At 34.2% G+C, this 72,089-nt stretch overlaps 4 protein-coding genes across 41 annotated transcripts in view; 2 read left to right on the top strand and 2 right to left on the bottom strand.

Annotated features, from left to right (window-relative positions):
- The window catches only part of LOC104888690 (beta-fructofuranosidase, soluble isoenzyme I), a 12,532-nt gene extending 11,813 nt beyond the window's left edge, over positions 1-719 (top strand). For both annotated transcript variants that reach the window (XM_057393584.1, XM_010673724.4), the window contains one exon: positions 270-719. In XM_057393584.1, coding sequence (XP_057249567.1) covers positions 270-461 — 192 coding nt within the window. In that variant the 3' untranslated portion in view covers positions 462-719. The remainder of the gene's footprint in view (positions 1-269) is intronic.
- Positions 720-25,419: 24,700 nt separating this feature from the next.
- On the top strand, positions 25,420-39,728 carry LOC104888688 (glycerol-3-phosphate acyltransferase 9). 34 transcript variants are annotated; one of them, XR_008968711.1, is made up of 18 exons: positions 25,425-25,835; positions 26,300-27,613; positions 27,701-27,819; positions 28,507-28,606; positions 29,316-29,548; positions 29,850-29,937; positions 30,011-30,107; positions 30,223-30,308; positions 31,156-31,275; positions 31,391-31,507; positions 32,724-32,802; positions 33,928-34,001; positions 34,155-34,281; positions 35,278-35,352; positions 35,464-35,555; positions 35,991-36,452; positions 36,568-36,686; positions 38,201-38,406. XR_008968711.1 is itself a non-coding variant. In XM_057393580.1 (9 exons), the coding sequence occupies exons 3-8, from the start codon at positions 28,486-28,488 to the stop codon at positions 31,476-31,478; spliced, it is 600 nt and encodes a 199-aa protein (XP_057249563.1). In that variant the 5' UTR covers positions 25,420-25,835; positions 26,300-27,819; positions 28,410-28,485; the 3' UTR covers positions 31,479-31,507; positions 38,201-38,413. The 34 variants fall into 34 exon arrangements, 1 of the variants encoding a protein (XP_057249563.1); XR_008968713.1 differs by lacking the exon at positions 26,300-27,613; XR_008968712.1 differs by lacking the exon at positions 28,507-28,606 and having other exon boundaries at positions 26,300-26,356.
- LOC125495969 (GPCR-type G protein COLD1-like) lies at positions 39,110-43,703 on the bottom strand. Of its 3 annotated transcripts, none has more exons than XM_048641057.2 (8): positions 43,514-43,703; positions 43,305-43,434; positions 43,026-43,104; positions 40,460-40,547; positions 40,183-40,275; positions 39,725-39,751; positions 39,523-39,609; positions 39,110-39,440 (listed from the first exon to the last, which is right to left on the bottom strand). In XM_048641057.2, exons 1-5 carry the CDS (start codon positions 43,576-43,578, stop codon positions 40,188-40,190), a joined length of 450 nt encoding a protein of 149 aa, XP_048497014.1. In that variant the 5' UTR covers positions 43,579-43,703; the 3' UTR covers positions 39,110-39,440; positions 39,523-39,609; positions 39,725-39,751; positions 40,183-40,187. The 3 variants fall into 3 exon arrangements, with proteins under 3 accessions (XP_048497014.1, XP_048497015.1, XP_057249566.1); XM_048641058.2 differs by having other exon boundaries at positions 40,469-40,547; XM_057393583.1 differs by lacking the exons at positions 39,110-39,440; positions 39,523-39,609; positions 39,725-39,751; positions 40,460-40,547 and having other exon boundaries at positions 40,184-40,275.
- Positions 43,704-43,711: 8 nt separating this feature from the next.
- On the bottom strand, positions 43,712-48,976 carry LOC125491605 (glycerol-3-phosphate acyltransferase 9-like). Of its 2 annotated transcripts, none has more exons than XM_057393582.1 (8): positions 47,557-48,976; positions 46,452-46,547; positions 46,242-46,337; positions 45,849-45,937; positions 45,679-45,775; positions 45,478-45,563; positions 44,504-44,623; positions 43,712-44,382 (listed from the first exon to the last, which is right to left on the bottom strand). In XM_057393582.1, exons 2-8 carry the CDS (start codon positions 46,464-46,466, stop codon positions 44,301-44,303), a joined length of 585 nt encoding a protein of 194 aa, XP_057249565.1. In that variant the 5' UTR covers positions 46,467-46,547; positions 47,557-48,976; the 3' UTR covers positions 43,712-44,300. The 2 variants fall into 2 exon arrangements, with proteins under 2 accessions (XP_057249565.1, XP_057249564.1); XM_057393581.1 differs by having other exon boundaries at positions 43,712-44,388; positions 47,557-48,940.
- Between the last annotated feature and the right edge of the window lie 23,113 nt (positions 48,977-72,089).

Here is a 72,089-nt window from a genome sequence, read left to right as displayed (position 1 = left end):
CAATTTGGTTGTTTTATATTACCTCTATTTCGCTTTAAACGCAACAATTGAAGTAACATAGATTCCTAATCGAAATTTTTTAAGGGGTGATTAGAAATAGGAAAGGGCATGTGATTATATATAAGTGGAGAGAGAAAGTGGGACCTAGCACTACCTGATGATACTCCATGTTGATATCAAATGAGAGTAGTTTGATTATCTTATTTTCTTATATAGACCAATTATAGTTTGATTATCTTATTTTTAATCCTTTTGTATTGTATTATTAGGTTGATCATTCAATAATTGAAGCTTTTGGTCAAGGAGGGCGTACATGCATAACCTCTAGAATATATCCAACAAAGGCAATCAACGGAAATGCCAAGGTTTTCATCTTCAATAATGCTACTGATTCAAGTGTCACAGCCTCTGTCAAAATCTGGGAATTGGACTCAATTAATCTTTCTCCCTACATTTTTTGATTTGATTGTTGAATTTTTTTTTATTTATTGAATTGTATTAATATGATGTACTATATATTTGTACCAATTCAAATTCTAAGGGGAAAGAAAATGTCTTTCTTTTCTGGGTGGGGGGTGGGGGAGTGTTGTATTGTTTGAGTCACTTCATTGTGTTAATGGTTGATTTGAGGCCATGAAAATAGGAATATAGATTTGATGAATAAATGAGAATTGTAACAAGGGCATGAAGAGAAATGGAACTATGACAAATTTAATGGATTTTGTTTTTGTATATAACAGACACACATATACTTCCTCCGTTTCTTTTTAGGTGGAACATAGAGAAAGTGCACACCAACCAAGGAGGCTAGAGAGAGAAAGTTGGGATCATTATTTAACTAAGTAACTAGTTATTAGGCCCGGGCTATGTCCCGGGTAAGAAAAAATTTCATTTATTAATATAACACTTTATGATAATAACACTAAATACAACTTAGTCTATTGGTTAAGACTTTAGTATATGTACTTGAGGTCTTGGGATCAAATCCTATACTATGCAATTTCTAAATTTTTTTATTGTACATGGATTACATGAATTAAAACTCCCTAGCAAGAGTGTCACGTGGCACATAAACTTTCTTTCGCACGCCTTTTAATATATTTGTATAGATTAAAGGTTCTAAGCATTTGAGTGTGGTCCCATATAACTTTACATTACACGCACAATGACAAAGAAAAAGAGAGGGAATTTTCCACTGCCCCCTTTATTTCAAACTTTTGCCTCCAAATTTTTTTTTTTGAGATTCACTTTCACATATGTACAGGGGACCATTCTGAAAATTTTCAAACTTTGGCTCCAAAATTTTTTAACTTTTACAATTCCAAAAAAAAATCAAACTTTGGCTCTAGATTTTTTTTATTTAGAACCCTCTATTTATACAGGGGACTAAGATACCATATGTTCTACTAGCATTTTTTGCACGCGATGCGTGCTTGAATTTTTTTCAAGACATAAACTCAATTTTTTTCGACGTATGTAAAAGTCAGAATTTGAACATTGGACATACAAAGTATAATTGTTTTTAGTTACAAAATTTAATTGGTTTAGTTTCTGTCGCTTAACTCATCAGTCTTTTATATTTAGTTTTCAAAGTTAAATTGTATGAACAAAATACAAATTTTATTGAATTTATCTATGATTTCTAATGTTATAATTTTTTTGTTGATTTTTGAATTAAGTATACTACTTCCCATATTGTGAAGAAAGTGGACACTTGAATTTCAAGTCAAATTTTTGTGAGTATGTATTAACGTTGTAGTGTATTGTTTGTAGTTTGTAAGTTAATTTTCTGGTTTTTGTAAAGTTTACTCATTTGAGTAATTTGTATAATGTAAATTATGCAATTCTATGATTTTAGATGACTTGTGAGTGATTGTTATAATTTTATTTCCAGTATTTTTATTTGAATCTTCCTTTGGTTTGTAAGTGAATTTTTAATTTAGAAAGGAAAAGGGGTAAAATAGTTTTTTCTATTCGGGGACACCATAGCTCCACTTCCGTTATATAATAGAGATAATAGATATGAGAATTTTTTAGAACAATGATTTATAAGTGAATTTTGTGAATGTTTTTGTATGTATTGACGTCCTAGTATATTAGTTTTAGTTTGTAAGTTAATTTTTCGTTTTTGTAAAGTTTTCCGATCATTTGAGTGATTTTTGTGATTTTTTGTGATTTTCTCAATTCTATGAGTGATTTGTAAAGTTTCCTGATATAAGTGATTTCTAAGTGATGTTGAAATTTAATTTTCGGTAGCTTTGTTAGAACCTCCATTTTAATATTGACATTCCTTTTGTAATTTAGAAAGGGAAAGGGGTAAAATAGGCATTTCGAAAGAGGACACCATTGCTCCCCCCTTCCCTTATGTAATAGAGATTTTTTTCCCCTTCAATATTTTGGAGGGAAAAAAATATTTTTCTCTATACAAATTCTCTAAACAATTACAAATAAATCACTTGCACACACACTGCACTACAAGTGAACTACTTGCACACACTGCACTACAAAATCAACCACTTGCACACACATCACAGTAGATTAATGGGGTACATGGATGAAGAAGCATTTGAAGCATGGATTCTTTCTAGTGGAGTTGATGATGCCACCACAATAGGAGAAGAAGAGATGCAGCTTTTGGAACATATTACAACTGAAGAAGAAGACAACCAATGTCATTCTATTGATGGGACCATGAGTATGGATGAATTGTTTTACTTGGAAGAACAAATGAATGCAGAAGAAGATAATGAGGTATGGTAATTCCCTGACCTTCTAAGTCTGAAAATGAAGAAGAAACAATGAATGAGTTAAATGAAGATGGGGGTAATGAGGGGGAAAACAAAAACCAAACCTGCCAAATAACATACGAAGACAAATTGTAATTGACATGTTTGCATCTACATCTCATGACTTAGTATTACCAAGGGGACTTTTAAAAACACTTACGCAGAAATACTCATGTAGTAGATCAAATATCAATAGGATATGGACTCTTGCCAGAAAGCAGAGAATTGTAACGCCCCGACTTCTAAGCATCACTATTAGGTTAATTAATTACAAGGATTAGCAGCGGAAGACCTCCCTAGCTTAGTCGGCGCGTTACTGCCGTACTCTCTGGCCTGGGAAAGTACAAGGCAACATCCTTTGTCAATTTTATGTTGCCATTAGTGGGTCTCGGGTCAGGGTATTAAGGCTAACTCGATTCTGCCATGTTTAGTCCTTACCTAATACCCAAGCCCTAAATATGATAAATAGGTTAGGTTCATGCTCAGGTCGATAAGAAATGGATCTAAGATCTTTCAACTTAGACCTAACTCATATAATTGATTTAAAATATTTGGACCTAAAAACTCAATATCCATTTACAATATAGTTTTACAACTTGATTGAACAAAATTTGTCTTTCAAACTCATAACTTTAATTTAATCACCTAACTAAAACAAATCAGTATTGCAACAAAATTCTTTAAAGAAACTTTGTTATTACGACCTTATTTATATCTAGTTTTAGAAGATTGTCTTATAAGACATTTATCATAATTATATTCACATTAACTATAACTTTTTTTAATTTGTTTTCAGCAGTTCATGGAAAATTGAATTCGTGAAAAGAATAAATCGGGGAAAAACTTATGACGGTACCAACTACCGAAAGACCTCATGATAATCACTATGGACCTTCACCATCCATCAATGCATGATGTTCTCCGCCTCATCGTTACTTTAGACGATGAAGATGTTATGTATTGTGAATCAATTATAGTGGATTATTTATACATGGGTGTGAAAAAACCGTCGAAAATCTTAAAATTATCTTCTTTATGTGACACATCAGGATTATTTAGCTACTATCTTCATCAGATTGGAATATAACTGGGAATTCAAGTACCTGAAAAAAGATTTCCTTTTAAAGAAAGTAACTAAAAGAGCTAGCTCTATCTGAGTGCTTATGTTGGCATTAAGTCATATAGCTTCTCATTTCATTATGGCTCGGGTTTTTTGTAACGGGTATTGGCATGCATATGTACCACTCTCTACGACGACCCAGCATCGATTTTTGTCCTCCGCATTCGCGTTACGCCGATGAAAACCAACATGATTTGCTCCGGTGGGGCCGAGAATGATCCAGAAACGGAGTTCATAATCTTTATCTTCAATGGAGGTTAGTGCATGTGGTATTTGATTTATTATGTTCAATGATCGGGTTGCATTTTTAGTTGTGTTATGAGATTTTAAGAAATTATGTGCAAGTAGATTTAACAAATAAAGTATGGATTCATAATCATGTGGAAAGCTGCTAATAAGTAGAAATATACCGTTGGTTATATTATACATACATTACACCCGGGTCCCGAGTATATAATAGGGTGTGATTTTTCTTGGTGAAACATATTAGTATTTGATGTTCTTTAGATGGATAAGTTATTAAGTTCCATTGATTTCGGAAAGTTAAAATCAATTAAGCATTGTGAAAGAAAGATGTGATGATCTGATGATTAATTTACTTTATCACTGTTTTTAAGTACTATTGGTTTAATGTTTATCTCTGTTTAAATATTGTTGGTTAGTGATTAATTAAGCATTTGAAATACTAGATGTTAATTAGGGGCTTCTCTGTTTCTATGGAAAGACTGCAAGAGTCTGCAGGTTTACATATTATTGCTTGGTACATATCCTAAACTGTCCATAAGCAATGTATCTATATAATTCTCTGCTCATCATAGAATTAAAATCACTTCTCCTAAGAAATTTTGCATGCACTACTATTTGTTAGTTGCTTACACCTATGCGCCACTCCACCCCCCGATCTCAACAAGAGAAGATTGGGTTAGATAAATGACAGTTTTAAGTTAACCTACTATTTTCATCAATTAAATTGATGTTAATAGGTTGCATGGTTTTCATCTGTGAGCATGTATGTGGCTTTGACACCTTGTGATGTTTTTTTTTCTTCCTAAGTTGCTACATCGATAGAAGGTGAAGAAATCATATATCTGGGCAGGTGTATGGATACAGGATAAGGCATGTATTCTTTTAAATGACTAAGAGTTAAATTATTATATAGTTTTTCAAGTCTCAAGATATGGTATAGTTTGGGTCTTTACTGTCATTTTTAGGCAATCTTGGACAAAGTGCTAGTAATATCATAATAATTGAATGTTTGTGTGTAGGATTTGCAATTGCTACTCTATACAATAGACTGTGCTTCTGGCAGATAACTTGATTGGTCTCTTCATAATTCATGAAAACAATGTTTATTGTACTATGGTTCATGGAGTTGGATGAATTAGTTATTGTATTATATTTTCCTTTTTTTCACTCCATGTGCCTGTATTTTGTTGCCATTCAATTGACAGATAGAAACATTCAAAGTTTTAGGTATAATCACAAGTCTCTAGAGTCCAATTTTGACATATAGTTTTTCTTATTTTTTCAGATAAATGCTAACTTGAACTGAAGATGGTTTGAACTTGTATGATTCTGGACATCGATTTGTAACATTTCCATCTTTTGCTGGTTCTCTTAAATCACTTTGTTATGCTTCTACAGCATTGCAAAGTCGAGCATTGCAGGTACTTCCTTGACTCTCTCGCAATATTATATGCCACCACTGTAGAATTTCTTAGCAATATTCAAATATGTGGATGGTTCTAAATTGTAAAGTCGACTTTTATATTCTCTTGCCAATGTTATTCTTGAATATTGGTGTAATATTCTAGTAGAGTAGTGAGTTGCACCATGCAACACATTCAAAATGTTGCATGTCTGTTCTGTTCTATTTATCTTATGTTCTATTCTATCTATCAATCAACCAACGAAATCATAAACTTCTCATTTCTTGGAGTGCTGTTAGTTTAATGCAGCTTTCTAAACCTTAAACTCTGAGGAATTATGAACTGTCTTCTACATAATTTCAGGACCTTCTGTTTTTGGCTTGCAGTCATCCAGATTATTGCAACTGCCTTACTCAAATGGAAGAATGGCCTGAGTGGCTTTTGGAGGTTCTCATTTTAAATTATGAGGTAGTGTTGCTATACACATGCATTAGAGGTCTTCACTCTTCACTATGGAACTGAGTTGTATGGAGTCAGGGATGGAAATGACAACTTTTAAAAGCATAAGTTTTTTTTTGACATCAAAAAATTGTACATTAATTAAAAAATGAAGTACAACCTAATTTTAATACAACCCAAACTAAAACAAACAAACCAGCCTAAAGGAGCCTTACGAGCTCGTACATTCTACCTAAAACAGATATAAGTAAAACCGATACAAAGTCGCGAGTCGCTGGTCACTGCCTTTGATGGTGGATGTAATCCTTGGGTGGTTGATGGAAGTGGTAGAAGAAGCGGATGATGATCACGATCTAGACAACAAACAACCAATGACGAGCGTCTAGTCTTGCCGCATGAGCAATCCCAACGATCTGTCATCGCTGGGGATTCTGAGCTCATGAACATGTGAGGAGTCACATTCCATTGTGACTATTACTCTCGATTGAGAGTATTTCAAGTGTCTCTAGGAAGTAGGAAAAACACCAATGAGTGGGCGTGCTGAAAACCCCCAAATGCAACTGGATTGCCGCATGCAGATTTGAAAATTTGAAGGCAAAGACCATTAAGATCAATGCTAAGCTAAGAAGAAAGCCAAACAAATTGAGCCCTCGAACACACTTCTGGGATTCAAAACCGAAAAAGATACGTCCCAACCATAAAAGCCTATCATCGCCACCTCCTTGCTCATGATCTTCGTGGGACACCTTGTCCCTTAGCACATATTCCAAAAACCAACATACGATGAAAGGCCAGGATGGGGATGGGCGGGAGGGTATGGGTCGGAGGATAGGAGAGAGGAGATATGAAGAAGAGGGGATGGGAGAGAAGGAGCCACGAGATCAGAGGGCGGGGAGGAGACAGAATGAGGGAAGCGGAGAAAGAGGGAGAGCAGGGATCGAAGGAGGGAGATGTATGGGAGGAGAGAAAAGGAGGGAGGGCAGGGGCCGACAGAGGGGGAGGGCCGGGGGAGCGAGAGTGGAGGGAGGGGAGCGGGAGCGCGGGGAAGGAGGGGAGGGGGAGCAGGGGCGGTGGGGAGGAAGAGCGGGAGGAGGGGAGGGAGCGAATGGAGAAGGGAGGGAAGGGAGGGCGGAGGATGGGGGAGGAAGGAGGGAGCGGAGGGAGGGAGCGAGGGCGGAGTATGGGGAGGGAGGGGAACGGGAGAAGGACGGGGGAGGGGAAGGGGAGGACTGAGGGAGAGCGAGAGTTGAGGGAGAGCGGGAGCTGAGGGAGGGAAAGGAGAGGAAGGGGAGCGGGGGGGGGGGGAAGCGGGGGCGGAAGGAGCAAGGGGAGCGGGAGCAAGGAGGGAGCGGAGGGAGGATGGGGAGGAGGAGGATCGAGGGAGGGAGGGAGGGGGGAGCGGGAGCGGATGGAGGGGAGTGGGAGCGGAGCGGAAGAAGGGGAGGGGGAGCGGAGGGGAAGGAGGGGGGGAGCGGAGGGAGGGAGGGAGCGGAGAAAGGGGAGGGGAGGAGCAGGAGCGGAGAGAGGGGAGCGAGGGAAGGATGGGGAGGAGAGGGCGAGCGAGGGAGGGAGGGGAGGCGGGGAGAGGGGAGGGAGGGGAGGCGGGGAGAGGGAGCACAGGGAGGGGGGCGGGAGCGAGAGCGAAGGGGAGGTGGAGGAGCGGGAACGGAGGAAGGGGGCGGGAGCAATAGCGAAGGGGAGGGGGAGGAGGGGGGCGGGAGCGGGAGCGGAGGGCGAGAGCAAGAGCGAAGGGGAGGGGGAGGAGCGGGAGAGGGAGGGAGAGTGGAGGGAGGAGGGAGCGGAAGGAGGGGAAGTAGGAGGGAGGGTAGGGGTAGCGGTCAGAACAAAGGTGACACTTACGGTGCCCATAACTTATACAGATGCGAAAGGCGGTCACAACAAAGGTGACACTTGTGGTGCCCATATCCGAAAGCAGTCACAATAAAGGTGACACTTGCGGTTCCCATAAAGTACTGCCAAGAACCGTCTTTCACTTTCATTTATCATGTTTCGTTATTTTTATATTTATGTCATAAAACATCTCTTAAGCATCATGAAAACCAATTTATCATAAACATCATTTAGCAAAACATTTCATATCCCACAATCCATAAACATATATCATCAAAATATTATGTAAAAGTGTCATGAAACGTAGCTGGAAGGGGTTGCTGGTGTTAGCAGTAGATGTTACCTCGAATCGCGATTATTATACTTGATAGCCGGGGGAGGCTTGTAATATCCCTTTTCCTTTCTTATCTATTCAAGAATTAATAAAGGACAACTTATTAATATTTTATTTTAAATCTTTAAGCTCTACGATACATTTTCATCATGTGCCCATTATTGGAAGTACTTTAATATAACTTAATAGTGAGTTTATGAAATTAATAGTTATGAAACCTCATTATCACCATTTATTACTTAAAATATAGTTCTTGAATTTAGTAACTTGGTTACTAACTTATGTGAAACTATTTAATTAGTAATAACCACTACTTATAAGATTCATGGAAATTCATGTATGTTTAATGACTTGAAGGTATGATTATATAACTTTTATACTTTAGTTAGACTTTGAATAGTAAAATGATTATTTAATTAATTGTTAAACTCTAACTTGTATTAGTGATATTTCCTAATAGTTAGTGTCCATGTATAAGTGACTTACTTAATTAACAACTTAAAAGTGATACTCATTTCATTAAGCTAAAAAGTGGGACTATAATTATAGATTAAGCTTACTAACATTATATTTAAAAATCCAAGTGTACTTAATTAGTATTACTTTATAATACATAAACTTAAGTTATAACTATATGAGCATGAAACTAAACTCTTATTAACTAAAAAGACCATTCATGTAGTTAAGGTGTAGTAATAAAGACTATGTCATAATCTCTTTTAAACTATAATTAGGTTGTATGATTATTTTATATTATGAAGTAAAATGGACTTTAAAACATTGATTTTAATTATCTAAGTCCAAACAACTTGATTTATTAAACATACTAAGTTTCTATATTTGAACTTGAAAGATTAAAAGTACGCTTATACTTAACTAAGTTTACTACATACAATGTAGATTTTAAAATTAATTAATAAGCCTAAAGTAACAAAGAAACTAAATGACTTAATTAGTTCTAATAACTTTTCAAACTAAAGAATAGGAGGGAAACTATATGAAGTAACTTACTGTTTTACAGCACAAAGCAACGAAGGGGGAAAGGTGGTCGGAGCTTCGGCGAGTAGGTGGCGGTGCAATAGCGAGCTGGACGGCAGGCCGGCGGCGCGGACGTGGCTGGCGGCATGCGGCAGCAGCCCAGGCGGGGTAGAGAGTGCAGCGAGGAAGAGAGGAAGGAGAAGAAAGGGGGTATTCGCGCAGGCCGTGGAGGAGGAAGAGGGATGGTGGCGCGCGTCTGGTCGGCGCCGGCGAGGGGGGCAGGCGGGTGGTGGTTGCCGGAATTTATGGAGGTTGTGTTTGAGATATTTAAATTTTTTCTTATTTTTGGGTGGGGATGAATAGTAAAATCAACATACTATTTATAGTAATTTTAGGAGCAAAATTCAATCAAAATAATGAAGGCTTAATGGTGAAGTATACTTGGGGAGCAAGGTCATGGAGCTTGAGGAAGAAGATGAGTTGTGTGGATGGTGAATTTCCTTTTTTTGGAAATTTTCTTATTCTTTTGCCATTACTAAAATAGTGACTTTTCCTACTTTCTTTTAATCTATTATAAATCTAACTTAGCTTATTCTATTAAATAGCTGATTTTATTTTATTTCAAATATATTAGAGAAGTGATTAAATAAATGAACTAATCTTAATCAATTTATTTAAGCTAATTATCAATGTTAATGAAGTTTAAATTTTCGGGATATTACACAATTAGGGATCTACATTTTAATTTTTTCACCTTTTAGGACGACGCATGCTTGTCTTTTTTCACTGTACCGTGCGGATCACATTTTAAGAATCTCTTAATCGTATGAACTCGACTGATGAACCCTTAGTAAAATATATATTATTAAATGAAAGAATGATAAACTAAAGTATTATAATTATTATTATTATTTAATTTATTATATCTTACTACCTCCGGTCTTTATTAATTTACCTGTATTTCTTATTTTGATGTCGCTTATTAGTTTACCCATTTCTTTTGTTTCTGCTTTTGGAATGAGATTACTAACTTTTCATTACATATACATTCAACTTTAATATAAAATAATAGTTTCTCTTCCTTTCTATGTCTCACAACATTGTTTCTCGTAAAACTTTGTGCAAAAGAAACGGGTAAACTAATAAAGACTGGATAGAGTATTTCTTAATGGATGTAAATTGTCCTTGGCTTAATCGCACACACTAGTAGAATAAATGCTATTTGCTGCGGTAAAAAAGTGGCATATTGCTGCGATTTTGGGCACGCAGCAATTAAGGGGGCAACAATAGGTAATTAACCTATTGCTGCGGTTTTAAACCGCAGCAATATGTCAAGATATTGCTGCGGTTTCTACCCAAAACCGCAGCGATATGCCTTTTTAATATAAAAAATATTGGTCTATTGCTGCAGTTTTCTTCTCAAAACCGCAACAATAGACCCAAGACAGGTAAATTTTTTTTTTTTTTTCGTTTCTGTGGAAGTAAATTTTTGATAGTTATAACAAAATTATAATATAAATATAGTTACAACATTGTCTAAAATGTAAGCTAAAAATAACTATTACAAATTTGAGAAAAATAAGAATACTAAAAAACTGAAATTAAAGACTAGAAATCAAATCAAAACTAAAAGATCATAAACTAAAAAATTAATAAACTCAAATGTAAGCTAAAAATAAAATATACAAAAAATCAGAAACCAACATTATATTGATTCTTAACAAACAAATATAAAAATATTCAAAAAAAATACTATAATATCAACCATCCAAGTCGTCCAAAATTTAACTAAAAAAAATAAAAAATAAAGAAAACAAAAATAAATCTTAATCGCCGGCCGTCGTCGTTGTTGTTGCCGTTGTCTGCACGTCGTCGTCGTTGTTGTCGCCGTTGTTTGCACGCCGGCAACCAACCGAGACTTCCTCGCGACCCAGATCTGAACGAAGACGAACAAATCGCTGCACTTATTTCCTTCTTCCCTAGGCTGCGAAAAGGAATAATTTATAACGGCTAGAACGAAGCGAATAAATCGGTGCGAACGAAGACCAAGAAAATCGCCGGCAACCAACCGAGACTACCCTCGCGACCCAGATCTGAACGAAGACGAACAAATCGCTGTGCTTCCTTCTTCCCTAGGCTGCGAAAAGAGAGATTGTAACTCTATAACGGACGAACAAATCGTTGGGAACGAAGACTCCAAGAAAAATCGCTGCGAACGAAGAAAAATTGAGAGGATGATTGAGAGGATGAGCAATTTTGTGAGCGAATGATGATTGAGAGAGACCGGCAAGATGATTGAGAGGGTTTAAAGGAAGAGAGAGGGAGAGGAAGAGTGCGCGGAACTGAGAGGGAGAGGGAGAGGCGTGGAAGGGGAGAAGGAGAGGAGTGAAATGAGGAAATCCTAAATGGGTCCTTTTATATTAATTTAAAAGGTCTATTGTTGCGGTCCTACGTGGAAACCGCAGCAATATGTGTTGTTCAAGGCCCCACATTATTTTAAAAAGTATTCGTTAGACAATATTGCTGCGGTTTTGGACGGGAACCGCAGCAATATTGTCAATTTCTATTTTTTCTTTTCTTTTTGCGTGTTATATTGCTGCGTATAGGTAAAACCGCAGCAATATCACCGCAGCAAATAACATTTATTCTACTAGTGACATATTAATTTTCCAACACATTCTCTTTCCTATGTTCTTCTTTAAGAATCTTTCAAACTCAAACTTCACCACGTAGACAGTGGATAAATGATCTAAAATTGAGGTATGTCAATGGTGAGGCAAAGTTATCGATGTTCATTTCATAATAAAACATTTGCTCACTTTGTGCAAAATCAACCCAATCATAAAAATGACAAATACTCCATCTGATAAGAGCATATATGTCTATATTTTTGTCCCCTAAAATTAGTCTTATAGTTGTCTTCTATGTGTTATTTTATAATATTTATTGACTTTTATTAATAAGTGACGTATTTATGTCCATATTATTTTTATTGAATAATTAGCTTAAATAGTGTGTTATTTTATTATAGGTATTTTACAAGTTCAATTTGCTAAAGGAAGACAACAAGACTAAAAGAAAGAAGAGAAGAAAAGAAAAGAAGAAAAAAATAATAAAAGTGAGCCCAAGCTCACGTGAGGTTGGAAGTAAAAGAAAGAAAACAAAGGGATTGTAACCCTCCTTATCCGTATACTCAGCAAAACTAAAGAAACAAGAAGTTGTTTCTATATTCCTCATTCCACGCAAGAGATAACAAAAGAAGATATGTTTCTCCTCAAATCTTCACGCTACAATTTGTTTAGCGGATTTTCAGTTATGAGATTTTTATCTTTTGGATTCTATCTTCTACACAACTAGATATAAATTCACCATCTTTTGGGAAGGAAAAAACACGCACACATACAAGGGAGTTCGTGAGAGTGAAGAAACTAATCGGGTTCGTCCAAGATCGACAAGTTGATAGGAATTGAAGAATTATTGCATTCGGAGGCGAATTGAGGGTAGCGGCTACATCAATTCGGGTCTACAGTCATGAGTTTTCTCTCTTCTATTTTCAATTAGTTGTTCTTGTGATTGAACTGGATTTTATTTGAATTTATCATATTTTTAGTTTCTTATATTCCTATTATTTGAGTCTAATTGGTTAACGCTGAGTTAATTGAATTTAATTATTTAATTTAGTATTTATACAATTCATACTATTGTTGGTTGGTTATGAAATTTGATATCTTTACTTGTAATTGGACGCAATTAGTTGTTTAGATACTCAAATTGTGCTATATGACTATTAGGCGATGCGTTTAATAGTTGGATAGGGAGGACGACTTGAGATTAATAAGAGTGAGCGGCTCATCTTAATATTCTTAAGTGTATGAATTGTGCTAATAAAACAAGTTTATTAGGGTTGGATTTGTCTTAGCAAGATTCTAGATTTTTAGTGAGTAAGACAAGAATTGATCGCGGCGATAATTCACCAATCTAAGTGCTAAGTTAACTATTAAAGTGGTCTCAATTATAAAGGTTAAGAAGCTAAATTATGTCTAAACATTCTATGATCGAATCGGGAATTAATAGAGTTTGTGTGTCGTCACTTGTAATTATTAGTTTAGTAGTAGTTTTAGTTTTACTTCGTCTAAGTATTTGGTTACAACCGAAACCCCCCTAATCGTATATATGTGAATAGTGTAAATAGTGTAAATTTGTATATAATATATATTTTTGTCACTTAGTTGAATATTTGAGTTTAGGAATTATAATAATCTTCTCGTGGGATCGACCCTTTCTTACCCTTTTACTAGTTATAAACATTTTTGAAGGTTTAAGTTAGGTTTTTAATTTTATACGGTAAACGACACGTATCAAATTTTGGCGCCGTTGCCGGGGAGATATGTTTTAGCTTCCTATTTATCAAAGTTTGACTTACTCCATGAATATTGTTATATATTTTTGCAGCATGACAATAAAATTTCAGTTGTTAATTTTAGTCTCTAAAGTTTCTACTGTTTCACCATGTCTGTAGTATTTCTTTGACTATGAACTGTTAGTTAGAGGAAATTACACTAGTATGTTTTTGTTGTGTCTTGCTATGCTATTATATTTAGTGAACTATGACATATTTCATGCGCTTGAATATCATATTTTCTTAGTTTCATCTTGTCTCTAATAAGTGTGTTAACTTTGCTCAGTTAATAAGGAATCTGCATGATTATCTATTTGTGTTCTATATTGTCCCACAAATGCCTAAGTTTATTTAAGTCTAAAAGTAGTGAGACATGAGCAGGTTCACACACATATCCTTAATCTAAAGTTTCTGATTGCTTAGGAGTTTAGATAGTCTGATTTTGTATGTAGTGCTCATTTAATTTCTGTTTTTTTTTTTATTAGAAGTGCTAATTGGTTCATCTTGTTGTGCGGGGCTTAGCTAATCAGTTTTGCATCTATACTTTCCGGTGACTATATAGTTTGAGGAGTGAATCTTTGTAAAAAAAAATAGAGGTCATTTAGTTGGACTAGCAACAATGTTATCAGTCTGGTATTCTTCTAGAATTATACTCTTTACTGCTTGATTTTATTTTCAGTACGATAAACAATGATTTGTTGGTGCTCTGCCTGCTAGTATTTTTGCTAAGTGATTTTTAGATTCGTGCCTATAACTATAAGAATAAACCATGGAGTAATATGTCAAGGATTTTTGTATAATCCACCCTTTAGAATCCTGTAGAATCTTTTGGTTTTCTTCCTATCAGATAGACAATGAGTGTACTCCTTTAATGGCTACTACTAAAGCAGACTAAAAAAATTGAACAACTTAGAATTCCATGCTAATGAGTAAATTCTCACAAATTTATGCATAACTACATTGCACACACCTTCCTAAAAAGTTATGTTAATGTCTAGTTGTCTCCAAGAGTAAATATTGGCTCCATCTAGGCTGACATCTTGTAAAAAAAAAAAAAAGAAAGCAGGGGCTCCTCTATTTCTTATTGTGAGAATGTAAGTAATAATGCTTAGTATAATCATATAAAGTATAAAACAAAAATGTGTTCTCAGTTGGTATAATTCCCTTTCTTCTAATTTATTTTAAAAGCTTTTGAATATGGTACTAAAGTGGATCAGTTGTAGTTAGACCACATGTGAATGCTTTAGCTTGTGCATATTAAGAGTACTCTTAATGAGTTGTACGCTTAGTGATATGTTGGTAATAAGTCTTTCATTTTATACAACGTTCTCTTTGATCTGCTTAAATTAAAAACAGTGGAATATGTTTAGTTATTTGTTATGATTAATAAGGGTATAGACCAGGATCTAAGGGTATTCTACCTGAAGCATGCGCATGCTGTGATCTAGAGTAACTTGGTTAACTAGATTAATAAAGGCACTGCCATACTTATACATAAAAGTTATATCTCCAGTTCTGATTATAGGATTAGCATCATTCATGGACTAGTGCTTAGATATAATATTGTGTCTTTTATGCTATCTTTTATTATTTGATCTAAATAGGTGAGTTGTATATGTGGGTGAGCTCTGTCCAACTTTTTCATTTAGGGTGTAGATTATATACTAGCTAGTATTCTAGTCACCAGAACTCTAGTCTTTCATGAGTTTTCTTTATCTATGTATAGTTGATTCCATTATGTATAGAGTTTATGTGAATTAAGTGGTATTTCTTCTTGTTCTAAAAAAAAATGGAGCTTAACCTTTAACACTATATGCTGTCAGGTTCACAATCATTAAGTATGCGTGGCATGTAGGCCTAATTTTTGTTAATAAGAAGCTAGAAAGATTAATGGCATATAATAATAGATATGTGTTGCAGCTCCTGAGAGTGATTGTGGCTTCATCAAATCTGAAATCACAGCTTCACTACCTAATTTCAACCATGAAACCTGAAGGAATTGAACAGAATCAAGTTGGAGAAGCAAATTTGGAGATTTTATTAGATGAGATGGCCAGCACTTTAGGCCTCGGAGAATTGTTCCTAACTGCTCTAAATGAGAGTTTTCTGCAGGAATGAAGAGTATCTTACGTCGAGCCAACGACATAAACTAAAGGCGCTACTTGGGAGGCAACCCAAGATTCATTCTCTTGCCTTTCGAAGTCTTTTTTTATTTTATTTTTATTTTTTCTTATTATTATATTTTTTTTTTTGGCAGATGGCTTGACATGAGCATGGTAGCACTATACAACATCATGGCTGAGAATTTGATGCCTTCTTTGAAGAGATATTACACAACCAGCTAAGTTTTCTCCCATATTTTCAGTATCGCGCTTCATTGAGGACAATGAAAAATTTAAGTGTGGGGGAGGTTAAGTCTTTGTATTATTTGATATTAATATGCTGGAAAACAGGTTTTGACATAGTTATAAAAAGTGGGATATGTCCTGTATTAGGGAAAGTGCTGCAAAATTTTATGTAGAATTTTTATTTTATTAAGTACTATAAAAAAAAAGATTGTGTATTCTGCTTGCATTAGTTATAGAACTTTAATTGCATTTAATTTAGGATTTCCACCTCTTAACTTCCTAAGGAATGGCGATTAGTAAGTTGATAAGAAACTCTAATCTAACTTGTGTTTGAAATAATTAAAAACTTTTTTTTTCGAAATAAAAGATTTTTGGGAATGTTATATAATTGGAAACGGATAATCGAACTTGAGAGATTTATAATACAATTGAAAAAAACATTATCTTGCTTCTCTTAAATGAACTGGCTAGATAAGTAGACCAAACCTTGTGAGCTTCTGAGCCTATTAGACTGACACATCTGCATCAGTCTCATTATTTTCTTTCTTGTGTGATAGTTCCTCAATGAAGTATGGCTCTTGAACTTGACTTGGTACTCTTTGAAACTTTTGTGACAATGCTATGAAGAAATGATTTAGGCGTCCTTTTCATTTTTTAGCCTCAGAGATTTTGTTGCATATAATATTTCCTTTGTTTAGCCCTTCTGAGCCTTAAAATCCCGTGTTTATTTGCTAACCATACATTACAAACTTGCGGCCTCCTACAGATTATACCCATGCTTGGCTAAGGGGAGCTATTATCTATTGAATTTGTATTGTAAGATTGTGTTATGGTAGAGATATATTGTTGAAAAAAAAAGAGAGAAAACAAGGGTTATGAAAAAATTATTATTATTGAAAAATATCAAAGAAAATAAATGTTTGAAAGTCATAGAACGATGAAAATGCTATGAAATATCCATATAAGTATTATAATGGCATTATATGTGAAGGATATGGTGAATAATATGAAAAGAAAAAAAAAGTGGAGTTTGTTGTGAGTGGAACATCATAAGTCATGTATTTTTGCTCCCTTTAGCCCGGCTTATAATTAACTCCACATTCCTAAATATTATTCTTACCCTTTAGCCTTGGCCACGTTACAACCTTATGAAAGACCTTTTGATCTTTATGCATTATGTCACTTCAAAGTGGAGAATTGAGACGATAGTCAAGTTTAAAGAAATATACTTCATTTTGAGTCGACTCGGTTATAGGTTTGAGTGAATATTATTTAACCCCAGACACATGAGATAGAGTGTTTTATTTATACCTGTGAGGGTCTATTTATTGAACTTGATACGCATACATTTGTGGATTCATGCTGGAAATTTTTGAGTTGTGAAAGATAACAATTAGTTCATGAAGTATTATAAGATTTGATAGTTCGATTGTTTAAACACTAAGAGTATGACATCTCCATTAACATTTTCTAAACATTTTTCTGACTAACTTTAAAATGTTTTAGTTTCTTGTAGTGTGCTTATCTAATTTCGTTATTTCCGACAAAGAAAATTGAGGTGGTATATTAAGTCTTGCATTTAGTTTCTGTCATTAGAATATCCATGTTTGCTAGTTGGTTTGGGAAACTATGTTAATAAGGCTTTGTGGGTATGCCATCTGAAAATCCTCACGAGACCTTACTCGTCCACTAGGGTAGCCTAGAGGGTTTAAAGGGCTTGTTGCACATGCTAAGTGCAATCGTGATTCCTACGACAGTGAGTTAGGTTTATTGCTTTCCTAGTATAGTTTTTACTTTTATTTTAGTAGTATTTTGATCGAGGGCGATCAAAAGCTAAGTATGGGGGAATTTGATAAGAGCATATATGTCTATATTTTTGTCCCCTAAAATTAGTCTTATAGTTGTCTTCTATGTGTTATTTTATAATATTTATTGACTTTTATTAATAAGTGACGTATTTATGTCCATATTATATTTTATTGAATAATTAGCTTAAATAGTGTGTTATTTTATTATAGGTATTTTACAAGTTCAATTTGCTAAAGGAAGACAACAAGACTAAAAGAAAGAAGAGAAGAAAAGAAAAGAAGAAAAAAAATAATAAAAGTAAGCCCAAGCTCACGTGAGGTTGGAAGTAAAAGAAAGAAAACAAAGGGATTGTAACCCTCCTTATCCGTATACTCAGCAAAACTAAAGAAACAAGAAGTTGTTTCTATATTCCTCATTCCACGCAAGAGATAACAAAAGAAGATATGTTTTCTCCTCAAATCTTCACGCTACAATTTGTTTAGCGGATTTTCAGTTATGAGATTTTATCTTTTTGGATTCTATCTTCTACACAACTAGATATAAATTCACCATCTTTTGGGAAGGAAAAAACACGCACACATACAAGGGAGTTCGTGAGAGTGAAGAAACTAATCGGGTTCGTCCAAGATCGACAAGTTGATAGGAATTGAAGAATTATTGCATTCGGAGGCGAATTGAGGGTAGCGGCTACATCAATTCGGGTCTACAGTCATGAGTTTTCTCTCTTCTATTTTCAATTAGTTGTTCTTGTGATTGAACTGGATTTTATTTGAATTTATTCATATTTTTAGTTTCTTATATTCCTATTATTTGAGTCTAATTGGTTAACGCTGAGTTAATTGAATTTAATTATTTAATTTAGTATTTATACAATTCATACTATTGTTGGTTGGTTATGAAATTTGATATCTTTACTTGTAATTGGACGCAATTAGTTGTTTAGATACTCAAATTGTGCTATATGACTATTAGGCGATGCGTTTAATAGTTGGATAGGGAGGACGACTTGAGATTAATAAGAGTGAGCGGCTCATCTTAATATTCTTAAGTGTATGAATTGTGCTAATAAAACAAGTTTATTAGGGTTGGATTTGTCTTAGCAAGATTCTAGATTTTTAGTGAGTAAGACAAGAATTGATCGCGGCGATAATTCACCAATCTAAGTGCTAAGTTAACTATTAAAGTGGTCTCAATTATAAAGGTTAAGAAGCTAAATTATGTCTAAACATTCTATGATCGAATCGGGAATTAATAGAGTTTGTGTGTCGTCACTTGTAATTATTAGTTTAGTAGTAGTTTTAGTTTTACTTCGTCTAAGTATTTGGTTACAACCGAAACCCCCCTAATCGTATATATGTGAATAGTGTAAATAGTGTAAATTTGTATATAATATATATTTTTGTCACTTAGTTGAATATTTGAGTTTAGGAATTATAATAATCTTCTCGTGGGATCGACCCTTTCTTACCCTTTTACTAGTTATAAACATTTTTGAAGGTTTAAGTTAGGTTTTTAATTTTATACGGTAAACGACACGTATCACCATCCATTTCCTAAAGATCTTCCTTGTTACTGTTCCTACAGATACCAAGGAGGATCCATTTGTGTGGGGTGGATAAAGTAGGAGAGAGAAAGGGGTTAAGATAAATAAACAAATAAAAAGGGGTTAAAGTAGGAGAGAGAAAGGGAGTAAAATTGAATTAATAATGTAATGGTGGACCATATGATAGGGATATGAGAGGGTAAAAAGGAAAAAAAATTCCAAATAAGGAATAAAGTAAAAGAGGGAAGATCTTTTGGAAACGCACTTAAACGGAAAGAGGGAAAATCTTTAGGAAACGGAGGGAGTAGTTGTTTGCTTATATTTTTGACATATATCAAAACCTCATAAATGAATCGCTCAATAGCTCTTGATGTTAATTGTTTTGTTCGTCAACTAAATGATTCAAGTGTATGTTATTTTCTTATTCCAATGTTTTTTAAGGACAAGGAAGTTATTCTATGTTGTACGAAGTTTAAAGAAATTGAAATTTTTTTGTTGAGTGAATATGGAATAACATGAAGAATTTTTGTTATAACTTTGTTCCTGTGGAAACAAATGAACTAGGCATGTTACATCTCATGTTTACAACTATTGTAAAAAAAAATGTTTTTCGTTTTATTGGTTTGAAAAGTCAGCTTGGATTAACTAATTCAAATAATGGACTTAGGTCCTTAAAGGTGAAAAAACCCCTCCCTCATTATGTTTTAAATGAAAAGTTTGCTTTTTCACGCAATCCAACGCGGATCATTAATTATTAATATCTTTGGTTGTGTACGCGTAAAAAATACAAAAAAATTATAATTTAATAAGGGAAATTTAGGTACCCATGAGGTTTGGCGCAATTCCCGAATTACCCCTCACATTTGAGGAATTCATCATATATCCCTGAGGTTTATGTTTGGGTTCAAGATACCCTTATTATGGACGGAACCTTGACGTCGTTAGGTTTTCCTTCTCTCTCTCCCCCCAATTTTTTCTCTCTTCTCATCCCCCCCACACACTGCCAACACCCCTCCCCCAGCTGACGGCCAACAGCCGACGACTACCACCCACTCCGACGCCGGCGACCCTACCCCCTCCTTTCGCCGGCCAGAACAGCAGCACCCTCGGCGACCTCATCCTCTCCCTTTCCCCATCCTCGACACCCCACCCTAGCCCTCCCTATCCCAACCTCGATTTCCCTACCCCACCCCACCCCGACACCACCCCCTCACCCCTTATCAGAAATGGCCCTCTTCCCTGTCTCCCATCGTGAGTCGACCCCCTCCCATTCCCCACCCAGATATGCCGCCCCCAAACCCTTAAACCCGCCCTCGCAACCACCCTAGGCTGTTGTTTTGTTATTCTGGCCGGCGCCAACGCCGAGGGTGAGGGAATCGAGAATGGGGAAGGGAGGGGGTGGGGTCGCCGACATCGAAGTGGGGGAGGGGGTTTGGCAGTGGGTGGTGGAATGGGAGGAGATAGAAAATTGGGGAGAGAGAGAGAGGGAAAATCTAATGCCGTTAGGGTTCCGTTTATAGTAAGGGTATCTTAATCCCAAACACAAACCTCGGGGGAATCTGAGGAATTTTCCAAATGTGGGGGTATTTTGGGAATTACACCAAACCTCAGGGGTACATGAGGAAATTTGAATTTTGAGAGCCAAGAGCCAAAAAAAAGAAAAACTCCTATTATACTTGTGAGGAAAGACTATCATGTATCTTCAATATAAACGGGTTTAGATTTTATCATCCGCGCATAATTGAATGTCCAATTGGCTAACTAATTTGTTCTGAAGGGAGTAAACTAAAAGGGAATCAATTTTCATAGTACTTTCGAATATTTGAATGTCAAACTTTATATTTTAAGATTTTTTTTTCCGTCAAAAGAAACATAAGTTTTTTCATCTCTCTTATAATAATATAAAAAAAATGTTTTTTTCACATAATCTCAACCCTAATTATAATCACCCAACCACCACCACCACCTCCCCCACGAGTAGGGTTGGCAATATCAGGTTGGGTTGGCGGGTTGGCGGGTTGAGAACCCCTTGACCCAACCCGACTTGTTAACTTAAACGGGTTGAAATTTATAGCCCAACCCAACCTTATGATAAACAGATCAACCTTCAGGTCGACCCCTTTTACTTTTTTTACTGTTTTTTCTAGAAAAAAATAATAAAAACAACATAATTTATTTGCAAATAACAGTAGGAAACAAATTAAACCTAAGTCATTACATAACCATATGATAATATTGTTCAAAATCAACATAACTTTTGTTCACAATCAACACAAATGTTCAAAATTAACATCATTACAACTTCGTATTAAGCAATTGTTCAACCTCAAGTGTAATGACTAAGTCATAATAAGCAAGAGCAATAGAGGACTCCAAAAATTTTTAGGAATATTTTAGCTTGTTTTTTTCATAAATGGGTTAGGTGGGTCCAAATCAGGTTGGAATTTTCAACCTGACCCAACCCATTTAATTAAACGGGTTGGGTCAGGTCGACCCATTTATTTAAACGGGTTCAAATTTTTGACCTAACCCATTATTAATGGGTTGGATTCGGGTTGAAACCCGGGTTGGGTAATACTTTGCCAGCTCTACCCACGAGCACCCATGAGATTTATAATTCCTCAGGACTGGTTAAAGAGTCGTTAACATATCTATAATGAGAACTCTTGAATATTTTGGTGTCAACTTGAATTTCGTAAAATACTTTTTATATTTTTATTCTTCCAAGATAACTTATAAGGACAAAAAGTCATAGAAGGTTTTTTTTAAAAAAAGCTCTAATGTAACATCTAGATTTTCTTTTCCTAAAAGAACTACTATATTTTTTTTAGTGAAGGTACCTTCTAAACTTTTAAAAACAAAAAATGTATAGATTTTTAAAACAAAACTACTATATTACTAATGTAACATCGCGTGCAAAAATTATTTATTTTATTCAAAAAAATTTTAGAAAAAATTGGTAAGAAGAATTCATTTGGCTACCCTCACACAAGGCCCCCACCCAAGCAAATGGTTGGGTAGGAATTGAACCCAAGACTTTGTTAGGAAAGATGGAAAAGCTCACCACTTGAGCCAACTCCAATTCCTAGTTTTATTTTAAATTTTTTATTTTTTTTGACTGATAGTTTTATTTTAAAATTACCCCCTCCATCTTTTATTAGATTTCTCATATCTCCAATACACGATTGCCAATACACATGTTGCATCATTATTATCTTTAATTTCATTATAGTAAAAATTAAAAAAGTTTCATTCTCCTGATATACACAACGAGAAAAATCAAATAAGACCCTATCTAACTATGTTTTTTCGTGTATATTGGAGTTTTTTTTGAGTATATTCTTTATTTATGAACAACGTCCAAATTAAACATGAGAAATCTAAATATTATTTAGTTAGTGGCTAAAAACTTTAATATATATACTAGTTTTTAAGTCGAAAATACATCTAAGTACTTATATTTTTCATTTGTTTATATTTTATTTAAACTGTTGATATCTTAACCTCGACTCAAGCTAGTAGTGATCTTAACTGCCTCTGCTTTGCAATATTTATATGATAATGCTGAACATACTCATATTATTCATAAATTGCAGTTGAAATGTACAGATTCGTGCTGTATGTAAAAATAAATAATATGGAACTATAACTTTTGTTCAGATAGATCTTGATGGTTGAAGACGGTTATTGGGATTTTATCTTATTATCATAATGTTCTATATTTTATCTTCCTGGCTTTATGTTGTTTGTATCCTTTTCAAACTTCTTTACATTAACCATATGTAAGTTCTATTGACTATAAATCTAAGAATAATATCAAACAATAATAGAATATCAAATAATAAAGCAGGAAAGAACACACCAAAACTTTTACGTGGAAACCCAATAACTGGGAGAAAAATCACGAATCTGCACTAGGAATCGATGAATATTCAAGAAAGATTACAAAAGCACTCAAGAACTCTCTCTACAGCTTTTTCTCTCTCAAATATGTGTTTAGAGATGATGAATTTAATAATTATAATTAGGGCACCCATTTATACCCTCATTAAACAAAAGAAAACCCGAAAATCGAAAACCCGCAGCTCGACATCCCGCGGGCGCAGGGTCTGCCGCTCCGACGCTCTCGTCGATGTTCGCCTCCACCGCCGCGACCCCGGTCGCCTCCGCCAGCCCATAGCCCCACACTTCCACCAGCGTCTCGCGGCTTCCTTTTTCTGGCTTCGAGTTTTCTCAGCCTTCGACGGCCGGACTTTCTGCCGCGCCACTATTCCCGTCGCCGCCTGCCACTGCCGCAACGACGTCCGCCTATTCCGGTCAGCAGCCCCGCGCTGCCACATTCTTCTCACGCACAACAGCCATGTACTCCGGCCTTGACGCCGCCTCACCGGGCTCCTCTTCCCGCACACCTCTGTGACATCCGCCTGGTTTTATGGCGCCCCAACCACCACCGTAGATGTTCCCGACAACCTCCCCACCACCAAATTTTGGTTTACATCAACTTTCGGCTCCGGATCTTAGTAATTTGGTAAAAATCACTCTTTCTTCCCCTGAAGATTATTTATTATGGAAAACCCAAATTACTTGTTTATTACTTTCCCATAATCTGTTTGGTATGGTTGATGGTTCTGCTCTTATTCCCCTGCAACTGTTCTTGATGAACATGGTGTTTCTCTTCCTAATAATCAGTTCTATGAATATTTGCGTATAAATCAACAAATAAAATCTTGGATTTTTGCCACACTCTCTAGGGATGTTTTTGTAGATGTGCATGATTTATCTACTTCTGTGGAAATTTGGACTCGATTACAGACTAGATTTATGCATGCTAGTATGGCCAGATCAATGGAATTAAAGCGCCGTCTTACTCGTATTAAAAAGACTGCTTCTCAGACCATGGATGGATATTTACGTGAGATCAAGGTGATTGCTGATTCCCTTGCTGCTATTCAATGTCCTGTGTCGAACCAGGATTTAGTACAATATACTCTTTTTGGTTTAGATCGTGATTCTGAGTACGATCATATAGTTACTACCCTCCTGTATTATCCAATACAAAGGTTGAGGTTTCTTCTTTTCTATTTCTACTACTAAAGGAAAATGGTGGAACCTACGCTAGTTTGTATGTTATTTAAGCGATTTACGTGATTTTTATAACGTGATTTTCTCAATTGTATGAGTGATTTGTAAAGTTTCTTCTTTTAAGTGATTTGTGAGTGAGTGTTGTAAATTAATTTTCGGTAATTTTCTTTGAGTGCCGATTTTGATTTTGACATTCCTTTTGTAATTTAGAAAGGAAAGGTGGGCAAAATAGGCATTTCAAAAGAGGACACCATTGCCCCCACTCCCCTTATATAATAGAGATAATTCCTCAGGGCTGGTTAAAGAGCGGTTAATATATCTATAATGAGAACTCTTGAATATGTTGGTGTCAACTTGAATTTCGTAAAATACCCTTTATATTTTTATTCTTCCAAGATAACTTATAAGGGCAAAAAGTCATAGAAGTTTTTTTAAAAAGCTCTAATGTAACATCTAGATTTTCTTTCCCTGAAAAAACTACTATATTTTTTTTAGTGAAGGTCACTTCCAAATTTCTAAAACAAAAAATGTATAGATTTTTGAAACAAAACTACTATATTACTAATGTAACATCGCGTGCAAAAAAAATACTAATTTTATTTGAAAAAAATTACAGAAAAAAATTGATAAGAATTACTCTGGACTACCCTCACACAGGACCCACCCAAGCATTGCTTGGGATAGGAATTGAACCCTAGACTTTGCTAGGGAAGATGGAAAAACTCATCACTTGAGCCAACTCCAATTCCTAGTTTTATTTCAAAATCACTCCCTCCATCCTTTATTAGATTTTCCATTTCTCCAATACACGATTGTCAATACACATGTTGCATCATTAATATCTTTAATTTCATTATGGTAAAAATTAAAAAAGTTTCATTCTCCTTATATACACAACGAGAAAAATCAAATAAGACCCTACCTAGCTATGTTTTTTCGTGTATATTGGAGTTTTTTTTGAGTATATTCTTTATTTATGGACAACGTCCAAATTAGACATAAGAAATCTAAATATTATTTAGTTAGTAGCTAAAAACTTTAATATATATACTAGTTTTTAAGTCGAAAATACATCTAAGTACTTATATTTTTCATTTATTTATATTTTATTTTAAAAATTAATAACATCAAATATAACTTGATTTAGTAACTAAACTTTAGTATATAAACTTGGAGTTCTAGAATCAAAACTTATACAAAGATGTGAAGCAAAACTATAGACCCATTAGACCAATATTACCGTTGTAAACCGCCTAATCAGTCATCACAATTCACAAACGGCCTCTATCACTCGTCAAAAAAAAAGAAGAAAAATCTCCTTCTCTATCCTCTCGCACAGAATTTTGTGCCCTAGTAGTTTAGATTTGCCTCTAATCTGTTAATTTCATCTCGATTACTCAATTTTAATCCTTCAATTGACGTTTTGGAGATTGATTGTTATATTTATTTTCTCGCATGATTTGTGATCGGAAATTCGGTAAGTTGTTCCTTTATTAGTTTTGAGTAAATTTTGATTTTCATGGTTCGAAATTTTGCGGATTTCTTCTTCGATTTTTTGATGATCAAGTTTCTATTTTTTTTTTTGTTCGTGATTAATCTTGAGTTCTTAAGAGATGGAGATTTACAAAAGGAAGGAGGAGAAATTATGTATGATAATAGAAATATATTGTTAAACAGGAAGATTCATAGTTGGGGCAAGTAAACTAAGTCTTATTATTATCTCAAATTTCTGTAGAGAATGGAATTTTGAGGTGATAGAGAAAATTGGAAATGGGAGAGAGAATTCCATAACCTTTGAACTAAAGTTACAGAATTATGTAGCTTTGTGGTACTCTTTTAGAGTTCTGAGATATGGTACCTAGTATTACGTCTCTATTTATCTCTTTGGCTTGTTCTTGCAATATGTTTTGTCTTATTGAATGACTTCCTTGATCGTTGCAGAGCATTGTCTTTAAGGAGGTATTTTGACGGTCCTGTCTCCTGTCACAAAGACGATCAGTATATTCCTACAACTCGTAAATGCATATGGGAACCCTTGAAAAAATTAATGTACCTTTCTGTTTGGATTTTGACGGAAAGAAGGATGGCTGTGTGTGTGTGTGTTGGGGGGGGGGGTAGTAAAGAATTCTCCAACCGCAAATTCTGAAGTCGACTAATCCAGTATTTGTGTATGAGAATGATGGGAGTTTCTGAATTTTGCTTTTACTGATATAAAGGCTGGTCTTATGTTTGTATCAGAGGGCTGATTTCCTTGCTTCAAGTGCACCTGATTGTCTTAAATTAAGGTGGAATGGTTGCTAGATGATGAGCCTGTGTTCTATAAATTTCTTGGTTTTTAGGATATAATAAATTAAACTAGTTGCTATTGTCAAGTGTGCTAGTATTGCACCATTCGAATCATATGATGGCATGAAAGAGATAAAGCAACATAGGAAACATTTAAAGTAGGACAGCTGTAACTTACAAAAAAAACTCTACCAATATAGATGAACATGGTAAAATCCCCCTAAGGGAATTGATAGGGGTATTGTGTAAGAGGCCTACGAAACTCTAACTAGGTTGTAGGTACATCATTGTAGTGAAGATGTTTCGTTTTTCTTCACTTTTGTTTTTTTCTCATTACCTTCTATAAAACTCCCTCTAATTTTATCTCCATCCTTTTATTTTGGTTTTCTCTTTACATATCCCTTGATTTCTTGTTCCTTGTGTTTTCTCCTGTCTTACTTCCCTCACTTTTGCCTTTTCATTTTTCCTCGTTGTATTAAACTTATTCCTTCACTTTTTTGTTCATTTATCATGGAAACGATCTCTTATGACAATTCATGTCAGCCGATCCCAATTCTTCAAACTAATTTTTTCACTATTTTGTTCATATGTCCCGGATATGATGCATGTTAGCTGATCCTAAATCATTCATGTTCACTCATTCACTTTTCAAACTTTGAATTCAGCTGTATATGCCTTTGCTCCTTTGAGCTTGAATTTAAATAATTATTATGTTTAGTTATTTCTTCTAGCAAGCTTAATTACAATAGGAGTTCAATATAGAGTTTAGCTTGTATCCTTGGCTTTGCAATATCTGTCAGTAATGAGCTTTTACATGAACTTAGTTTGGTTATACTATTGGCTAGTGTTATTTGAGGAGTTATTTGTTTTTGTTTTTGTCCTGTACTCCTGTCTATGAAATACGGGCTTTAGTTGCCTCAACTCAAATTCTTGAAGGAGAATGAATGAAATGGAAAAAGAAGCGCACATGTAGGATTCTTTCAATATAATGCTTTGAAGTTTACATGTTTGGGATTCAATTTCTTTCAACTCTCTTGTTATGTAATATTTGTGCAGGATTCTTTTACGCGTTGCTTTAAATCAAATCCTCCAGGGCCCTGGAACTGGAATATCTATCTATTTCCTCTGTGGTGTTGTGGAGTTCTTGTTAGATACTTGATCATTTTCCCAATAAGGTTAGCTTTCAAATCTATTGGAATGAGTTTCTTTTCGATGTCAATGTCTAATAACCTTCTGATATAAGATCAGAGGGCATTTGAGAAAGTTACTTTGATATGAAACTCCGTTATAAGGAGGTAACAAGAAGACATGAAAATATTCAATGTTCAAGAATTTGGCAATTGGCTTTCTTACTCATGTCAAAGTCACTTTTACCCTCATGAGAATGTGAACTAATTCATGTTTCTGAATTTTGTTCAGTCAAATATGTTTAATATGATTTGGTGCAAGTTTATGTTCGTGGCCATACTGAAATGATATGTTTAGAAAGTTGCTTGAAAAGTTATGCAATATGCTATAGTGAAGTTGGTATTGGTGTCTTTAGCTACATGGGAAGCGGCATGGTATAGATGATTGAAAGTCATGCCATAGTAGTTTAAATCTTGGACATTCTTTTGGTGCATCGGAAATGCCTTATGTCCTTGACTTTTTTTAATAGTCCTCACTCAATTAGAAGGGTGAGTCCGCTGTCCAAATTGTTGTTAAATGCTTTGAGGCTTTCTGGAATCTAAAAAGTTTTACTCATAGGTTTTTGCGATTTATGTAGATATAGAGAAGCTCATGGCATACTGCCGTGTAATGGTGCTGAACTTATGCACGGATGCTACTTTTCCAGCTGACCTATGCTTTTTGAATTAACACAGGGTCTTAGTTCTGACGATGGGGTGGATTGTATTCTTCTCCCTCTACATGCCAGTTCATTTCTTACTGAAAGGACAGTATTCACTGAGGAAAAAGTTAGAGGTACAGTTCGTCTGTATTCTTGTGCATTTTTAATTTTATACACATGTTTGTCCAATAATTATTTAAATATATCTTGTGAGTTTGGTTATATTTTTTAAACTGTAAATTTTGCCAACAACTCCTATCAAGTATTTATGTCATGTGCTAAAAAGCATGTTTTGTATATAAAGCAGCAACAATCATGTTAGGAACAACTGTTGATGTGATGCTTGTCGGCAGTTTTTTATTTATGGAAAAACGTCGAAATAATTACAATAATAATAATAATTTATCATTGATGATTTTAAGAAAAAGTTGGATTTTTTTCGGAAATCCCAAAAGCATACATGACTATTATTTCCAGATAGAGGGAGGATAATGTCTAGTCAAGCCAAATTTTCTGCTTTATATGTAGGTATTGATGAATTTAGGTTTTAATGAGTTCGAGGAATTCTGGAACTACAGAAATGATGTAGAAAGAATAGCTGACCTTGTGAAATGTATCATACATTTTAGCTTTGAGTTTAAACAGATTTTTGTTAAATTTGTTTTGAATTTGAATAGCTTCAGTAATTTATTTCATTAGCTATGAGTTTGCAGCTATATCGTATTGATTTGTTGAGGTATTAACTCAAAAGGGATGTGTTTCTGGGGTTTTCTATTGCTGTTTATATTGGTATTCGTCAAAGACCTGCTGTGGTAATTCCTGTTTCTTTGAAATTTCTACCAGCGTTCTTTGGTGAAATTGATCTGCACTTTTTTTGTTGCATAATGGACGGGGGTGATTAAGTATCATGGTCCTCGGCCAAGTATGAGGCCTAAGCAGGTGTTAGTTTTTCTGTTTCCTGTTTCCTGTTTCCAATAACGTTGTCCTGGCCAACCACACCTCCATGATTGATTTTATTATTTTGGAACAAATGACTGCATTTGCTGCCGTCATGCAGAAGCATCCTAGTTGGGTTGGTAAGGATTTTGGTGCTGCAGATATGTAATACTGATATTAAGAAGCTAACTGGTCAAATTTGTAGATCATTAATGCGGTTTTCTGGCTGCAAATTCAGTGTTCTAAATGGTGCAGCACTGTATCTTTTATTTCATGTACAGCTTTGGACGTCTAATGTTGCAACTTGCAATTAGACATTAGATGAGCTGAAGCATTAGTTTCCGAATACCAAACATAGGTTTTTTCATATTATTGTTCTGGTTGCAAATGGGAAGTTCATGCTGTAATGTCCTAATTTCCTCTGTTTTCCTTTTGGTGCAGGATTGCTGCAAACTACTATCTTGGAAAGTCTTGGATGTATCTGGTTCAACCGTACAGAAGTAAAGGATCGTGTTGATGCATCTAGAAAGTGTGTGTTTCAATGGGTAAAAAGTTGTCTTTTACGAAGACTCTTCTAATACTTTTAAGCTTTCATGTTTCAGATTCAGAGAACATGCGCATGGGGATGACAATAACCCTCTTTTAATATTTTCTGCAGGAACTTGTGTTAATAATGAGTATATCGTCATGTTTAAGAAGGTAAATGAACTTCCATTTGGTTTCCAGATAACTGCTGTGTAATTTTGAATGAAATTATGTGAGTCTTCTTTGAAATACTTAACTATGATTTCCTCAAAACTCTTCTCTTGTTTAGAGTGCATTTGAGATTGATGCCTCTGTTTGTCCTGTGGCAATCAAGTACAACAAGATTTTTGTTGATGCCTTCTGGAACAGTAGGAAGTAAGACCTTCTTTCTTGAGATTTATGTTACACTTCGTTTAACTTTGGCTTTTCACACTATTTACACACCCCACTAATAGATTCTTAAAGATATTAATGGTTAAAGTTGTATGTTGGCAATGTGAAAGGTCGAACTAGTAATAATAAACAAAGGAAGTGCTACTTTTATTGTGTCTTTCCTTTTTGTTTGATATTGCTGTTCTCTTACCCTTCTTCTGGATGCTTTTAGTTTTCAGGTTATGTTTACAGTCTTAAAAAATAATTTCTCTGTCTATTATCATTGCAACATCACCCCTTGGCACATTATTTAAAAAAGCCATGTGAAGAGGATTGAGATAGAGATAAATGAAAAGTGCTATCCATGTGATAGGAGAGAGATAGAGAGACGATATTACCAAAGGAACGTTTTAGTTAATGTGAAACTTACAAATAAGGGAATCGTTGCAATTAAAAAACGGTTGTATGGCAACTCTTGTTTTACGATTATCTTCGTTTAAGAACAAAAATTCATTTTGTATTTAGAAGGCTCCCCGGTTTCTTTATTGTGAATGCTTTTTGCAACCACAAACTTTGGAGAAATGTCCATATATGTATAATCTAACCTGTAAGTACCATGCCTTGTTGGAGCAAAGGTTTGGGAAAAAATATATGGCAAAAGTGAAAAAATGGCAGATATTCCATCTTTATTCTGAATCCTCTTGTCCAATTTTTTTATTGTGCTTGTTACATGAGAAGCAAGCAAATTTTGATCTTAAAAAAACCATGTTGAATATTGTTGCCAACTGCCGATACTTGTTTTGTGGTATATGAAAGCTAGACGTCTTTGATTGTCTGGTTATCTTAATAGGCAATCATTTACCATGCATCTGCTTCAGCTAATGACTTCTTGGGCTGTTGTTTGTGATGTTTGGTATCTCGAGCCCCAGACAATAAAATCTGACGAAACTTCAATTGAATTTGCCGAGAGGTGATTGATTTCCCCCTTTTTCCTAACGGAACATATAATTTGTTCATTTGTATAAATATTTTGTGTTGAATCTATCTGTTAGCTCGTTACCTGATGTATCTGTTTCTTTTTGCAGGGTTAGGCTTATGATCTCTCATAGAGCTGGCCTGAAAATGGTTCCTTGGGATGGCTACCTGAAGCATTCACGGGCTACAATACTTTGATATAGGAATAGATTAGTTTACTATCCCAGGTGATATAATGCATTCTTCAAATATTGCTTCTAGTATATAATGACTTTCCTATTGCTTTTGGTTATTTTTATGGCCTGAACTTCAGATATATTATTGCTCACATTTGTTCTCTCCTAGCATGTAATGATGGGTGTTCTTTAGAAATAGAATAGCATCTCTGTTCATTTATCAAACTCTATTGAAAAGATAACATTATGTTAAGTCTATTTATGAGTCAAACTATTGACTTAGAAAAACCTCTTAAAACATGTTCAGGCCTATTGGTCTGCAAAGGATAATGATATAACAATCAGTACCCTAACCCTACTATGACACTTATTGTACGCCATGATAATATAGCAAAATCCGACTTGCTTTGGAGTGGTGGTGCTCCTATCATTCAAGCTTCATCGAGTCTCTTCTTATCTTCTTCTCTAATTCTGTAACGCATACACTGATTCTAAGAGGACCATAAAAGGAGGAGAGAGACTTCACTAACAAATGATTCTGGATACGGGCTTCTATGATTAGGGGAGCTTTTTTTTCATTCTCCTGTTTTTAGAAATTGATATCGGGGCTGTTAGGTTGAAGAAACAGAAACAAGGCGTGAGGAAGAGAATATGAGCTAGTAACGAAGGCTTTTGAGGTGTTCACGGAGTCCAATGCTACAGAGATAACTTTGTTTTGGTGTCATTGGAGTGACCATCATGGCTGTCTTATCAGACTTTGGTGCTGTCAATCTACCTTACAGTTATCTGTCACTCTTTATTAGGTATATAGATTATCGCTCTCCTAGTTACATTTATTATTTGGGTGTGAGAGCTTTACGTTGTGGGGGTTATGCTTGTTAGGGAGATTGATGAGTTTGAAATAAAATCCTTGGAGAGGCAATTAATGCAATCAATTGAGACATGCATTACCAAAAAGAAGAAAATTGTACTTTGTCAAATGGAGATGGAACGAAGTTAAGTATCAGAAGAGGTTTATGTTCTCTCTCTGGTCTTCTCTTATTTTTGGTGTAGCCATGTTGGCAAGAGTATATCGTTGTTGATTTTCTTAGCTATTGCATTACATGCTTTGTTTTGTCGTTCCTGAGAGAGAAGGAACTCATGTTGCTAATTTAAGACTCATGTTCTGATCCACAACAGATGGTGAAATTTGAGATTCTCTTTCTCGTTTTGTGATTTTCAATTTTCTGCTTTGGTTGTTTGTTTCACTAACTAGTTATTGTTGTAGAAGTTGAATGCTCGATCTTTCTTCTAGAGAATTGCTGGAACAGTTGTGAGATCTGTAGAGGAAGACCAAAGGGAACAAGGTTGGTGGCCTTCTACTTTTGTTTAGGTTGATCTTGTTATCTTCCAGTAGGTTTTTTATTTAACACATCTCGTTGACAAGCTGCTACTATAGTATTCTAAATCTTGGGTTGTTTTATCTTTTTACATTGGTATTGGTTTCATGGTTATGGTGCACTTGACGAAGAGTTGTTTTAGCTTCTATCACCTTTCTTTTATTAGATCTCTTTCTTTTGGATGTGGGGAGGTTTAATTGGTCCACTTATGACCCATGGAATGTCTTGACAAGGAAATTAAGAAATTTGGACAATGTCTATACTAGAAGACATGTCCATTTCAATGGAGTCAAAGGTTGACTATTATCTGTCTTTGTATTATCAGGTTTGTGTAGCTGTATACTAATTTCGAACCATTTCTGAAATGGGTCCGTGTATTCTTGGTGCATTTTTAATGTTACTCTTGAGAGTTGGATCCATGCCCGAATTAGCAACTTGTATTCCAATCTAAATATTATTGTTTTCTCTCTGTCTCCTTTCGTTCTCCCTCACATACTAAAGCCCACCCAATTTGCATCCTAGGATGACATAGCCTTAGAGGAGGCCTACTAAGAGTGCATTGTCTTTACACTGATTTCACGTGATTTTCACTTATCAGAGCCTGTTTGACCTTATCTTAACTTGTGAACTTATGAGGCGTTATATGCACTTATTGACTATGAACTTATTAGGACTTATTTAAAAATCATTAGTATTTATTGTAGTTCTGAATTGAACTTGGGTAGCCTTGTTGGCCTTGAATTCAAAACTCATCAGAACTTATTAACCATGAAAGTAGCTGAACCAAATATTCTTTTTCGTGAAATAACAGAGCATAACTCGCCAACAAAAGAAAGGATATGGTTTATCTTGGCTCACCATTCAAAACTCTTTGTCCTGTTTTGTTACATTTACAACTTTTTCTGACTGGTTCTGGTTGCATCAACATCCAAAATAAGGGTAGCCTTCTATGGTCCTAGCCTAATATGGGGCTCACCACCTTAGTGCATTACCTGCCAATAATAATTAAAGTACTCTTTGATGTTTCACACCACCTTACTGCATTACCTGCCAATAATAATTAAAGTACTCTTTGATGTTTCACCTTTGAAGGGGATGAAGCTGGTGTCATTTTTTCTCTACATCCTCAACTTTTATGTTGCTTAATCTTCTCCCCGCCTCTCCAGGTGATGGTTGTATCAGCTTTCAGAGCCCCTCTCTCTCTCTCATCTCACGTGCCTTCTGTCAGATCTTTCTTACAGTTTCATACATTCAGATAAAATGAACTATATGTGCGTGAGTGTGTTGGTGACTTTGTATGGCACTTTGTTTCTTTTTAGATATCGATGATGAAGTGGTTCGTTATTTTCAGTCAAGCATCAAAGTCGCAGCGTCATGGAGCTTTGGTGTCTTGAATCAAATGAAGATGCAAGCTGACTTAAAAGTTAAATGACTTGAAAGTTAAAAGTAAATCCTATGTGATTAATCTGTTCTCATAATATAGTGCAAAATTTTGGCTAGTGTTTCTTCCTTTTAGACTCTGCACCTTTGCTTTTGCTTTTGTTGTGTTGAGATGATGTATATGGTTCATGAAACCAAATACTTAGCTTGATTTCTAAAGAATTTAGACACCAAGAAAACAAACTAAGGGCTGAAAGCTTAAAGAAATTAATCACCAACTTTGGGAATTGTGTCCAAAAAACAAATCTGTTTGAACTCTCCTTTGTATTTCGTGATTGATTAATTCGAATACAAAATTAAGCTATTTAAATAAAATTGCTATTCCTAATATGCTTAGGACAAGTCCCTAAGTCATTGTCCTACTATAACTTTACTTAAAAACTAGATAACAACCGAAAAGAATCCTAGATGCTTAAAACAAGAAGAACCTATCCCAATAGGATAGTAAAAACATGTAATCCAAATAATAAATAAACTAGCATCTGCAGAGCTCTAAGAGAACTCAACTATGACTGGCCTAAGCATTACTAGTCATGGCGGACTTTGTTGAGGACTTTGCTTTGCCAGTTTTTGATAGGTGGGTTCTGAATTCTGGTAAATTGGTGCAAGAAGAATTCAATTCCTTTACACCCATTATGGAATAGTATATCTGGGTTTTGAGTCTTTGGGGCTGGAGGGCTGGATGTTATTCACTCTGTAAACGTGCCTCTCTGCTGGAAAAGAGCTCACTGAACACTGACACTATTTACAATCAGCTCTTGTATGTTTATGAATGAGAGTAAAGGTTTTATAAGCTCCAGATTCGCAACATTTAAGTGCAGTGCAAGTGTGCAATGATTCTTATACAGAGTACTGAGGTTAGAACTGCACGCATGTTTAGGTCTTAAACTGCAATTTCATTGCAGAATTTTCTTGCTTTCTATATACCTTCTCTTCTATGGCATATTCCTCCTACTTCGTAAGGCTCCTTGCCCATCTCATAAGGCCCTTTCTTTATTGTAGACATTAAGAACCTGGAAGCTGAGGTACAGGCTTTAGAGGAGCTGTCAAAGCAGCTGTTTTTGGAGATTTATGAAGGTACACTCTGGTATGCGCTGTTGTGTATCTTGTCTTTGTGTGAGATAGAAGTTGAGCTGATCCAGCTGTGGTTTCGAAAACTATTTTTGATTCATATTTCACATGTTTCAGGAAGCTGCTGCTTTTTCTCGAACCTGGAAAGGCCATATGCAGAATCTTTTGGGCTACTCATGTTAATAGATTGTGTATACAAAATGATTAAGGTTGAGACTTTTCTTACATGTTTAGCTTACCTACTTCTGATAAGAAGTTGTCCCAACGTGGTGGCTAATCTCTACCTGAAATCGTGATTCATCTTGACTTCTTAAGAGATGGAGATTTACAAAAGGAAGGAGGAGAAATTATGTATGATAATAGATATATATTGTTAAACAGGAAGATTAATAGTTGGGGCAAGTAAACTAAGTATTATTATTATCCCAAATTTCTGTAGAGAATGGAATTTCGAGGTGATAAAGAAAATTGGAAATGTGAGAGAGAATTCCATAACCTTTGAACTAAAGTTACAGAATTATGTAGCTTTGTGGTACTCTTTTAGAGTTCTGAGATATGGTACCTAGTATTACGTCTCTATTTTTCTCTTTGGCTTGTTGTTGCAATATGCTCTGTCTTACTGATTGACTTCCTTGATCTTGCAGTCGTTGCAGAGCGTTGTCTTTAAGGAGATATTTTGCTGCCAGATTAGTCTATATCGGGACTTGCTTACCTTTCCAGCTTAATAATTTTTTATTATTATTGAGGGTGTCTGAGATGACATATTGACATAAAATTAGCTGGCTGCAGCCTGATGATCTTTCTTTTTGCCCCCATCTCTTCACAAGCTGGTTCAGTCGATCCTGTCACAAAGACGATCAGTATATTCCTACAATACTTCGACATAGGATTAGATGCTACTTTACTATCCGAGGTTATAATGCATTCTTCAAATATTGCTTCTAGTATATAATGACTTTCCTATTGCTTTTGGTTATTTTTAATAGGCAATCATTTACCATGCATCTGCTTCAGCTAATGACGTCTTGAGCTGTTGTTTGTGATGTTTGGTATCTCGAGCCCCAGACAATAAAACCTGACGAAACTTCAATTTAATTTGCCGAGAGGTGATTGATCTCCCCCTTTTTCCTAACCGAACATATAATTTGTTCATTTGTATAAATATTTTGTGTTGAATCTATCTATTAGCTCGTTACCTGATGTATCTGTTTCTTTTTGCAGGGTTAGGCTCATGATCTCTCATAGAGCTGGCCTGAAAATGGTTCCTTGGGATGGCTACCTGAAGCATTCACGGGCTACAATACTTTAATATAGGAAGATATGCTACTTTACTATCCCAGGTGATATAATGCATTCTTCAAACATTGCTTCTAGTATATAATGACTTTCCTATTGCTTTTGGTTATTTTTATGGCCTGAACTTCAGATATATTATTGCTCACATTTGTTCTCTCCTAGCATGTAATGATGGGTGTTCTTTAGAATAGAATAGCATCTCTGTTTCTTTATCAAACTCTATTGAAAAGATAACATTATGTTAAGTCTATTTATGAGTCAAACTATTGCCTTAGAAAAACATCTTAAAACATGTTCTGGCCTATTGGTCTGCAAAGGATATCAGTACCCTAACCCTACTGTGACACTTATTGTACGCCATGATAATATAGCAAAATCCAACTTGCTTTGGAGTGGTGGTGCTCCTATCATTCAAGCTTCATCGAGTCCCTTCTTATCTTCTTCTCTAATTCTGTAACGCATACACTGATTCTAAGAGGACCACAAAAGGAGGAGAGCGACTTCACTAACAAATGCTTCTGGATACGGGCTTCTATGATTAGGCGGAGCTTTTTTTTAGTTCTCCTGTTTCTAGAAATTGATATCGGGGGCTGTTAGGTTGAAGAAACAGAAACAAGGCGTGAGGAAGAGAATTTGAGCTGGTAACGATTTAACGAAGGGTTTTGAGGTGTTCACGGAGTCCAATGTTACAGTCGGAGATAACTTTGATTTTAAGTAGATATTATGAAGGAAAAGATTGATTGGATGATGTTAAAGGCTTGGATTACAGTTTCAGTGAGGAAAAGGATGGACTTGGAGTAGGTTTACGAGGATTAATTAAACAGGTCATTTGTGGAACTTAAGAATTCATGTTTATTTTTCTGTATTAAAAAGAGTGGTAATAGGTGTGTTACACAGGTTTTGGATAGTATATTCTTTGGTGAATCATGGAAATCCTGTAGGTTCTTTTTGTTGGAAAGACTCAGTGAGTCTTTACAATTTACTTATTGCTATTAATGAAATTGAGTTATTTTCTCGATCTTGTTTGAGCGTCATGCAGATTAAATTTTCCCAGGTTTTTCTAGTTATGCTATTTTGTATAGATGGTTATTGATAGAGGGTGATCATCCTCAAATTTTGTGCTGCTTTTTTTTGCTAATAATCCTTTCATTCTAAATAAATCTCGGCATAACAACTTTCTTTTTCCTTTAGTTTCCTATTATATGCCACTTGACATATCAATGTACCGTTACTTGTTTGTTAAAAATTCGAAGGCACCATTGCTTGTCATCTAGAATTCCAATGCAAAACTAACCTCCTTGATCTATATGCACACAACCTTAAGAGACACTTATTCTAAAACGGAGGGAGTAATGTTACTTTTTTTTCCCTTTTCTTATGTGCGTTTAAAGATATTTATGAAGAGTTTTGATTTTTCATGCTAGAATAAATTCTGGATAAATTGACATTTTCTCCTGAATTGGAAAGGATCAGGAGTAAGTAAATGGCCTACACAGTCCATGGATGGTCAAAATTTTCTCATATTTGGCCAAAGCTTAGCTCATTGTTGTCCCCTTAGGTGCCCTCAGACCTCACCTCCAAAATGATGATGAAGCATCGTGGACATTCTAAGTTTTAGGGCAAAGCTAAAACTACTGAACCATCATAAGCTTTTAGGATAAAATTTTGAAGTTTGCAATCTTAATGAACTTTTTCATTGCTTGAACCAAGTGGTCAGTGTTGATGCTTATCTTATTATTTGTAATATTTTTAATATCTTGTCAATTCCTTTCTGTTGTAGGGGGAGTGGAGGGGGGGGATGGGGAGGGGAGGGGCGAGGGAGGGGCGAGGGGAGTGGAGGGAGGGAGTGGAGGAGGGGAGGGGGAGGGAAGGGAGGGGGTAGGGGCGAGGGGTAGGGAGGGGCGACGGGAGGGGCGGGGGGAGGAGGGGAGGGTGAGAGGGCGAGGAGGAGGAGGGGGGGGGGGCGAGGGAGGGGGGCGAGGTAGGATGGAAGGTGAGGGGGGAGGGCAGGAGGGGAGTGGAAGTGGAAGGTGAGGGGGGTAGGGGGCGAGGGAGGGGGATGGAGGAGGGGGGTAGGGGAGGGCGAGCGAGGGAGCGAGGGGAGGGAGGGGGCGAGGTGAGGGAGCGGGAAGGGGTAGGGGAGGGGGCGAGGGGGGGGGGGCAAATCTCCAAACTTTTTTTGAGGTCATGAAAAATTATTAATTATGTTGTGTGAATGCTATTGAGTATTATGATATTTTATTGAAAATGTTGAGATTCATTGATTATACTATTTAAAAATGAAAATTTATTTTCTCACCTTAATATTGTTTTTTTTGTCCTGGTGGGGGCAGATTTAGCTGTTTTGCAGGAGTGAACTGAAGGATTAGCTTAGTTTGAAATGTGCGTGATATATGTTCTGCTGGTGACGCTATGCTATTGTATAAAATAATTATGTGATGTAACTTACATTTTTAAACTCAAAACCTTTAAATAATAAGGATGCTTAAGAATTTATATTAACAATCATCTTTAATTAGTTGTTACAGTGGGGAGCAGAGAATTCTATAACTTCAGTTCAAAGGTTATGGGATTCTCTCTCCCATTTCCAAATTTTTTTATCACCTTGAAATTCCATTCACTACAGAAATTTGAGATAATAATAGTACTTAGTTTACCAGCCTAACTATTCTATTATCATACATAACTTTTCCTCCATCTAAGAAGTCGAGATGAATCTCCATCTTGTAAACAATAAATTGAACATGCGTAGCCCAAAAGATTCTGCATATGAATTTCCAGATTCGAGAAAAAGCTTCCTGAAACATGTATAGATGGTTATTGATATACTAGAAAGTCATCATATACTAGAAGCAATATTTGAAGAATGCATTATATCACCTGGGATAGTAAAGTAGCATTTACTCCTATATCAAAGTATTGTAGGAATATGCTGATCGTTTTTGTGACAGGATCGACTGAACCAGCCTGTGAAGAGATGGGGGACAAAAAGAAAGATCATCCAACTAATTTTATGTCAATATGTCATCTCAGACACCAAGGTAAGCAAGTCCCGATATAGACTAATCTGGTAGCAACATACCTCCTTAAAAACAACGCTCTGCAACGACTGCAAGATCAAGGAAGTCAATCAGTAAGACAGAGCATATTGCAAGAACAAGCCAAAAAGAAAAATAGAGACGTAATACTAGGTACCAATTCTCAGAACTCTAAAAGAGTACCACAAGCTACATAATTCTGTAACTTTAGTTCAAAGGTTATGGAATTCTCTCCCCATTTCCAATTTTCTTTATCACCTCAAAATTCCATTCTCTACAGAAATTTGGGATAATAATAATACTTAGTTTTACTTACCCCAACTATTAATCTTCCTGTTTAACAATATATTTCTATTATCATACATAATTTCTCCTCCTTCCTTTTGTAAATTTCCATCTCTTAAGAAGTCAAGATGAATCACAATTTCAGGTAGAGATTAGCCATCACGTTGGGACTTCATATCAGAAGTAGGTAAGCTAAACATGTAAGAAAAGTCTCAACCTTAATCATTTTGTATACACAATATATTGAACATGCGTAGCCCAAAAGATTCTCCATATGGCCTTTCCGGGTTCGAGAAAAAGCAGCAGCTTCCTGAAACATGTGAAATATGAATCAAAAATAGTTTTCGAAAACACAGCTGGATCAGCTCAACTACTATCTCACACAAAGAGGAGATGAATTTGGGACCAGCTCATAAATCCAGAAATTCAAACATCTCAAATAATTGCACATTCATGATATTTTTAATAAGGAATAGCAAGACAAGATACACAACAGCGCAAACCAGAGTGTATAAATCTCCAAAAACAGCTGCTTTGACAGCTCCTCTAAAGCCTGTACCTCAGCTTCCAGGTTCTTAATGGCTACAATAAAGAAAGGAGCCTTATGAGATGGGCAAGGAGCCTTACGAGGTAGACAGAATTTTCCACAGAAGAGAAGGTATATAGAGTGCAAGAAAATTCTGCAATGAAATTGCAGTTTAAGACCTAAACATGCGTGCAATTCTAACGTTAGTACTCTGTATAAGAATCGTTGCACACTCGCACTGCACTTAAATGTTGCGAATCTGGAGCTTATAAAACCTTTACTCTCATTCATAAACATACAGGAGCTGATTGTAAATAGTGTCTAAGTGTTCAGTGAGCTCTTTTCCAGCAGAGAGGCACGTTTACAGAGTGAAATAACATCCAGCCCTCCAGCCCCAAAGACTCAAAACCCAGATATACTATTCCATAATGGGTGTAAAGGAATTGAATTCTTCTTGCACCAATTTACCAGAATTCAGAACCCACCTATCAAAAACTGGCAAAGCAAAGTCCTCAACAAAGTCCGCCATGACTAGTAATGCTTAGGCCAGTCATAGTTGAGTTCTCTTAGAGCTCTGCAGATGCTAGTTTATTTATTATTTGGATTACATGTTTTTACTATCCTATTGGGATAGGTTCTTCTTGTTTTAAGCATCTAAGATTCTTTTCGGTTGTTATCTAGTTTTTAAGTAAAGTTATAGTAGGACAATGACTTAGGGACTTGTCCTAAGCATATTAGGAATAGCAGTTTTATTTAAATAGCTTAATTTTGTATTCGAATTAATCAATCACGAAATACAAAGGAGAGTTCAAACAGATTTGTTTTTTGGACACAATTCCCAAAGTTGGTGATTAATTTCTTTAAGCTTTCAGCCCTTAGTTTGTTTTCTTGGTGTCTAAATTCTTTAGAAATCAAGCTAAGTATTTGGTTTCATAAACCATATACATCATCTCAACACAACAAAAGCAAAAGCAAAGGTGCAGAGTCTAAAAGGAAGAAACACTAGCCAAAATTTTGCACTATATTATGAGAACTGATTAATCACATAAAACTTACTTTTAACTTTCAAGTCATTTAACTTTTAAGTCAGCTTGCATCTTCATTTGATTTAAGACACCAAAGCTCCATGACGCTGCTACTTTGATGCTTGACTGAAAATAACGAACCACTTCATCATCGATATCTAAAAAGAAACAAAGTGCCAACACACTTTGTCACCAACAAAGTGCCATACGAAGTCACCAACACACTCACGCACATATAGTTCATTTTATCTGAATGTATGAAACTGTAAGAAAGATCTGACAGAAGGCACGTGAGATGAGAGAGAGAGGGGCTCTGAAAGCTGATACAACCATCACCTGGAGAGGCGGGGAGAAGATTAAGCAACATAAAAGTTGAGGATGTAGAGAAAAAATGACACCAGCTTCATCCCCTTCAAAGGTGAAACATCAAAGAGCACTTTAATTATTATTGGCAGGTAATTACTATTGGCAGGTAATGCACTAAGGTGGTGAGCCCCATATTAGGCTAGGACTATAGAAGGCTACCCTTGTTTTGGATGTTGATGCAACCAGAACCAGGCATAAAAAGTTGTAAATGTAACAAAACAGGACGAAGAGGAGACGTGTGCATTACCACCTTCAATGGTGAACAAAGATAAACCATGTCCTTTCTTTCGTTGGCGAGTTATGCTCTGTTATTTCACGAAAAAGAATATTTGGTTCAGCTACTTTCATGGTTAATAAATTTTTGAATTCAAGGCCAACAAGGCTACCCAAGTTCAATTCAGAACAGCAATAAATACTAATGACTTTTAACGCCTCATAAGTTAATTCATAGTCAATAAGTGCATATAACGCCTCATAAGTTCACAAGTTAAGATAAGGTCAAACAGGTTCTCATAAGTGAAAATCACGTGAAAACAGTGTAAAGACAATGCACCCTTAGTAGGCCTCCTCTAAGGCTAGGTCATCCTAGGATGCAAATTGGATGGGCTTTAGTATGTGAGGGAGAACAAAAAGAGACAGAGAGAGAAAACAATGATATTTAGATTGGAATACAAGTTGCTAACTCGGGCATGGATCCAACTCTCAAGAGTAACATTAAAAATGTACCAAGAATACATAGACCCAGTTCAGCAATGGTTCGAAATTAGTATACACCTACACAAACCTGATAATACAAAGACAGAAAATAGTCAACCTTTGACTCCATTGAAATGGACATGTCTTCTAATATAGACATTGTCCAAATTTCTTAATTTCCTTGTCAAGACATTCCATGGGTCATAAGTGGACCAATTAAACCTCCCCTCACATCCAAAAGAAAGAGATCTAATAGAAGAAAGGTGATAGAAGCTAAAACAACCCTTCTTCAAGTGTACCATAACCATGAAACCAATACCAATGTGAACAGATAAAACTACCTGAGATTTAGAATACTACAGTAGCAGCTTGTCAACAAGATGTGTTAAATCAAAACCTACTAGAAGATGATAAGATCAACCTAAACAAAAGTAGAAGGCCACCAACCTTGTTCCTTTTGGTCTTCCTGTACAGATCTCACAATTGTTCCAACAATTCTCTTGAAGAAAGATCGAGCATTCAACTTCTACAACAATAACTAGTTAGTGAAACAAACAATAAAAGCAGAAAATTGAAAATCACAAAACGAGAAAGATAATCTCAAATTTCACCATCTGCTGTGGATCAGAACATGAGTCTTAAATTAGCAACATGAGTTCCTCCTCTCTCAGGAACGACAAAACAAAGCATGTAACGCAATAGCTAAGAAAATCAACCATGATATACCTCTTCTGATACTTGACTTCTTTCCATCTCCATTTGACAAAGTATAATTTTCTTCTTTTTGGTAACGCATGTCTCAATTGATTGCATCAATTGCCTCTCCAAGGATTTTATTTCAAACTCATCAATCTCCCTAACAAGCATAACCCCCACAACATAAAGCTCTCACACCCAAATAATAAATGTGATTAGAAGAGCGATAATCTATATACCTAATAAAGAGTGACAGATAACTGTAAGGTAGATTGACAGCACCAAAGCCTGATAAGACAGCCATGATGGTCACACCAATGACCCCAAATCAAAGTTATCTCCGACTGTAGCATTGGACTCCGTGAACACCTCAAAAGCCTTCGTTACTAGCTCATATTCTCTTCCTCACGCCTTGTTTCTGTTTCTTCAACCTAAAGCCCCCAATATCAATTTCTAAAAACAGGAGAATGAAAAAAAAGCTCCCCTAATCATAGAAGCCCGTATCCAGAAGCATTTGTTAGTGAAGTCTCTCTCCTCCTTTTATGGCCCTCTTAGAATCAGTGTATGCGTTACAGAATTAGAGAAGAAGATAAGACGAGACTCGATGAAGCTTAAATGATAGGAGCACCACCACTCCAAAGCAAGTCGGATTTTGCTACATTATCATGACGTATAATAAGTGTCACAGTAGGGTTAGGGTACTGATTGTTATATCATTATCCTTTGCAGACCAATAGGCCAGAACATGTTTTAAGAGGTTTTTCTAAGTCAATAGTTTGACTCATAAATAGACTTAACATAATGTTATCTTTTCAATAGAGTTTGATAAATAAACAGAGATGCTATTCTATTTCTAAAGAACACCCATCATTACATGCTAGGAGAGAACAAATGTGAGCAATAATATATCTGAAGTTCAGGCCATAAAAATAACCAAAAGCAATAGGAAAGTCATTATATACTAGAAGCAATATTTGAAGAATGCATTATATCACCTGGGATAGTAAAGTAGCATCTATTCCTATATCAAAGTATTGTAGCCCGTGAATGCTTCAGGTAGCCATCCCAAGGAACCATTTTCAGGCCAGCTCTATGAGAGATCATGAGCCTAACCCTGCAAAAAGAAACAGATACATCAGGTAACGAGCTAATAGATAGATTCAACACAAAATATTTATACAAATGAACAAATTATATGTTCCGTTAGGAAAAAGGGGGAGATCAATCACCTCTCGGCAAATTCAATTGAAGTTTCGTCAGGTTTTATTGTCTGGGGCTCGAGATACCAAACATCACAAACAACAGCCCAAGACGTCATTAGCTGAAGCAGATGCATGGTAAATGATTGCCTATTAAGATAACCAGACAATCAAAGACATCTAGCTTTCATATACCACAAAACAAGTATCGGCAGTTGGCAACAATATTCAACATGGTTTTTTTAAGATCAAAATTTGCTTGCTTCTCATGTAACAAGCACAATAAAAAAATTGGACAAGAGGATTTAGAATAAAGATGGAATATCTGCCAATTTTTCACTTTTGCCATATATTTTTTCCCAAACCTTTGCTCCAACAAGGCATGGTACTTAAAACAGGTTAGATTATACATATATGGACATTTCTCCAAAGTTTGTGGTTGCAAAAAGCATTCACAATAAAGAAACCGGGGAGCCTTCTAAATACAAAATGAATTGTTGTTCTTAAACGAAGATAATCGTAAAACAAGAGTTGCCATATACTTCCTCCGTTCTTTAGTTGCAACGATTCCCTTATTTGTAAATTTACATTAACTAAAACGTTCCTTTGGTAATATCGTCTCTCTATCTCACTCCTATCACATGGATCGCACTTTTCATTTATCTCTATCTCAATCCTCTTCACATGGCTTTCTTAAATAATGTGCCAAGGGGTGATGTTGCAATGATAATAGACAGAGAAATTATTTTTTAAGACTGTAAACATAACCTGAAAACTAAAAGCATCCAGAAGAAGGTAAGAGAACAGCAATATCAAACAAAAAGGAAAGACACAATAAAAGTAGCACTTCCTTTGTTTATTATTACTAGTTCGACCTTTCACATTGCCAACATACAACTTTGACCATTAATATCTTTAAGAATCTATTAGTGGGGTGTGTAAATAGTGTGAAAAGCCAAAGTCGAATGACGTGTAACATAAAATCTCAAGAAAGAAGGTCTTACTTCCTACTGTTCCAGAAGGCATCAACAAAAATCTTGTTGTACTTGATTGCCACAGGACAAACAGAGACATCAATCTCAAATGCACTCTAAACAAGAGAAGAGTTTTGAGGAAATGATAGTTAAGCATTTCAAAGAAGACTCACATAATTTCATTCAAAATTACACAGCAGTTATCTAGAAACCAAATGGAAGTTCATTTACCTTCTTAAACATGACGATATACTCATTATTAACACAAGTTCCTTCAGAAAATATTAAAAGAGGGTTATTGTCATCCCCATGCGCATGTTCTCTGAATCTGAAACATGAAAGCTTAAAAGTATTAGAAGAGTCTTCGTAAAAGAAAACTTTTTACCCATTGAAAAACACACTTTCTAGATGCATCAACACGATCCTTTACTTCTGTACGGTTGAACCAGATACATCCAAGACTTTCCAAGATAGTAGTTTGCAGCAATCCTGCACCAAAAGGAAAACAGAGGAAATTAGGACATTACAGCATGAACTTCCCATTTGCAACCAGAACAATAATATCAAAAAACCTATGTTTGGTATTCGGAAACTAATGCTTCAGCGATCTAATGTCTAATTGCAAGTTGCAACATTAGACGTGCAAAGCTGTACAAGAAATAAAAGATACAGTGCTGCACCATTTAGAACACTGAATTTGCAGCCAGAAAACCACATTAATGATCTACAAATTTGACCAGTTAGCTTCTTAATATATATCAGTATTACATATCTGCAGCACCAAAATCCTTAACAACCCAACCAGGATGCTTCTGCATGATGGCAGCAAATGCAGTCATTTGTTCCAAAATAATAAAATCAATCATGGAGGTGTGGTTGGCCACAAAAACCTGTTTAATGAATAGAGAGTAAGAATGCTTCAGCATTGTTGTCAGTACAGCTTATCTGTATAGCACAGGACAACGTTATTGGAAACAGGAAACAGGAAACAGAAGAACTAACACCTGCTTAGGCCTCATACTTGGGCGAGGACCATGATACTTAATCACCCCCGTCCATGATGCAACAAAAAAAATGCAGATCAATTTCACCAAAGAACGCTGGTAGAAATTTCAAAGAAACAGGAATTACCACAGCAGGTCTTTGAAGAATACCAATATAAACAGCAATAGAGAACCCCAGAAACACATCTCTTTTGAGTTAATACCTCAACAAATCAATACGATATAGCTGCAAACTCATAGCTAATGAAATAAATTACTGAAGCTATTCAAATTCAAAACAAATTTAACAAAATCTGTTTAAACTCAAAGCTAAAATGTATGATACATCTCACAAGGTCAGCTATTTTTTCTACATCATTTCTGTAGTTCCAGAATTCCTCGAACTCATTAAAACCTAAATTCATCAATACCTAAGACCCTGTGATAATTCAGAAAGCATAGGTCAGCTGGAAGAGTAGCATCCGTGCATAAGTTCAGCACCATTACACGGCGGTATGCCATGAGCTTCTCTATATCTACATAAATCGCAAAAACCTATGAGTAAAACTTTTTAGATTCCAGAAAGCCTCAAAGCATTTAACAACAATTTGGACAGCGGACTCACCCTTCTAATTGAGTGAGGACTATTAAAAAAAGTCAAGGACATAAGGCATTTCCGATGCACCAAAAGAATGTCCAAGATTTAAACTACTATGGCATGACTTTCAATCATCTATACCATGCCGCTTCCCATGTAGCTAAAGACACCAATACCAACTTCACTATAGCATATTGCATAACTTTTCAAGCAACTTTCTAAACATATCATTTCAGTATGGCCACGAACATAAACTTGCACCAAATCATATTAAACATATTTGACTGAACAAAATTCAGAAACATGAATTAGTTCACATTCTCATGAGGGTAAAAGTGACTTTGACATGAGTAAGAAAGCCAATTGCCAAATTCTTGAACATTGAATATTTTCATGTCTTCTTGTTACCTCCTTATAACGGAGTTTCATATCAAAGTAACTTTCTCAAATGCCCTCTGATCTTATATCAGAAGGTTATTAGACATTGACATCGAAAAGAAACTCATTCCAATAGATTTGAAAGCTAACCTTATTGGGAAAATGATCAAGTATCTAACAAGAACTCCACAACACCACAGAGGAAATAGATAGATATTCCAGTTCCAGGGCCCTGGAGGATTTGATTTAAAGCAACGCGTAAAAGAATCCTGCACAAATATTACATAACAAGAGAGTTGAAAGAAATTGAATCCCAAACATGTAAACTTCAAAGCATTATATTGAAAGAATCCTACATGTGCGCTTCTTTTTCCATTTCATTCATTCTCCTTCAAGAATTTGAGTTGAGGCAACTAAAGCCCGTATTTCATAGACAGGAGTACAGGACAAAACAAAAACAAATAACTCCTCAAATAACACTAGCCAATAGTATAACCAAACTAAGTTCATGTAAAAGCTCATTACTGACAGATATTGCAAAGCCAAGGATACAAGCTAAACTCTATATTGAACTCCTATTGTAATTAAGCTTGCTAGAAGAAATAACTAAACATAATAATTATTTAAATTCAAGCTCAAAGGAGCAAAGGCATATACAGCTGAATTCAAAGTTTGAAAAGTGAATGAGTGAACATGAATGATTTAGGATCAGCTAACATGCATCATATCCGGGACATATGAACAAAATAGTGAAAAAATTAGTTTGAAGAATTGGGATCGGCTGACATGAATTGTCATAAGAGATCGTTTCCATGATAAATGAACAAAAAAGTGAAGGAATAAGTTTAATACAACGAGGAAAAATGAAAAGGCAAAAGTGAGGGAAGTAAGACAGGAGAAAACACAAGGAACAAGAAATCAAGGGATATGTAAAGAGAAAACCAAAATAAAAGGATGGAGATAAAATTAGAGGGAGTTTTATAGAAGGTAATGAGAAAAAAACAAAAGTGAAGAAAAACGAAACATCTTCACTACAATGATGTACCTACAACCTAGTTAGAGTTTCGTAGGCCTCTTACACAATACCCCTATCAATTCCCTTAGGGGGATTTTACCATGTTCATCTATATTGGTAGAGTTTTTTTTGTAAGTTACAGCTGTCCTACTTTAAATGTTTCCTATGTTGCTTTATCTCTTTCATGCCATCATATGATTCGAATGGTGCAATACTAGCACACTTGACAATAGCAACTAGTTTAATTTATTATATCCTAAAAACCAAGAAATTTATAGAACACAGGCTCATCATCTAGCAACCATTCCACCTTAATTTAAGACAATCAGGTGCACTTGAAGCAAGGAAATCAGTCCCTCTGATACAAACATAAGACCAGCCTTTATATCAGTAAAAGCAAAATTCAGAAACTCCCATCATTCTCATACACAAATACTGGATTAGTCGACTTCAGAATTTGCGGTTGGAGAATTCTTTACTACCCCCCCCCCCCAACACACACACACACAGCCATCCTTCTTTCCGTCAAAATCCAAACAGAAAGGTACATTAATTTTTTCAAGGGTTCCCATATGCATTTACGAGTTGTAGGAATATACTGATCGTCTTTGTGACAGGAGACAGGACCGTCAAAATACCTCCTTAAAGACAATGCTCTGCAACGATCAAGGAAGTCATTCAATAAGACAAAACATATTGCAAGAACAAGCCAAAGAGATAAATAGAGACGTAATACTAGGTACCATATCTCAGAACTCTAAAAGAGTACCACAAAGCTACATAATTCTGTAACTTTAGTTCAAAGGTGATGGAATTCTCTCTCCCATTTCCAATTTTCTTTATCAACTCAAAATTCCATTCTCTACAGAAATTTGAGATAATAATAAGACTTATTTTACTTGCCCCAACTATGAATCTTCCTGTTTAACAATATATTTCTATTATCATACATAATTTCTCCTCCTTCCTTTTGTAAATCTCCATCTCTTAAGAACTCAAGATTAATCACGAACAAAAAAAAAATAGAAACTTGATCATCAAAAAATCGAAGAAGAAATCCGCAAAATTTCGAACCATGAAAATCAAAATTTACTCAAAACTAATAAAGGAACAACTTACCGAATTTCCGATCACAAATCATGCGAGAATATAAATATAACAATCAATCTCCAAAACGTCAATTGAAGGATTAATCGAGATGAAATTAACAGATTAGAGGCAAATCTAAACTACTAGGGCACAAAAATTCTGTGCGAGAGGATAGAGAAGGAGATTTTTCTTCTTTTTTTTGACGGGTGATAGAGGCGGTTTGTGAATTGTTTGTGATGACTGATTAGGCGGTTTACAACGGTAATATTGGTCTAATGGGTCTATAGTTTTGCTTCACATCTTTGTATAAGTTTTGATTCTAGAACTCCAACTTTATATACTAAAGTTTAGTTACTAAATCAATTTATATTTGATGTTATTATTTTTTAAAATAAAATATAAATAAATGAAAAATATAAGTACTTAGATATATTTTCGACTTAAAAACTAATATATATATTAAAGTTTTTAGCCACTAACTAAATAATATTTAGATTTCTCATGTCTAATTTGGACGTTGTTCATAAATAAAGAATATACTCAAAAAAAAACTCCAATAGACACGAAAAAACATAGTTAGGTAGGGTCTTATTTGATTTTTCTCGTTGTGTATATAAGGAGAATGAAACTTTTTTAATTTTTACTATAATGAAATTAAAGATATTAATGATGCAACATGTGTATTGACAATCGTGTATTGGAGAAATGGGAAATCTAATAAAGGATGGAGGGAGTGATTTTAAAATAAAACTAGGAATTGGAGTTGGCTCAAGTGATGAGTTTTTCCATCTTCCCTAGCAAAGTCTAGGGTTCAATTCCTACCCCAAGCAATGCTTGGGTGGGGTCTGTGTGAGGGTAGTCTAGAGTAATTCTTCTTATCAATTTTTTTCTGTAATTTTTTTAAAATAAAATTAGTATTTTTTTTTTGCACGCGATGTTACGTTAGTAATATAGTAGTTTTGTTTCAAAAATCTATACATTTTTTGTTTTAGAAATTTGGAAGTTACCTTCACTGAAAAAAATATAGTAGTTTTTTCAGGGAAAGAAAATCTAGATGTTACATTAGAGTTTTTTTTTTATGACTTTTTGCCCTTATAAGTTATCTTGGAAGAATAAAAATATAAAGGGTATTTTACGAAATTCAAGTTGACACCAAAATATTCAAGAGTTCTCATTATAGATATATTAACCGCTCTTTAACCAGCCTTGAGGAATTATCTCTATTATATAAGGGAAGGGGGAGCAATGGTGTCCTCTTTTTTGAAATGTCTATTTTGCCCACCTTCCCTTTCTAAATTACAAAAGTAATGTCAAAATCAAAATCGGCACTCAAAGAAAATTACCGAAAATTAATTTACAACACTCACTCACAAATCACTTAAAAGAAGAAACTTTACAAATCACTCATACAATTGAGAAAATCACGTTATAAAAATCACGTACGCTTAAATAACATACAAACTAGCGTAGGTTCCACCATTTTCCTTTAGTAGTAGAAATAGAAAAGAAGAAACCTCAACTTTTGAGTTAGCATATACTCCCTCCGTCTTTTATTAGTTTACCCCTTTTGACTTTTGACACTATTCACATACATGACTTTGACTATCTCTTGTGATTTGTATTTAAGGAAAAATATAGTCATGTGATATCTTGTTGGATTCGTCTTAATGTATATTATCCAAATATCAACTTTTTGTAATTTTTGCCTATCGAAAATTAGAGATATTAAGGTTCAAATTAGTATCTCGGCAAATGTGTCCCAAAGAAAGGAGTAAACTAATAGAGGACGGAGGGAGTAAAACACTAACAACTCTTGTCTATGAACTATTAAAGCAATAAACACCATTTCACATTATGACAACCTGAAAACTCTATTGTCCTCTTTATGCTTTGTTGAGATATAAATTTCACAATTGCCTCCTCTTCGAAATCCATTTCAATATGCATACTTTTGGTGCATGCTTGAAAAAATTGTAGTGGAGTATCTCAGTATCAGAAAAAGAAGATGCAAAAAATGGCCATCGACAGTAAGCTATATTAAGTCCCACACTTTCCCTCAAATCAAGCAGCAAAAAATTCATCCAGTATAGGGTGCAGAAAGGGTGAAATCCATGATCAAGATCGAGAACGAGACGGTGTGTATAACTATTTGGCTATTCCCCCCATTTTTTTTAAAAAAAAAAAACTGCTCTAGATTTGCGGTTTATATGGCAAGATCTTTGTCATCTACTCTCTCTGTTTCTTTTTAAGGTACACAATATTGAAGGAAAAAAAAATATGGCAAGGTCTCTATCATCATATAATAGAACTAAATATTTCAAAAGCTATAGCCTAAACACAAAAAAATAGAAAAATAAAAATTAGAGAAAGACTTCATGCTTTACCCAAAAACATTCGAACAAAAGTAAGAAAAACGAAAGTTAGAGAAAATATCAACGAATGTAAAATTGTATTCTTTCATCATCACGCTTTAAATTTGTACTACTGTGAACACCAAAAGTTGTCTAGCAAAGTGACCTACAATTGATTCTGCCAACAGAAATATATAAGTATAGTAATTTTCATAAGTTCAAGCTAGTTAGACAATCTTAACACTTGCATATAATCTCTACTATAAAAGTGTTTGCTCATTTTCTTAAATGAGTAAAAATACTTGCTCATTGGCTCATTTTACTCATTTGCTCATTTGATCATTTGTTCATTTGTTCATTTTGCTCATTTGCTCATTTGCCCATTTTGCTCATTTGCCCATTTTGCTCATTTGACGAAAATAGCCTTGGGTGTACCATGAGCATGGTACACCCAGGTTTACTATAAATATTCCCAAAATCCCAAGTAACAAATACCTTTTGCAAAGGGAAACATAATCCCCCCATTTGTTACCCTTATCAAACTAGTGGAAACAAATCACATTTCCTTCCTCAATCATAAACCTCTCAATTGTTTCCATTCCACTAGAATACCAAACAACAATTTAAGGTAACGGTTATTATTTTCATTTCCCCTCCTTATCCAAATCTTTTCCATTTCGTTTACGTCGATTATACCAAACACCCTCTAAAAATCTAAAAGACAATGTTTTAGATTCAACAAAGAAATATTGTTTTTTAGTTATCCAGTCTAAAAGACACATACACCTGCCTTATGGGGTGATGATGGTTAATGTAAACAAGTTTGAAAAGGATACAAACAACATAAAGCCAGGAAGATAAGATATAGAATATTATGATAATAAGATAAAATCCCAATAACCGTCTTCAATTATCAGATCTATCTGAACAAAAGTTATAGTTCCATATTATTTATTTTTACATACAGCACGAATCTGTACATTTCAACTGCAATTTATGAATAATATGAGTATGTTCAGCATTATCATATAAATATTGCAAAGCAGAGGCAGTTAAGATCACTAATAGCTTGAGTCGAGGTTAAGATATCAACAGTTTAAGTAAGAAAACAAAAAATTTGCAGCAATATAAAGGAAGTTAATGACGCACCAAGATCAAAGAGAAAATCCAGTAAATCTGGAGCTTGCATGCAATTTTGATTGGAAGAATGCACTCTGGTAAAACCATGCATATACATACTTGCGAATAGTGTAAGAACAAATCAAAAGATCAATTTCTTTCAGATAAAATCAATATATGGTCTTATCTAGTTTCTTCATTACAAGCCTAATTCTCAATTAATATGGTTAAGTATATGTGTATCATGTTTCAAAAGAAATACAAAATGGCCATGGAACCAAGTAATACATAACCTGTGACATTCTCAAATTGTACTTACCACACATTTATTTACAAAGAGCATATACCTCAAGTAGAAAAGTCGTTCCCTTTGAACGACAATCTTTCCGCCAAAATTTTGGTAGCTTGTAGAGCATCCTGCATGCTGCTTCCTGAGGCAATCACTGCATAAACTTGTCCTTTCTTTAGCTAGTGCTCTACTAATCCTAAATATTAGCATTGATTATTGAATAATAAAAAACATGCTCTCTCAACAATTTGAAACTATTGTTATTAGTTTTCTCTCCTATATAACGATAAAGTTTTCACCTTTTCTTGACTATTCGAAAAATCATACTACAGAACCAGAAATAAAACAACGAGAAAGTTTTCACCTTTCCTTAACAATTCGAAAAATCATACTATAAAACTTGAAAATTTAATACTCTTGAAGCTAAATCTACCAAACCCATAAAAAATAAACGATGTCAAAACCCTAATTCAACCCTAATCCGATAAAAACATTCGATGCATCAAGAAAATCCCAAAATTCAAAACTTTAACCTATAAATTCAATCGAAATCCTAAGAATCAAACCTTGAATCAAGATAATCAACCCCTCAATCACTCCGCAAAATCATTGTCATAACACAATCAAACAAATGGCTTGAAGGAAAACTCGAAAGAAATAAAACGTGTGGACAAGGATGCAATCATGCAATTGTAAGGATTTCTAGGGGTAAAACAGTCCACACGCTGTTCTTAAGCTACAATAAAACAAGTTCTTTCTTTTTAATAGGTATGAATAAATTTTAATTAGTTGCATACTATATATATTGAGGATTCTAAAAAAGTTGTGTCCTTATAGATAATTACCAAACATTGTCAAGGTCTGTAATTTTGTTCACATGAATAGGAAAATAATTTTAGGGTGGAGAGAGTATAAACTTATTTGAAAAAGATTTACTTAATAAAATTCTAGAAAAACAAAGAAAAGATAAAAGATGGATGAGGGGGAAACACCTAACTAGTGTTACATGAGATTGATCTTACCCATCTGTACACTTATAATTAAAAGCACTGTCAAGCTAGTAGCCTATCACCACATGCTTTCCCTTTTTTAACGACGGGGCTTTTTTTAGTGTTTGGACCTTCTGGAGTTGTAAAATAACTTTACAAGGTAGAGTTTGAGCAATATTAACTATTGAATAAAAAATCAATGGCTCATATATTCTCTTTCCAAATTCCCCCCTATTTTATCTCATCAAAATCCACCACTAAATCTTTCCCTAACACCGTGTTGAGATCCTCTAGAGTTCCAAAATAACTCTACGCGGTAGAGTTCGTTAAATATCAGTCGTTGATTAAGAAATCAAAGGCTTGTATTTTCTTTCCCAAAAATCCCCCCTATTTCCTCCCCGAATATCCTGCCCATATCTTTTCCTTTCCCACTAATCACGAGCCCTTGATTTTATAATATATGGTCAGGATTCAACTCTACTTTGTAGAGTTTTCATAAAACTCTAGAGGATCCGGACCCCCTAACACCAATATGAGCCTTTGATTTTAAAATGTATAGCTCAGATGCAACTCTACCTTGTAGAGTTTGACTAAAACTCTAGAAGATCCGGACTCCTTTTTTTAGTATTTGAAAAAAAGAAGAAATATGGTCATTATAAGTCTTGTTCTCTCAATCACGAACGATAACAATATTAATGATTACACTAGTGGAGAAACCTTATCTGTCACTTAATAACAGATGCGGTTTTGTAAAAACCGCATCAGAAAATCAAATTAAAAAATGGGAAGAAAAGTTGGAAGAAAAATCTGATGTGGTTCTCTTTGGACTACATCAGATTAGAAAATTGATGCAATTTTATTGAAATCTGATGCGGTCCAAGGAACCGCATCAGATTTTCTTATTTTTCAAATCGGAAGCTCGTGGTTCAGTCCGCTCGTGGCGGCCCATTTCTTTCCCTTAGCTTATAGCCCCAACCCATTTCCTTTGTTTTCTCATAACCCACGGCGCGCTCTCTCTCTCCTCACTCAACCCTAATCCCTCCTCCCTTTCAAACTCACGGCGCCCTCCTCTCTCACTCAACACTCAACCCTAATCCTTCCTCTCTCTCCTCTTCAGATATGCTCAATATCATCCCTCCGCCCTCTCAAACTCACGACACCCTCAACGAACACCTCAACAACGCACCAACTTCATTGCCTTCTCGTCGAATTCATCGTCCTTCATCGTCGAATCCGTCGTCGTTCATCGTCGAATCCGTCATCGAAAGGACAAACTACAAACGTCGAATTCATCGTCGAATCAAAGACGAACGTCGGATCGAAGACGAATCCTCGCCGTTTTTGACCATATCGAAGACAAACTGCTTTGAGCGCTTCGAATCTGCTCTCTCTTCATCACCTTCATCAGCACCCACCATCAAAAACTCGACATCATCTTCACCAGATATTTTCATTTCCATTTTTTTCGGTTTTTTTTATCACGAACCGCCATCGATTTATCGATTTTTTATTTCGTTTGTTCCTCTTTGTAATTCGTATATAGTATAATGAAATTTGTTTTTGATTTGTATAATCTAATTTATTTGTTTGTATAACATTTGTTCTTTAATTTAGTTTGCAGATCTGGTTTTTTTCGAATTTTAATTTATTTTGTTAATGTTTTCTTGCTGTAAATTCGTCCTTTTTTATTGACTAATTTCGTAAAAATGATTTAGTTTTGGTTTTGGTTGTTTACCCATAATTGTTGTTGTTGATATGTCGTTGTTGCTGTTGTGTCGCTATTTTTTATAAAACCCTTCCCATATATACAGCTTTCTGGTGGGGTCATGTTCAAAATTGTATCAGTATCTAACGGATGTAATGCGGTTTTGGATCGAAACAGTATATTTCTCATAGCTGTTGCGAGCCCACCTGATGCGGACCAAAACCGCATTAGTAAGTGCCTGTTCTCCCCAACTTATTTTCAGTTCAGCTTAGTTCTGTTCAGTTCAACTCAGTTTTGTTCAGTTCAGCTCCATTCTTTTATAATCATTTTGTGAAATACTATTATTATGTTGGTCTAATTTATTTTACTAATTACTCTTATTATTATTTATTTTATATCATTATTATTAATTATTTTTTATATATATATTATTTTATTTATTATAGCTTTATTCATTATTATTACTATTATTATTAGAAGGAACATGATTTAGGTCAAAAGCACAAATAAACCCACGTTTTTTAGCCCATAAACCAATCAAATCGCTTCAAAACGATTTATGATGCAATTTTGCACGGTCCGACCCAATCATTAATTTTATTACTAAATATTATTATATTATTAAATCTAATTATTAAAATAGTAATATTAATTTACTTCTTATATATTTATTGTTATTATATATCATCATCAAGTATTAATATATTAATACAAATATTAATATAATATAAAATAATTATTATTAATTATCATTAATTATTATTATTATTATTATTATTTAATAATTATTAATATTATTTATTCATAACTATCATTTAAAAATATCCAAAATACTAGTATTATTACTTATCATTATAATTATTATTTAATATTCATAGTATTTTTGTTTAAATATTATTTATATATTTATTACATTCAATTTAATTCAATTCAGTTCAGTTCAGCTGTTTTATGTCGAAAAGAACATGCCCTAAGTCCGGTTTAATTTTGACTGCATCAGATGGGCTTTTTTCCACTAATGCTAATTCATTGATCCAAATGAACTCAAATGGTTTTGTTCTTTGTAATCAACATACAATATGGTGAAATCACTTCCAGAAAGTTAAATTATAAGGATCCAAACCTATTTATAACAATTGTAATCTATGATTACTGGTGAAATATATAATAAATAGTTTTCCATGCACAATTAATATATCGTCCAAACACAAAAGTAGTTTATCAATAAAATGTAGGACAAATAACTTTTAAATAATATAGCAATTCACATCTTGATAAAGAAAAATGACTTTACAACAATTATGCTACCAATCAATAATATACAGAAATCATCCCAAGATCGAATAATGGTTGCACCAAACATGGATTGACTTTCTGCAATGAATGCAAGTTTTTCATCCTATTTGTGTTGAAAGAGAAGGCATCTGGCCAATCTACAAATGAAACTTGGGCACTAAAACAGATCAAAAAGAAGAAATAATGTATCCTTGTGGGACTAGTGAACTAAATGAGAAAAGGAAAACATGCCAACATAGCCAACATGAGTCATGAGGCTATTAACCAAGGATGTATTGGCCTAGTGGTTAATATTGAGGTACTGTGAACGATAGGTCACAGGTTCGAATCCCCCCTTCCCCTTCTTTGTACTTTGTACCGCCTTCGTGGCTCATACGGATCAAAAAAATGAGTCATGAGGCTATTCTAGAAAATCATAATTAGTTTCCGTTTAGTGAGACCACAATCTCAGCATAAGTTCACAACTGAAAGATGAATCTCGAGACTATGCAGTATTTTCCAATTTCCACTATATGATATGTGCATTGTGGATAATGGTTGCTCCATTAAGACATGAAGAGAAATTATGTGTGTGTTATTTGAGTTATTGAGTAGGTTATATGTCATAGCAATAAACTGGCTATAAGAAGTGTGCGAAAAAGACATTAGCAATAAACTTCCGTTGTTTTATATTAAAACATTTTCTTTCTCCCCTTTATGCAAGGAATGTCAAAAAGACTTAAAAAGAATTGATATAGAGAAAATTTTGAAAAAATGCCTGTCATGGCCAATTCGCTACTTTTTTTTTATCTTACTTTTACTAATAAACCACCCATAACTAAAATTATCAAATTCTTCCTAGGAGTTCACCCAAATGCAAATGTTGACAAATTCCAATCCATTCCATCAAATTTACACCCCTGCTTGTGCCGACCTTCTCTTAATCTGAACAGGTAATTAATTATATTGCTTGCACCCATCTCTTGATTTCTGCCTTCGACTTTTACGCAAGCCACATATTTTGAGTATTATTATCTACTCTTATAAACCTTCTATATATGATGGAAAAAAACCAAGCAATAATTATTTATCCTTTTTTTTCATTCAACTTTCATATGATATGTAATTAATACTCAATAATTCTAAAATATCCAAAGCAATTAAGGGTCTGTTCTCTTCGGCATAAAACAGCTGAACTGAACTGAACTGAACTGAACTGATCTGAATTGAACTGATCTGATCTGATCTGAACTGAACTGAACTGAAATGAATAGTGATATGTGAGAGTAAAAGTATTGTCAAGAGCTGAACTGAACTGAACTGGTCTGAACTGATCTGAACTGAACTGAATTGAATTGAACTGAACTGAACTGAACTGAACTGATATGAAAATAAGCTAGGGAGATTAGGCCTTAAATCGTTTGGCAGAGATGATATACTTTTCTTAAAGAAAAATTAAAGGTAAAGGATAATTTATTGCTTGATTTTTTTCTTTCCGAAAGAAATGAGAATTTGTGAACATTCCATGTTTTAACTATTTTTTCACCTTTTTGTCTATTTTTGCATATTAAAATAGTCAATAGTAATAATTGTAAGGTTATTTATTCTAGGGACGTTAATCAAGTATATTTATATTTATGTCCTCATTCAGTTCAAAATCATCCAAACATTCCCTTCAAAATATAATACTTCATCCGTTTCAAATTGAACGCAACAAACAAATTATTTCTATCTCACAAATAATACTCATGAGAAATTTTTCTATAGAAATCTTTAATATTGCCACCAAGTATTGTGGGGTCACGAGAAATCACAACCACACAATTGATTTCATTAATGTAAATATTAGATTTCACATATTTTTGACAAATGTGTTATATTTGGTAAAATATTATAAATTTATCCAAAAAAATATTTGACCCATAAATTAATATATCTTTGTTTTATCACATAATCTTTTCCAAAATTATTGTTATAAATTTTTCTCTTTAGACAAATTATTCTTTACGTGAGATATGCCATTGTTGTTTTTTTCCCGAATAAATTTTACAGTAATATTTTTTTGGATGTAAACGTACAACACTGTTGTACTTGTTCATTGGTTTATTATTATTTTTATTTATACTAAACGTTTTAGCTTTTTTAAAAAAATAAAAAAGCTAAGTCGAAATTTCTTTATTTCTTGTGATTTTAAAATTTATTGAAACATCAAATCTAATTTTAGCTTTGGAAGAATTTTTTCAAATAATAACTACAATTCGTGCATCACACAAAATTAGTCTTTAGTATAGTATATCAACTAAGTAACTTAGAAGAAGTATATCACATTTTAAAACAGTATGGTACCAAGCCATTAAAAAAAAAGTATATATGGTACCAAGAGCATATAACGTGTTTTTTTAGAAATTATCGTTCAATTTTTTGTCTAATTAAATTTCTATGTAATCATAATGCATAATCATTTAACTATTCTACTCTTATTTGTTTAACTTTGGTAAAAAAAATAATCATATGGTTATTTAATAAAATCCTAATATATTAAAATGATAGAAGAAATTGTTCTAAATTTTAATCCTTAATTGTTTCAATCAGGATCTATTAAAAGATTTCTAATCTATTTAATTAAAATATTTTATCCTAATTTAACTCGATTTGACGTTGTTTTCATTTACTTAATACTCAAATGTACAAAAAAGAAACAAAAGACAGTGCGAAGAAAAATCAATTTAAAATCATATTCCATTCTCAAATGTTGATTTAAATTGTAAATTTTTTTTAAAAAAAATGTAAAAGTTTAATTTAAAAAATTTATATTTTACATGGCGCACTATATGCTCTAAAAATCTCATTAATTTAATTTATATGTAATTGAATAATATATTGTATATGTGTATAGATTAACATATAATTTACGTAAATTATAATTCATATATTTGCATGAAGAGAAATATTATGCGTTTTGTTATGAAAAACCCAAAAAAATAAATTAAGGTTTAATAAAATAAACCTACATAAGGGAATAAATAAAAAATTATACACTTCGCATATTTAAGTAAAAATAAGAATAAGAATTACAGTAGAAAAAAAAAATTTACTCTGTGATAGTTGGATACATTACGTAAATATAAGTTTTTTGTATTTAAAAAAAAAATCAGAAAACTGATTTTAGGAAAGATTGCATGTTAAAGGAAGGTGGAATGATGTTAGGAAATGTTTGTTTTTTGATAAATATTTTATATTTTACCAAAGTTATACAAATAGAATACTTAAATAATTATCTTTAGTAAATTAAATGTGTGGTTTATACAAATAGAATACTTAAATAATTATCTTTAGTTCCCCCTTGTTGCGTTTAATTTGAAAGGGAGGAAATATATGATTACTGTCCTAAATAGAAATTATATGGAATAATAAACGGCCATAAAAACACTGATTTGTTTTATATCAATTGCCAAAGATTTGATTCCCATATTGAGCATACTTAACAATAATGAGCATACCTTCTACACACTATAAAGAGCCAAGTGATGAACAATTTTATGTACTTCCATTTCACAAAATTATAGTGACTGAACACTATATATATCCATAATCATATTAATCTCTTCCTTTTAAAATTACGAACTCATAATTTCTCTTGAAATGGCTGGAAACATTGTTTTTGTTGCACTAGTTCTAGGACTAATGTTGGTATGCATGGCCCAAGGTGAGTCGCATTGTATTCTCATTACTATGATTATGACTTGAATTTTAGTTCTAGTACATTCGTATTATGTACGGAGTATTACATCTCTCAATTTGACTCGTTGCAATGGAGATTCATATAATGATGTATATGTCCATCAAGTAATTTAAGAAATTGGATGAGGAGCTAGCTCATGTGGTAGAACACTCCCCTCTAATCCTTGAGGTTAATTAGGGGTTCGATCCTTACCCCCAGCATTATGTTGGGGTATTTTCCTTAGCATGTTTTGCATGCATGCTTTACCAACCAATGTGCTGGTAGTTCCTACAAGACTAGTAGCCTTGGTAGGGGTTAGCCCTTGGGCTAACTTAATTTCCTAATAATAAAAAAAAAAAAGTAATTTAAGAAACACATAAAAGTGCAAATTTGCTAATAAAGATGTATTTTCTTCATTTTATTGGGATTGGATTTGATTCTGATTAGATCTAATTATAAGATATTATTCAGACAGAGTGAGATCTTTTGAGATTTGATCACCAATGTTAGGCATTTTGTTATTCTCTTCTGATATTGGATCAACCAAAAACCCTTCTTTTCTTTATATAGATATCTAGATGATTAATTTTTAATGTTTTTTTTTATCGGTTTAAACAGCAGGTAGAACAAATGGTATTGCTGAAGGATGTTTCCATATGCCCGCCCCACCAGGGTGTAGCGATATAGCTTGCGCAAAAAAGTGTGGCACTGACCCGGGACAAGTCAAATGTTGGTTTGATACTTGTTGCTGCCTAAATTATATCTAAGTGAAATTTTCTTTTTTTTTTTAAAGTACTAAGTGAAATTTTCTTATTTGTACGCCGTAATAATAATAAACTTATTTTTATTGAATAAGAATTTATTTTCAGCCACACAATTGGTTTCACATTCCCGTCCACATTATTGATCGAATTTAATTACCAAGTGATAATTTTAATTTTGACTCATTCATCATAAGTAGTATAATTTTATTTTATGATTTGTAGAGTACATTATTGATATAAGAATTAAGTTACATAAATTAGATTACAATGTAAGTAGTTTCATTCTTGTTGTTATCAAAAGAAAATTTAGATTTAAGGTAATTATATTAACCTAGTCAATAAAGAAGGTGTCAATTAAGTAATAAAATGACCATTACGTAATTTCATTTGTCAAACTCATGTTTATGTTGAAAAGATTCACCATTATTAAACCCTTTGTGGAATTATGAAAATGTATGAATTTGAAAATCTTAATGTCTGGTAAATCATGAGTAGACAAATTAAAAATTGCAAGAAAAATAAAAAAGTGAGTCCTAGAAGGGAAAGTGTAGCAAAGTTGTAGGATGGATGGAGTAATTAATTAGAGTGAGTTATTAGGCATATAAAGCAAAAGATTAGCATTCTTGAAGAACAAAAATTAAAAAAACATAATATACTAATGATGGTAAACTACTTCTAATTTCTACAAATGGAATATGTCAAACAGGCCTGGGCCGCACTTTCCCGTGCCTCCCACGGGGGAGTGCAAGTCCACTTCACAAGACCAAGGAGGTTTTACCTCAAAACCATATGGCAATGAGGGGAGTAGCCCCTTAGCCTTATAACGTGGACACAACTATTATCATTCTCCAATGTGGGATTTATTCCCAACACTCCTCCTTAATTCATAACCAATTCATCAATGTGGGACACTCACATGTGGGTTGTTCATGGGCTCAACACTCCCCCTCACATGTGAGTTGTCCATAATCGTGGCCTAGATCACAACAAACCCAACCTGGGCTCTGATATCATGTCAAATGGGCTTGGGCCGCGCCCGCGACGAGGGAGTGCAAGTCCACTTCACAAGACTAAGGAGGTCCCACCTCAAAACCATATGGCGAACTCCCTTAGCCCTATAAGGTGGACACAAGGAAAGCATGTAACTTCCTACTTATGTGATTATAAACTAAATCTAACAAAAATAATAATTTTGATTATATTATTGTACATGCGATCTTGCCTTTTTAGTACCAAGGATTTATATTATCCAAAATTATGTTATAATTAATATGATGATTGGGACGTAACATATTAGTTAATAATAAATTTAACTATAATGTTTGAAAATCAAAATGTACTACTTAAGGTGCGTTCTCTTCAACTTAAAAAATTAAGTTTCAGGTCCAATAAGTTCAGATAAGGTCCAATAAGGGCAATAAGTTACAATCAGGTCTAATAAGGTACAATAAGTTCCAATCAGGTGTAATAAGTTCCAATCAGGTGCAATAAGTTCCAATCAGGTTTAATAAGGTCCAATAAGTTCTAATAAGGTCCAAATAGTCAATGTTCAATAAACATTTATATTATTGTCTATTATGTTATTATTATTAGAATTTTAATTAAAGTACCACAATGGTTATATAGTATTATACTTGTATTAGTGTCTATTATTTTCTTAAAAATTTGTATTGTTGTCTATTATTTTATTATTCATATTACTATTAGCTGATTATGTTATTATTAGAATTTTTTATTAAAGTATCACAATGTAGAGTATTATACTTGTATTATTGTCTATTATTTGATTATTTATATTATTATTAGGTGATTATATTATTATTAAATAAATATTATAATCATGGTCAAATAATTAAGGTTAACAATAATAATCATTATAATTACAATGTTTTGCAATTTGTCTTTAAATAACTATAGATAACATATTTTCGTTACTAATAACAATGAAAGATATAAATGTAGAGTGAGAGATAAAGAGTTATGCGTTCTACTACGTTCACATAATGAAAGTGGGGTGAGAATTTTTCATATGTGCCAATTTTAACTTGTTAGCAAGAAATGTTAATCAACTTTTTTATTTTCCACTAGTGCTTTATAAAATCAAAACAAGAGTATTAGATATATTAGTGGTCAAAGTTATGTATAGACAAATATATAAATAGTAAAAAAAAATTTGTTAAATTAATTATCATAAGAGATAATTAATAATTTTTTTTTTTAAAGGACGAATTTTAATAATTATTACTTCATAATAAATTTTGAGGGGTAATATTTATGTTAGGGGTAATATTTATGTTATTAATGGTCAATTTTTTTGTCTAATTAATAAGGTCAAATAAGTTTCAATCAGGTCCAATAAGGTCTAATAAGTTTCAATCAGGTCCAATAAGGTCTAATAAGTTTCAATCAGGTCCAATAAGGTCTAATAAGTTTCAATCAGGGCCAATAAGATCTAATAAGTTTCAATAAGGTCAATAAGTTCCAATAAGGTCCAATAAGTTCCAATCAGGTTCAATCAGGTTCAATCAGGTCCAATCAGGTTTAATAAGTTCCAATAAGTTTAGAGTTCAGATTCAATAAGTTCAGTTCAGATAAAGGTCCAATAAGTTCAGGGCCAATAAGTTGAAGAGAACGCACCCTTAATGGAGAATCCAACTCTAGAAGCACTACTACAGAAATGGCGATTTGCGTCGGATCTGAGGCGCCCATTTGCGTCGGACACGGGTGCGACGCCAAAGGCCTCGACGCAAATAGCCCAGACATGATCTGCGTCGTCTATAGTGAACACGCAGATATATTAGCTATTTGCGTCGCACCGTATACACGGTGCGACGCAAATGCCATTATGTGAAAAATAAAAAAAACGCAGTACCAAAGCATGAATGCTTTAGTATGCGTAGGAGGAAAAAGAAACAGATTCATATCAAAAACCAGATATAACATACAAAAAATGATGATAAGTAAACAAGACAAATCTCATATCAAAAAACCAGATCTAACATACAACAAATAATAATAATCGCAAAATTAAACGACAAAATCTAAATGAAATTACGTTCTAATCGCCAAAAAGTAAACGAAAAAATCTAAACAAATATAAAAAATTAAAAAATCAGATCTAACATACCACAAAACACGAAATTAAAAAACTAAACCTACAAAAAAAAACAGATCTAACATAGAGAAATTTCACTAAATATATTTTATAAAAAATACAAATCGCCACCCCTCAAAAAAAAAAAAAATACAAATCGCCAAATTCTCGTTCTTCTTCAAATTTCGTACTTCAAATCTCGTTCTTCAATCTCGTTCTTCAAATCTTGTTCTTCAATCTCTTTCTTCAAATCTCGTTCTTCAAATCGCAAAAATAAACATAAATATGGCAAAACAAAGAAATTCAGAATAAATGAGAACTAAAAAATCTGAGAATCGAGAAATCTGAGCATGAACATCATGTATATTTGTTTTATAGATCGTCGAGTATCGAGAGATAGAGGAAAGAGATCCCAAAGCCTGAGCATGAACGGAGGTTCGCCGCAAAACAGATGCGAAAGAGATGGATGACAGATGCGCGAAGTAGAGATTCGAAGTAGAGATGCGAAGGAGAGATGGATGGAGGTATGAATGACAGTGAGAGAGATGAACGAAGGAGAGAGAAGGAGATAGAAGGATAACGGCTGAAGTAGAGATGCGCGAAGTGAGATTCTTCAAACCCTAACGCGTGCGCTTGTTTTAAATATGGGTAACCCGTGTCTGCGTCGTATGATATGGCCCATACGACGCAAATCAAAGCCCAGACTTATTTAATTCTGATATGCGTTGCACACACACGATAGTCCGACGTACATTATACCCATGTTTGTGCGCGCACATAACTACCATGCGACGCAAATTAGCAATGTGCGTCGCATGAGAGGAGGGTGCGACGCACATAAGTGATTTGCGTCGCACGGCTTCCCACATTCGACGCAAATTTGAACTGTGCGTCGTTTCCGTGTCTGTGCGACGCAAATAGGGGGACGCAAATCGTCCTTTTTCTACTAGTGAAGGATATATATACGAAGTTCAATCTATATGATATAATGAGCAAAGCCAAGGAAGGATGTATATTCATATAGATTGAACTTCGTTTATTGAGCAAAGCCAAGTATCAAATTATGTAAAAAGAAAAATCATAACTTGCTTATGTAGCTTCTGTCAATCAAGGAAATAATTTGCATACATGATATAATTGACGTATTGCTTATTGACTAAAAAGGAAATAATCAGTAAGATAATATAATTTATGTATGTGTTTTAGGGTGTCGAGGTTTACATATCAATATTTATTTTTGAAAATAAACTTATATTTTCTGAATAATTCATTTACCGGAATTAAAACTTATAAGGATCTATCATATGTTAATACGTGATCACGAGCCATTTTGCAAAAAAAAAAAAAAAAGAAGACATTTTTCATGCAGCTGATTTCTTTGCCACATATATACCATGTCAGTTAAACAATATTATTCGGGAACTCTTTGAATCTCAACAAGAGAAAAGATAGGCAACAATTAAGCTAAAAAAGTTAGGACCTAATTAGGTGATCAGTTAAATAAGTATATATTGAGAAAATAATATGAGAGAGTATTATACTTATTTTTCAAAATAAGTTATAAGTCAAAATCGTATAACACATTTAGTGGCGAATCTAGGATTTTACAACTGGGTGAGTCACCACCGTCCACAACAAAATGTCAATCAATAATCAATGCATGAATTTAAAACTTCATAAAAAGTTTCACTCTAGAAGTAATACTCCGATCCAATTTTTCGAGATGTAAACCATATTCATAAAAAAAATGTGTTTTCATTTAAAAAATCATAATAAAATTAAAGTCGAACTAATACAAGATACGCAAAACACGAGTTTTCAAATATAAAACTACAGATTAGCTAATTTCAAGCCAATGGGTATATTGGTACCACAACTTGAAGTTTTTCACCACACCCCTATAAAATTTTCTGTTTTTATCAATTAAAACTCAGCAGAATACATTATCTCCTTGCAAATTAACAAATACCCATCAACAAATTACAAATTAAAATCAACAGAAAAAATATATGCAAAGTGAATGGAAAAAAGGTAAATGATGCATATTTTTGCAAACAATGGTGTCCAATGGTTGACCTAATGCAATGGTGGTGCAAGGCATCAAGATAGGGAGGTAAGAGGGATTGTACGTATAGTGAGAACAAAAGTCGCTCAATGGTTGAGTACGAGATATGGTCAAATTGTGTGATCTATTCTATCCTTTAAATGAAGTAGTAGGTCAAGCGAAAAAATTCAATTAATTTTTTTATAAGATTAATAATGGGTCACGTGATCCACAATGATATTAACTACATCAATTGCTAAACACACGGGTCATAAGCCATTTTCAAAGTAAATAAATAAATCATTATAAAACTTTAAATCGCAAGATACTATTTCTAAAATGATTTAGGAAAAACAACATAAAATCTTAAATTTATGGAACAAAATTTTTCGTACAATTTGCACAGGTCTAATAGTAAATTAAAATTTACATTTATGTATATACTTATTTTTTATTCCTAACTAACTTTTATATCATCTATTTGATAGATGAACGAGTTAATTATTTTCACCCTGATTTTAAGGGAAATAACATAAAATCTTAAAATTTATAAAAATAAAAAAATCCCCATGCAGTTGCACATGTATAAAATTAAAATCATGACTAAGTGGACAGCTACCAGTGGGTGTCCAAATATGATGCATCGGTGGTGCAAGAAGGTAGAATAAGCCTTCCTTAAGTGGTTGTTGAAGCCGGCGTATGGTTGAGTGTTATTGGTAGTGCGAATTGTGATTTTATCTTAGACTCTATGGGAAGCAATAGATAGAGCAAATACTATTTCTATCAACTTTAAAAAATATATATATAGGTGGGTCATGTGATCCACCATGGCATTAATTACATCAGCCTAAAGACACGGGTTATAAGTCAGTTTCTAAAATAATATCAATACATGATTATGAAATCTTAGATCACAAGTTAATATTCACCACCATGACTTTAGGACAAACTTCTTAAATTTTTCAATTTATAAGACAAAAACATTTCCCGTGCAGTATGCAAGAAGCACAGGAAGTTACTATTATTTTCGCAAGCAATGTCGGAGAAAAAATATTTATCCTAAGAATGACACTAATCCCGTCTGATTTCACTAAATTTTCTATCGTATTTCAGAGACGACTATTTCCTTTAATTAATGATTTTTTTTTTACTATGACCAAAAATAAAAGTCAAGGACAAACTCTGTCTCATTTAGGCATGTATCTTTCGATACCTGTTTTCAGCCATGGACAATTTTATGTTGTCGTTTCCAGAGTTACGAGCAAAAAGGTCTCAAGATCTTTTGTTGGATAAGAACATTGTTTGCGTGCAAATACGCCAAATGTAGTTTACAAGGAAGTGTTCGCATACATATGAATTGATTTGGAGATTTCATTTGTAATTTTTGTTCATCACCATTCATACTTTATGTTTTATGATTTTGTGTAATATGAGAAGTTAAGTCAATGTTATTACGTGACTTCCTTTAAATATGTAATAAAACAATAAATACTCCTGTGCATTATGCACGAGTCATAATACAAGTTCATTTAAAAAGAGCATATACCTCAAGTAGAAAAGTCATTCCCTTTGTCCGACAATCTTTTCGCCAAAAAATTTGGTAGCTTGTAGAGCATCCTGCATTCTGCTTCCTGAGGCAATCGCTGCACAAACTTGGTCCTTTCTTTAGCTAGTGCTCTACTAATCCTAAACATTAGCATTGATTGAATAAGCATGCTTTCTCAACAATTTGAAACTATTAGCTATTAGTTTTCTCTCCTATACAACGAGAAAGTTTTCACCTTTCCTTGACTATTCGAAAAATCATACTACGATACCAGAAATAAACAACGAGAAAGTTTTCACCTTTTCTTAATTAAAAATTCAAAAAATCATACTACAAAACCTGAAAATTTCATACTCTTCAAGCTAATTCTACCAAACCCATAAAAAACAAATGATGCCGAAACCCCAATTCAACCCTAATCTGATAAAAAAAATCGATGCATCAAGAAAATCACAAAATTCAAAACTCTTTCCGGTAAATTCAATCGAAATATTAAGAATTAAACCTTGAATCAACATAATCAACCCCTCAACACTCTGTAAAAATCACTGTCATGACACAATCAAACAAATGGCTTGGAGGAAAATCCGGAAGAAAGAAAACATGTTGGCAAGGATGCAATCATGCAATCGTAAGGATTTGTAGCAATTGTAGGGGTAAAACAGTCCATATGATGTTCTCAAGCTACACTAGAACAAATTATTTATTTTTGATGGGTATGGATTAATTTTAATTAATTGCATATTATTGAGGATTCTAAAAAAGTTGTGCCCTTATAGATAATTACCAAATATTGTCAAGATATGTAATTTTGTTCACATGAATAGGAAAATAATTTTAGGGTGGGGAGAATGTAAACTTATTTGAAAAAAATATACTTAACAAAATTCTAGAAAAACAAAGAAAAGATAAAAGATGGATGAGGGGGAAACACCTAGTGACCTAACTAGTGTTACATGAGATTGATTTTACCCATCTGTACACATATCATTAAAAGCCTTGTCAAGCTAGTTTAGCCTATTACCACAATGTCTTGGCCTAGTGGTTAAGATTGAGGTGGTGTGAACAATAGGTCACAGGTTCGAATCCCCCCTCCCCTTGTTTGTACTTTGTACCGCCTTCGTGGCTCATATGGATCAAAAAAACATGCTCTCCCTTTTTTTAATATCTCACGAGGCTTTTTCTAGTATATGAAAAAAAAAATCTCCACGGATTTTGGGATTTAGCGTCTAGTGGACATTGCGGTCCACTAGCTCTAGTGCGATAGTCTCTCACAGAAGATCGTCAGAGTTTCTTATCACAATAGGCTCCCTCTTATATCAGGTCTTTTTCATCAAGCTAGACATATCATCTAACCTCACGCGTCATCGCTCAAGACAAACAACTTCTGGACCGGATATGGAATAATTAGTTTTTCCTTTCTAAAGTATGTAAGAGCTAATTTGATTGTGTTAGCATTAGACTGTACTCCAATTTTAATTAATACAGATTTTCTCGATGTCAAAAAAAAATAAATATGGTCATTATAACTTATAAGTCTTGTTCTCCCAACCTCGAGCGTCAGCAATATTAATGACTAATTCGTTGATCCAAATGAACTCAAATGGTTTTGTTCTTTGGAAGCAACATACAATATGGTGAAATCACTTTCGAAAGTTAAATTTTAAGGATCCAAACCTAATTATAACAACTGTAATAATATAGCAAGTCACATCTTGATAAAGAAAAATGTATTTACAACAATTATGCTACCAATCAATAATATACAGAAATCATCCCAAGATCGAATAATGGTTGCACCAAACCTGGATTGACTTTCTGCAGTGAATGCAAGTTTTTCATCCTATTTGTGTTGAAAGAGAGGCATCTGGCCTATCTACAAATAAAACTTGGGCAGCAAAACAAATCAAAAAGAAGAAATAATGTATCCTTGTGGGACTTAGTGAACTAAATGAGAAAAGAAAAACATGCCAAAATGAGTCATGAGGTAATTACCTTTAGGTGGAGTAATTAGTTTCCGTTTAGTAAGACCACAATCTCAGCACAAGTGCACAAATGAAAGATGAATCTCGAGACTATATGTAGACTAATGCAGTATTTTCCAATTTCCACTATGACATGTGCATTGTGGATAATGGTTGCTCCATTAAGACATGAAGAGAAATTATGAAGTGGCCTTATAAGAAGTGTGTGAAAAAGACATTAGCAATAAACTTTCGTTGTTATATATTAAAACATTTTCTTTTTTCCCCTCTATGCAAGGAATGTCAAAAAGACTTAAAGGATTGATATAGAGAAAATTTTGAAAAAATGAAGGTCACGACCCAAGTGTTTTTTGGGATTCTTTGAAGCATTAGCTGTTGATATTCCTCAAAAAAGAAAAAGCACTAACTGTTGATATCTCTACTTAATTTTCGTAAAAGTAAGTTAAGTTTAGTAAATATAAACTAAGTTCATCAAAAATAAATTAAAAAGAGCAAAAAGAAGTTGAGAAGAACAGTTTTATAGTCACCTTATCGCATCCCCAGAAAAGAATAATCATGTTAAGATTAAGTTAAAATTAAATTGAATTTGAGTGAGGATTGATGAATCGTTTTGTTTACGCGCAATTTGCCTCCAGTTTAATTCAATTCATGTCTATTTATTGATGTCGCTTAGTTTATTATTATGCAAGAAATTCAAGATCAATCAATAATCATTGGTATTTATTCTTGATACAGGTTACTTATTTCGAGCTTGGTTGATTTTGATAGGAATTATTCGGTGGTCAGCAAGTGTGATGCTTCTAATGATGATTTCGCATGAGTTTCATGTGCATCTCATTGGCGGATTTAACGAATCTCGCGGTCTTCTAGATGATTCATGTTTAAATTGGGTTAATACACGAAATTTATAACTCATGCATTACACATTGGGCTTTTTTTGTTTAAGATGGGTATTGAAATAAAACACTATACAAAGACTTTAGTGAATAAGAAAGTGATGGGGTAGCCTAAAAAAAAATTTTATGATCAAAAGTGTACTAACTTTCCAACCTAAAACTTTGTTGTACTGAAATTCTAATAGATCGATATTCAGCAAACTTATAATTCCCTAGTCCTTTACCTGTTTCAGAAGGTATAGTATAAGTCCATTAAATATAGACCCACCACTAATGAATTAATGATAGTGACAATAATGTTGCCATATAAATTAGAGCATGATACTTGACGTGAGCATACTACATATAGAGTTATAGACTATAGTTGGAGTTTTTTTTTGGGTGGTGGTGTTATTAAGAATGGTAATGAGTCGAATCATATTAAATTTATCAAATTTCGTATTCGATCATCATTATTGCTATTCAATTTCTTTAAATTTAGATTTGAACTAGTATTTGGATTCGAACGTTGTCCCTGGTTGGTATTATTTTTTTGAATTTGATATGCATTTTTTCCCATTCCCATTAAAATATATTAAGGAAAACTCAAGATTTTAAAGGTACAAATATAATATTGTGAACACTTAAATGATGATTAAAAGGTGGTTGAGATGGTAATTGTGTCATGTGTAATAGCAAGAGGTCATAGGTTCAAATCACAGCTGGAACAGCTATGTACGTTTTCGATTTTCTATTCACTCATGATCTGGCCTGGTCGACCCGATCATGATATTTGACTCATGATCTGGCCTGGCTGCCAAT

The sequence above is a fragment of the Beta vulgaris genome, chromosome 3 (assembly GCF_026745355.1).
Source record: "Beta vulgaris subsp. vulgaris cultivar EL10 chromosome 3, EL10.2, whole genome shotgun sequence".
NCBI classification, from domain to species: domain Eukaryota; kingdom Viridiplantae; phylum Streptophyta; class Magnoliopsida; order Caryophyllales; family Amaranthaceae; genus Beta; species Beta vulgaris.
Note: the sequence above shows the minus strand (reverse complement) of the source record. Positions and strands in the feature narration are given on the sequence as shown.

Bases quoted from the DNA above. Each gene is read 5' to 3' on its own strand.
- LOC125495969 (XM_048641057.2), bottom strand. From the start codon at position 43,578: ATGGCTGTCTTATCAGGCTTTGGTGCTGTCAATCTACCTTACAGTTAT. The intron at 40,548-43,025 runs GTTGGTGGCCTT...TCTTTATTGTAG, and splicing joins GGAAGACCAAAAGGAACAAG to CCATTAAGAACCTGGAAGCT. The intron at 40,276-40,459 runs GTTGTGTATCTT...CACATGTTTCAG, and splicing joins TATACACTCTGGTTTGCGCT to GAAGCTGCTGCTTTTTCTCG.
- LOC104888688 (XM_057393580.1), top strand. From the start codon at position 28,486: ATGCTTTTTGAATTAACACAGGGTCTTAGTTCTGACGATGGGGTGGAT. The intron at 29,938-30,010 runs GTGTGTGTTTCA...TTCATGTTTCAG, and splicing joins CGTGTTGATGCATCTAGAAA to ATTCAGAGAACATGCGCATG. The intron at 31,276-31,390 runs GTGATTGATTTC...TTCTTTTTGCAG, and splicing joins TCAATTGAATTTGCCGAGAG to GGTTAGGCTTATGATCTCTC.
- LOC125491605 (XM_057393581.1), bottom strand. The intron at 45,776-45,848 runs GTGTGTTTTTCA...TTCATGTTTCAG, and splicing joins CGTGTTGATGCATCTAGAAA to ATTCAGAGAACATGCGCATG. The intron at 44,624-45,477 runs GTAAGACCTTCT...TTATCTTAATAG, and splicing joins GCCTTCTGGAACAGTAGGAA to GCAATCATTTACCATGCATC.